At 37.7% G+C, this 72089-nt stretch overlaps 1 long non-coding RNA gene and 1 pseudogene across 1 annotated transcript; both read left to right on the top strand.

The window, feature by feature from the left end:
- Nucleotides 1-16095: 16095 nt before the first annotated feature.
- On the top strand, nt 16096-19286 carry LOC131544598 (uncharacterized). Its single transcript, XR_009272166.1, has 5 exons — nt 16096-16190; nt 16698-16826; nt 18255-18313; nt 18418-18492; nt 18624-19286. It is a non-coding gene; the product is annotated as an uncharacterized LOC131544598 (long non-coding RNA).
- A 10200-nt stretch (nt 19287-29486) lies between these two features.
- On the top strand, nt 29487-38932 carry LOC131543838 (uncharacterized; annotated as a pseudogene).
- Nucleotides 38933-72089: the final 33157 nt, after the last annotated feature.

Raw genomic sequence — 72089 nt, forward strand, 5'->3', positions numbered from 1 at the left:
TATAGCCTAACTACTGTTGCTGTGATTAGCTCATATCTCTGCAGGCTCCACCACATTTGTTCATCTTTACAAAGTCTTTGTACAAGTCACAGTCGAGATATTCTAGCCAAGCCTTAGGCCTGCTTCCCCAATAGACTTTAAAGAGTGTTAGCTGGTGACAAGACATTTATTAAAAATTTCACAGAGACTGTCAGAGCACTACACCTCAACATTCTGACAGATAAATTGTGGCAGCGAAATAACTCTGAGGACTTATTCAGTACTATCTTTACATTTTAAACACGTTTGCCTTCTTTTCCTGTTTCAGACACACTTTCTCTCTCATAGTCTTTCATAATGTGTAGTAGAGGAGGATTCTGGTACTTAAACTATGTTCAGTCAAATTTCCTTTATATACAGAAATGTGAAATTAATCTAATTCGTCAAAACAATCGCAATTAGCAGAAGAGCAAAACTTTTGTGTCTTGTTACAGTAATTTGACCAGTGCAGGAATCACGGAGCATTGTATTATGGATCTGCCATAGCTGTTCTTCATCATTCTAGTCTGCTGCCGATTTATGTACCACCTCCCAAGGGACAAACTGTTTACTCTAGCAAGACAAAATCAGTTCAACCGTTTGAGTCACTCCCGCTTCAGCAAGCGACTGTTCACTTTCTGTCTCTTTGTTTTAAAGGTCTGGCACCATGAGAATTATTACTGCTCGAGCATGACTGCAAACAAGCACTGCAGTTCTCTGCAAGGCAGCTGAATCCCTCCTACTGAAGACTACTATCACACTGTGAGATTCTAAGGGCATCAAATCTAGAAAACAAACAAAAAACAAAAGAACATTACATTATATCGCATGCAGCCATATACAAACACACCAGGAGTTGAGCTGATGGCCTGCGAGCATCACAGCCCAAAGTCGAATGCAAAGGAGGTGCTGAGAAACCTGTTGTGAAGGTTAAAGATTGATTATGAATACTTCAGCTGGAGAATGGAAGTCACTTTACTCAGTCTCTGTGATTGTGTGCTTCTTTCACCACTATTATTCTCCACTACTGATTACAGAAGCATAAAGCTTCATGTAATGAAGTTAAAAGTATATTTTGAGCAAGTACATCAGCTAAATGGAGACACAGAAAAGATCACAGAATCAATTGTTCATGCTAATGCACTAAAAGGCATATAGCTTTTTCCAAAACTATTAATGCAAATATTAATAAATTCTTTTCACAAGATATATATACAGTGCCCTCCATAAGTATTGGAACAGTGAAGACAAAATTGCTCTGTTGGCTGTGGAGTCAAGACATTTGCAAATATGATGAAAAGATGAATATGAGACAAAATCGCCAACAACTTCCAGAAAGCTGGGGGTGATGCTCTGACAATTTACTGTCCTCAGGAGACTTTGACACAGAATTACAGATGCTACACAGCAAGATACAAACCTCTGACCAGCACCAAAAATAGAAAGGCAAGATTAGAGTTTGCAAAAAGCACAAAGGTGAGCCAGAAGAGTTTTGGAACTGTGTTTATGGAACGATGAGACAAAGATGAACCTTTATCTAAGTGATGGGAAAGCAAAAATGTGGAGAAAAAAAAGGGAACTGCAATGATCCCAAGCATACAGCCTCATCTGTAAAGCATGGTGGAGGTGGTGTCATGGCATGGGCATGCATGGCTACCTCTAGAACAGGCCCTCTCAACTTTACTGATGATTTAATGTATGATGACAGTAGCAGAATGAATTTGGAAGGGTACAAAACCATCTTGCCTACCAATATTCAAGAAAATTCCACCAGATTCATTGGGAAGTGCTTCACATTGCATCAGGACAATGACCCAAAACACCCTGCCAGTTCAGTCAAGGAAGGGCAAAGAGACGGAAAGTCTTAGATTGCCCAAGTCAATCTCCATATTTAAATCCGATTGAACATGAATTTCACCAGCTGGAGAGGAGAGTAAAGGCAGAAACTCCCCAAAACAAGCAACAATTGGAATTGGCTGCATTAAAGGCTGGGAAAAGCATTTCAAAGGATGAGACCAAGAGTCTGGTGATGTCTATGGGTCACAGACTCACTGCTGTGATTGTACGCAAGGGATCTGCAACAAAATAATAGCTTTTAATCTTTTACATCTGCCTTAAGTTCATCTGTCCCAATACTAATGCTCGCATCAAATGGTGGGATGAACTCTAAAAGTGCTGTTCTTTTTATTTGGCAAAACATGAATGTGTTGAAACAGCTAATAATAAAATGTGACATTCTGTAGTTTTGTCTCATATTCATCTTTTCATCATATTTGTAAATGTCTTGACTCCACAGCCAACAGAGCAGAGTTATATTGTTATTAAATTAAATATGTAAGTTATAACCATTCATTGAATTCTGAAAAATGTAACTGATATGAGCAGAAACAGGGAAAATAAATAAATAAATTATATATATATGTATATAATTATCTCCGAAAGCCTTTTCTGTTATCCCCATCAAAGCCAAAATAGAATCACCACCTTATTTTTTTTTTTATTTTATTTTTTTTTTACTTGCAATAGGAGCTTTTGTTAAGAGGCTAACAACTATTTTCAAAAGTGCAGCCATAAATCCCGGACTAGAGAGGAAGAGAGAAATTAGAGAGAAAGTTGAGTGTTGTGGAAACAAATAATGTTTCATAAACGATACATCTGTGATATTGAGTGCATTTGTTTAATAAGAATTCTTCTGTACAACAAGCATGACAGATGGCGAGAGGGTTCTCAATGTGTCTGTTGCTTCTCTTTGCCAATAACATCAAAGAGATATGTGCAAACATCACTTTTTGTGTGAAGAGGAATTCACTACAAATTGGAGGTTGGCACAGAAAAGAAGTGCAATTTGGAAGAGGGTCTAATTAACAACTTGTTATAGAAACCAGATACATTAATAAAGTGAATGCTCAAAATGAAAACGAAATAAGCATTGAATGGCAGGCATCAGGCTGAACTGAACTAAGATATGTAAAATATCATACATATTTTTTAATTTACATTTGGGGATCTGACATCACTTTAGAGCTGCAGATCATTGCAGACAATATTAAACTGACACACCCAGTTACCACTAATGAGATCTCAACTAAGAGGTGACTCATGAAAACAATCATTCAATTTTGCAATTAACACTTCCCTGATTAAGATAAGTGTGTGTGTGTGTGTGTGGGCATAACTTGATTACTGTAATTTGATTAAAAATAGCATAGCTTTTTGGAGACTTAATAGAAGGAGGCACACTAGGAGAGTATTACGGGTGACTTTAAAGTTCTCAATGCAATTAAAATATACACAATGACATGATATTCTAATTAGCCAATATGTTTATTGAACCAAGTCACCAAAATTGAGTTACATTACACAAGCCACGGCCATTAGCATTTTTATGCAACAATCTCTTGAAGTTTACGTTGTGTCTGAAAGTGTGTCACCACCATTATATGAACACACTTGGTAATTCAATGTACTGATAACTCTGAAGTCAAAAGCAACATAGAGGATGTTAATGAGGAACATATAATTGTTGTATAATTGCATAACTTCATAGTGGTTTATATTCATTACAATACAATCTTTGATTAAATGTTACAGTGTATAGCATATACTACTGTGTATTTTTGAATCCTGTTCAGTTTGAAAACTACTTTCCCATCCTGCATCACGGTTTTCAGTTATCATTATGAAAATAAATAAAGTTGTTCTGACTGCATTAGGAAATCAAAATGCCTTCCCATTGCCCCAAAGCACCACAAGTAAACTGTCTTTTCTCCATAATTTGATATCTAAGAAAATATATAGGTCTAACTCTGTAAGCAAGTACAGTAAGCGATGCTAGACTGAGTAATTCGGTAACTGTGTGTGTGTTTGGGTGCGGGACGGTGACTTTATATGGCACAGAAGTGCTTAATTTCCCTAAGGAAATTAATTTGCTCAGCTGCAAGTAGATGGAGGGAGAAGATGAATGCTGCCTACTGTCTCTGATGTAAATACTGAAGGTACACATATATATCACACTTCTCAGATAGAGACAGTGTAGTCTTTTGTCAATATGGAGACATAATGCATCAGACAGACAGAGTGCTCCATGAATGAATCCAAAAACCCAGAAATGAGTTTCTATTTTGCTGGTTTCACTGTCCCAAAGTCAATAAATTGCAAACAGTGATATTTATAATTGTTATATATATAATCTCTGTGATCTCTTTTGGATCGTTGTCTTTGTGTTTTTTAAAATTCATCTCATAGTGTAAATGTTACACAATGAGATGAATTTTAAAAAACACAAAGACAACGATCCAAAAGAGATCACAGAGATTATTTTCTTTAATAATCCAAAAGCCAAAAATAAATAAATAAAATAATAATAATTACTGCAGCACTCTATAGCTATGTTCATGTCAGATTTTGAGATTGACAACCACATTTACTGTATGAACCCTGTCTGTATGAGCATGCAATGGGAGTGATGCCCTATTTCTTTAACACAGCGACCGTTGCCAAATTTATATAAAAAAGATGGCGATGTCCATAAAACTAAAAAGTCTTATCACTTTTTGATACAACAAGAGTCAAGTCAAGCCACGAGTTCACCCATCAAATCTTTATTAACCAACATCAGCTTTTATATATGGGTGGAGAGTGGAACATTTGAGTCAACACATGCATACAATACAAAACTCATGCAAAACTCCAAAGGAGAAGGATAGCTACTGGATCTAAACACTTCAGTTGACTTCGCTGCTTTAAATCTCTCACTGTATGACAGGACAGAAAACTACCAGAATTACCAAAAAATACCAGCATTTTCGTTTTTGGGTGAACTATCCCTTTAAATGCCATCTATTAGATCTACACATACTCTCAGGACTCATTACATTCTATTGTTCGTGAGCCTTATCCTTTAGTCTGTTGCTGAAAGGGCCATTATAAGGGGTCACACCCAACATACCGTCTCCCTAAGGAAGGTCTGACCATTTGCATCTTCTTTCACCATTGAGAAACCTGGCGAACCCTAAGTCGATAACGTCCACAATGGATCTCAATAGAAATGTTTTGTTCTGGCAAACACTCATCCTCAAGGGATCAAAGCTCTGACTTCTGCTCCAGAAGCTCAAAGGCTTGCTGGGATGCTCTGGCATTTCCCACTGTAACAATATAAAAGGCCAAGATGCAAACACTTCCATTTTTATTGCTTTCAAATGCATAGAGCAAAGCTTTTGTGCTACAAGGAGGGCTTACACATGTCTCCTCAAAAGCTCTCTCAAGATGCCAAGCTTCACATGATTTCAATAAGAACCCTTCCAGCTCAGTCCAGTGCATTCCCACTCCTCTGTTTGATGTCTAATAATCAGGCAGTCATTGAAGCTTTTATTCGTCTCTTAGCAAAATGCTTCAGGTAGTGGCTAAATCTAATGAATCATTCAAAGGTTTAATAGGGATGAGAGGTTGAAGATGTTTTTCAGCATGTGCACGCAAGCTGGAGAAGAGTCCAAAACTGAGCTTTTCACTCTCAATTTCGTTCTCTCAAGGCAATACTGTTCCCAGGACTGGCGACCGGTGCCCCTTTCATGACCTTTATCCCTCACCCTCCCTTTTTGTCTTCACATTCAAGATTAGTTTGGCATCTCTCATCCGAAAGATCCATATCCCCACTGATCCAACCCACTGTGAGTTGAGGTAGACAATAGGGGGGAGCAGAATAAGGTAAACATGGTCTTATTTTCTCTTCACTGCACTCATGACAACCACAGCACGTAGCTGCCCGACTCTGAGAGTCCAATGAGACCACCAACCAGCAAGGCTACAACGTTTGCATCATGTTCCTAAAATCAAAAAAGAGACACTTTTGTCTCTAGAAAATATCATTTTTGGCATATTGCCTTTAAAATATGTTAATATTTAGAATAAAATTTAGTGTGAAATTATAATGTTGTTTTAAATGAATGAACATGTACTGGATGCATTCAGTATGATAAAATAAAATAACTATATACTTTGTTGCAGGTTTGAAGATACACTGTAGAAAATAACCATGCATTTCAATTAGACTAACATGTAATAAGGCCATGCCATAAAGATATGACAGTTTTTCCAAGAGATAAGAGCTTGTACATATTTGACCGAATAGCAGCTTATCTACACAGTCAAGCATGCGACGCAATTAATTAATTCAGCTATCAAGGTGAAAGTATCTCATTAATGATGTATTCATTTTTCCATTAGGTGGTACTGTGCATCTGCTCATTGTAGCTCTTTTATTCTTTTCTTTTCTTTCCCTTTCTTCCCAGCATGTCTCTTCTGATGTCATCTTTGCATGTAAAACTGGTGGTGAAAAGATCAAAGTTTCAGCAATTAACGAAGACTGAGTCACTCTTGGTCCCTGTGGGAATAGACATCTCACAGATGAAAGAAAATGGTATGGATCTAAACTCAGGCTAAGAGGCGTAATTGTGCATTTATATGTGTTCATAACTGACCCCTGTTGCTAGCCTGTCGCTAGTCATCAATCAACCTGACTCTTCTGCGCAGCTGAGAAACACATCTCCACTTGCTACTGTATAATATCTAAATCTTCCATTTCCCATTGGGAATTAAGCAGGTGCGCCTGCCTTTACCGGTGAAGAAGAACGTGGCATCCTCAGAGTTATTGCCAAAAGTGATGAATGTGCGCCGGCCCGTAAGCCACTCTAAATAGAAAGACAAAACGACATAGGTGGACATTACCTGTCCTCTCTTGATATCTGTCTACTCTTTTCTTTAAACCGTCCATTTAGTGCCAGAAATATGAAAACCTTAAAAAGCAAAAATGTTAAATTAAGCAATTACAAATAGTGCACTATCCGTTATTTTGGACTTAATGATTAATGTTAATGATGATAATGATGAAAAAATAAAAAATAAAATAAAAAAATCTGATGTCACTGTAGACTTTCTCAAGATATTTCTCCATCAGCCATAATTGATATATTCACATAAAAAAGTGTGGTTAGTGTACATGAGGTTACTGTAATTGAACAAGAACATCATGTTCGCCTCATGTCAGAAATGACCAGTTTCTGGCTTGTAAAACCATTAACATCTTCTTTGAAATTGTGATTACAATCATTTTTGATGGCACTTACTGTAATAATAGCATATGCAAATGTGAATTTATGCTGTAAATAATTTGCTGTATTCAACAACAAATCCAAACACATTCATGTTTGGCATTAAGAACATTTTCATTTCAGTTTAAAATCTGATGTGAACAGCTTTGAAGACAATCACTCAGTTGTCATCCTGATTATGATCATTCCAACATGACGCGAATGCACTATAAAATTACTCATATGGTCAAAACATGTAAACTCCCATGAGTTGAGGTGCACCTTTTAACTAAATGGTTGTGAAGCTATAAAGATACTTTCTGAGCTGGAACACAGGGGTGAGACCCCACTAAAAATCTGAACTCATGCTTGTGAAGTATCATATCAATATGTCATGTCTACAAAGCTTTCATGATCATAAATCAAAAGTCGACCTTGAGACCCTTATGTATTGGAAGTCTGTACAAAAGCCCAATGAAAGTGAATTTTATTACGTATGTGCAACACAGAGCACTAGCTTTAGATCCAAATCCATCTATGTCTAGATGGAGGCATGTGAACTTGAAGAAGTGTACAGCATGATGCATTAAAGAATCAAACTCTAGATATTTTAAGATGTTTGAGAATGTGCATTCAATTCCTGATGAAATCTTTAGTGATGCCACTGAAACAGCTTTTTCAGTGCTGAGCCTTTATGCCATTACTTAGATAAATTGCTTCCTTTGACAATAGAATCAGGCCCACCTTTATTATGTAGGGGAAAAAAAAGATTTTTCCAGCCTCACACGGATATCACATGCCAGTGTTTGTGATTATTTTTGATTGGCTGCATTTCTATGGGCTTTAATATGGAAGCCAAAGAAATAAGTCTCATGTTGTGAGATCATTACATGCCTTACTGGTTTTGAATAGAGAAAATCTCTGAGAGGCGGCATCACACCATGAGAGCGCTTAGCAATGTATGATTACAGTGAATCAGTTGTTCAAACCAGAAGTCTATTAAAGTATTTTATGTTTTACAGATATTAGAACTGGTTAATGTTACTAAACAAACCATAGAATATACAGTCTTTGGAAACTAAATGCTAACTGATTGTGTAACCTCTCATAGACCTAATATATCCTGTGATTTGCCTTCTTTATTGCAGGCATTATTATTATTGTTAGCAACACACATAATGATCATTTCTCATTTGTATGGCTGTTAACTGATTATTTGTTAACATTTAATGGTGTGTCACTCATTGAAAACTAAAATAAATAAATGTGTCAGCTGTGTTAACAGCATTAAATTAAGCCCTAATACTTTTGCGTGTATTTCATGTAAATTTAAAAATTATTTATGCTTTTCCTTAATGTCAGTTTTTCATTAATTGCATGCAAAAATGCACTGAGCCACACAGTGTTGTTTTTATCTGTTCAGGAATGTAAGCCAGTTGTTGAGACTGAGGGAGAAAGAAGATGCATCAAGACAAAGAGCATAAAATAAAAAAACACCATAATGAAAACGAAAATAAATAAAAAAGCGTGGGTAGGGAGGGCTGATAATGCAGGCCAGCATTTGCAATAGGCTTTTAATACAGTTGCTCATATGCTGACTCATGTTATTGCATTATATAACCTATATAATATGAGTCATCCACTGTATTACTATATTGGATAAAACAAAGTAGTTTATAATAGTGCATTCCCAGCTGGCCTTTGGAGCACCTATAACACCTGCTTTGGATGGCTTCTTCTAGTCGTGTGCACCTGCCTCCTCAGCTCTGAAGAGGCACCAGGGGGCAGGAGGATAAAGACATCGGCTGTAAGGGTAAAAGAATGGATGACCTCACCTGTGTATGGCTGTCCATCCTCACAGACACAAACACACACATATTCACTTACACCTGCGCTTTAGAGGAACTTGGGGATTCTCCTGGGGCTAAAAGCCACCAGATCTTGCCCTCAGAAACTGACAAGGCACGGCTGCTTTTGCTGTCTAATTGCTTTGCTTAAAGGCTATTTTACATTCCAGTTATTAAATTCTACAGCTTCATGTCCAAATCAATTTGCAATGTATAGTCTTGCAGTACTTTTAAAAGGCAGACTTTGAACTCTGATCCCACATCTATCCTTTAATGAAGGAAATGATTGTGCTAGGTATTTCACCTTGAGCAGGCGCTATAGGTCTGTGCAGGCCACCTGGCATCTCCCCCAGAGCAACTGTTAAATCAAATGAGAAATGTCAGTCTTAAACATTGCATTGACTTCCATTCAGTCTAAAAGGTGTTTAAATGCCACTAGATATTCAAATCACCAGGATTTTGTCAATTGTTGTCCTGACCTTTGAAAGTGCACTTACATTTCAGAATAGAAGTGGACAAGAGAGATCAACCATATCTGTACAAATTACAGAACATGTCAAATATCAGAACTCTTTCTATGTTAAGCATACCTACATACAGAGACAGATTTTACATCTGTCAGTAGAATATGTAAACTATTATGTTTTATTTGTTATCACTCATAAATCAATGAATAAATCAACATACATTTTACATACATATGGTGAAATACTGGGTGATTTCATTCAGATTTAATTTTTAGATATTTAATGCATCATGGGCTCTTTAGGTCTCTCGACTTCCACACACTGTAGCAGTGTTTGAAGGGTGCAGTTGTTTAGAGCACTGACATCTTTAACTAGTCTTCTTCAACCCCCTGTCATTTGTGGTTAAAGCTGATCTGCGGTGAACTATCTGCTACCCCTCCGTCAGAGGAGAAACTGTGATGTGCTTGCTGTATAAGGCCTGGATTACAGCTTTGAAAACTGAATGTTCCACTGAATGCGGAAGACACTCTACATGGTAATGTTCAGAATTTTTATTTTCCTTTCTTGAAATATTTTAAAATATCCTTGTAGACACTTGTGTTAAGTGCTGTTTCAGGAACTAGGCAACTGGGTCATTTTGTAAACCCAAATGGAAACTACTGAGTCAGATTATTTCAAATCTGGGTGTTGTGTTGGACAGTGCCTTAAAGCTTGATAGACAAATCAATCAAGTTGTGAAGTCAAGATTTTATCAGTTGCGAACCCTGGCAAAAATGAAGTCCTTTCTTTCTTTTACTAACTTTGAAAGAGTAATCCACGCCTTTATTACCACGAGGCTTGATTATTGTAACTCTCTTTATGTGGGGATCAGTCAATCCTCCCTAAACCGCCTTCAGATGGTTCAAAATGCGGCTGCTAGAGTTCTGACGGGAGCTCGAAAGAGTGAGCATATTACCCCTATCCTTCAGTCGTTGCATTGGTTACCAGTGTGCTACAGGATTCATTTTAAAATGCTCTTACTGGTTTTTAAGTCTTTAAATGGTTTAGCACCCTCTTACCTCTCGGATCTGTTGATAGACCACCAACCTACAAGAGCTCTTAGGTCTGCCAACTTAAGGCTCTTAGTGATTCCTAGAACCAGACTCAAGTCTAGGGGTGATCGAGCATTCGCCGTAGCTGCTCCGAGACTTTGGAATAGTCTTCCTACAGAAATCAGAACCTCCCCTACACTACCCATTTTTAAATCCAGGTTAAAAACATTTTTATTTGAACTGGCTTATTACTCGTGATTTGAATTTGCTCTGCCCTGTGTTCTGCAGTGTTATTTGTGATCTTGTTTTTGTTTTAATTTGGTTTGTGGTTACTTGTAAGACTTACTTGTACAGCACTCTTGTCAACGATAGTTGTGTTTAGTGGTGCTTTATAAATAAACTAAACTAAACTAAAATCAGAAGTACGTCATGAATCTTGGTGCTAGCAGTCCATACAGATGGATTCAAATATTTTACAAATTCAGTGTGTGATATTGTGAGACAATTTCTAACAACTGTCGCTTCAATATTGATTCATTGTATTGCTCCGTAAACATTACTATTCAATTTTAATAATGAGCATTACATTGCATTAGTACATTATTCAATAACTGCAGGAACAATAATATTAATTTAACAAAGACAACTCACACTTGTTTGTTTTTGCATGCGTATATGTAGATATTAGACTATTCTATTGAAAATGATTTGTACCTGTCTATCCTGGAATTAGTGCCTATTTATAAATGAGCGCAATACAAGCTATATACATAGAGAGAGAGAGAGAGAGAGAGAGCACAATCCAATATACATACATACATATTTATTTATTCATTTATAATTATATTTTATTTAAACTGACAACAGGGCAAAGGCCATCACAGATGGTTTGGATGTAGCATCACACCTTAAATGGTTAAAATTGCTTTGAAAGATATGTCTCCTAGACAGCATACATCAGAGGGTTAAATATCCCGAGAGTAAGACAACAGTGAACAGAAGTCATCACTGATAATGAGTGACGTTACATAGTCATCATTTTCTACAAAAGAGCAGGATGTTGTAGTACAGGGCACTCTGCAAGCTGCATCATTGAATAGCTTAGCCAGCATCAAATCCATCAAGTCAAGGGATTTACAAGAGATGATGAAGTGTCATTACCTCGCTCTCCTCATTACCAGGTCCTCATCAGTGGCAGCTTGTGCGTAATATTAATTAATGAGAGAGGAAGAGTTGAATAGGGAACACACTGATTTCTCAATTTATATTCCAGGGATTTTTCGTCATATGTTGTGACTCTGGTTCATAAAGGGCCCTCATTTCTTTAAAAACAAATATAATTATTGTCATTTACCAGAGGTACATTATAGACACATGCCAGTAACCACTAGACACAATGATTGTCATGGCAACTATGTCATTAGGCATTTTAGCTAAACACTGACAACCAAATGAGACCCAGGAAAACCCGAGAAAGCTGGTTTATAGTGAGCTGTCATTGCTTGTCATTGCTTGTCCCCTTGCTTGTCCCCTGGTCTATTTGATCCCTGGGTATCAATCTGATGCCTGGTTATTGTGATAACTGACAAAATTGGGCAAAAATGTTGCCCCTGCCAATTTATATGATGAATGCTCACAACAGAGCAATTCTGGGAGAAAACTGTAATGTTAACCTCCATGTGGATTGTAAGTCCTCTGGGTGTTCAAACTCCAAGAATCGCTCATCTGCTTTGGTGAACCAACAGGGATAGGCCTTTGATACTTTGAGGTGCATAATAGTGTACTGTGATACAGTAGGTAGGGATGTGCAGAGAAGAGTGCCAATTTCTGCTTGTAGAAAGATAGAGAAAGAAGAGAAATTTCAGGTTATTATGAGTGATTAGGAGGTTATGATGAATTACAAAAGAAAACCAAAAACTATTCTGTATTTCGCAAAAAAAACCTTTCGTGTGTTTTCAAACAAAAGTTTGTTTATGTTCAGTACATTACACAGATGGTTTAACAAAAGGATTCCCATTTAAGCTTTGTTTTTTTGTTTTTTCCCCAAGTGAAATCAGCAGCATAAAATCTGGTGCACTTTGTAGTTTCTAGACATGGAGAAGTTGTTTAATAGCTATTTGTGAGTAAATAATAATAATAATAATAATAGTAACAGTAATAATAATTGGTAAAAACGTCATTGATAAAAACCACAAAGAACACTTATCTGTTTGTTTGTTGTCACTCCTACTTTCTGTAAATAAAAAGCTTAAAAAAAAACTGCTGTTTATCGTTATAGCAAAAGTATTAGGAATATCTTAGGGGGCCTTCAAACATTGTTTTTGACAATGGGGAGGACTTGGAGTCAAAAAGGCTGAGTACTACTAGTTTAGAGCAATTTTAGAAGTGGGTTTATGTGGAATAGTTGAAACCAAAATAGACAAGGGTAAAAAGCTTGTTCCAATTATGCCCATGACTGGCTATAAGCCTACAGAAAACACCAAAGAAGTAGCTGTTATGTGAATATTTTGTAAACACAATTTCTCAGAAATGTATCAGACAACTCAGAAAAACAAACAGAATATGTATGTAGATATAAGTTTATTACATTATTACGTGACTCCAACAAAACTTTCAAATAGCTGGCATTTCCATGGATTATTATTTTCTCAAACATGCTCTTGTATAAACCATGTACTTTGCAAACTTTATTTCCTGGCTGACTGGTGCACACCGGAATGAATAGCACCAGCCGTTCAGATTGGATTTGGTGATTTCAGACAGCTCTTGTCATTTTTATGCGCAATATGCATCAGGCGGTCAGAGACTGTGGGTGGTCCGTGGGTGTGCTGTCTGCAACTGAGACTACTGAAACCATATAAAACTATATCAAACTGTCCATGCACTTTATGAAGCCTTTATAACTCAGGATAAATGTCCATAAGTTCAATATTGTCATGACTTAATAATTGCATACACAAAAAGACATTACACATGATCTCTAAACAGTTGATTGTTTTGTTTTGTGCAGAGAAGATTTTCACTTTGTCTGAGCAAAGCTTTTCACTTCATTGCTTCCCAACTCTAAAGTCCCACAGAGGATTGGCCAAAAATCAATACACAACTCTCACAGACAACTGAAACAACTGAAGCTTAATTTGTTTTTGCATGGTGGCAGGAGAAGGTCAGTGAAGAATGAGTGTCCTTAAATGTTCACAACTGAACTACATTGTCGAAGGTTTTTTTTTCTTTTTCTTCTTATTCTTCTTTTTTCCTGTTATTTCTATATGGATGTGCCAGAGAAATCCAAGTGAACAAACAGAAAGGCTGCTAAAGCTTTGTCTCATCTGGACAAAATGGCTTCAGAAGGACCCAGGAAGGGGCCTATTAGTGTAGAGAGGATGGCAGTGAGGCTTTTCAAGGAGTCTTGGGAAAATAAGCCCAAATATCTCTGTCTGCACATAGAGAGAGGAGAAAAAAAAGGTTGTGGTACAAAAAGTGCCCAACAATACAGACAGTGACAGTTCAGGTACTGTTTTAAATGTATTAATAAAATACTAAATGTGCATTTTAAAATAATTCTGGAATAAATATTAATTACCATCACCCCTGGAAGGCAAAAGAATGCTATTACAAGCCACCCAATTAGAAATGATTCTGAATGCAATCCAATTGGCCAGAAGAGGTGAGGGCACTTGACAAGGCTAAACTAAAATCAGTCACTAAATGCCATTGCACAGTAAGTTGCAACATACAAAGGGGTTGGACTGGCATTACTTAGCCAATTAATTTCTGAGGGTGAATGCTAATGGAGATCATTTTGCATTCTTGGATGTAAAGACCGGGCAATGCATGTCAATAGCTTCCTCCTGAAGCCTGAAGATACAGTGAGGTTAACAGCAAACAAAAATGTCAACAACAATAAATCCATTGCAAACTTCTTCCAGTACTCATTTAAATATATAAACAAATGCATTCATTCTTTTGAGAAAACATATCCACAACTGATATGCTCACTGAATTGTAACATTGATATGCTAAATCCACCAAATAGTGTACTGTATAGTGTGCTTAGGCAAAAGTTTTCTCTAAAACTTTCCAACTTTAACATGTCCAATTCTCCAAGCCCTCATTTCCTCCATACTACTCCGCCAAGTCGATATTAGCCTGGCGGTAACAGGCAACCTAGCTCCACTCCCGCTCCTAGTCAGCCAGACTCAGCCTTTGACTGGTCTACAGGCAGAATCTGCCAGTGCTGATAGTATTGACAGGTTGCCCTGCATGTGGTGCAGAGCACACAGGCTATATGAAGCACTGGTGCCTAAGAGAACGAGAGGATTGGTGGATGGAGCTCTCTGCTGCTACGATAGCACCACACACTTCGGTAGGGAAAATGGGATTACTGAGGTTCTCTGCTGTTTGGGCTAAGCACTTCCTCTATTTTTTATGTGTCACTCTACTCAACACTAGTGGAGAGATTGGATGTTCTTTGAATAACTGTAAAAAGCAGTACATATTGTGTTTAGTGTCTTGATTATATCTCTTTATGAAATTCAACAAAACATGGTCTGGTTTAATGCTCAGAAATACGGGCATAAGCCAACAAACCCTGACTTTCCTATGAACATCAGCTGTATGACATTTAGAAAAGGAAACCATGAGAAAGATAGAATCCACAGTGGCAAACAATCACATTCTTTGTGGTGCAACATAATTTTCCTGCTGTCACTATGCAGAAAATATAGCAACACATGGCACTGCTGGAATTAAAATGGTGGTTTTCAATTTAATAATAATAATAATATGTTGTTTTTCATCCATGCCATTAGATTTTCTCTGGGTCACCCTTACAGAGGCAACACATGCTCAAATTGTCCTATTAAACACATTCTGTACACAAATCTTCTACATCTCTTTTTTATGCATTTTTGATCAATTAAATATATGTTGCTGTTCAAAATCTAAATCAATTCATCCATTTTCCAAACTCCTTTATCCTCTCCAGGGTCATATCCCAGCATCTCGGGCCCGAACTCTGAACGGATGGCCACAAGACTAAATCTAAATGTTACCTTTATTTTTAACTACTCAGTGTAAAACTAAAATAAGTTCACTTAATATCATAAAACTAATAGTTACTGGGAATTTGGATTGAATTGGAGTTTGTACTAATTTAAATGTATCCATGCATAAGTAACTCGATATTGATTTCTGTTTCAAGTGGTCTAAAGAAGTGCAAGAATAAGGGCACAACATTAGCTCAAAATTAAAAATTAGCTTGGCTTTTAAGTGTAATGTAGAAGGGTAATTACAGTTTAGATGATTAAGGTTCACTCAGTTTGAGTTTAATTCTAACATGTCAGTTCATAAAAGAAACATGAATTTAATAGGAGGACAAATTTAAAATATCATTTGGAGGCCAAATATACACTGTTATTGGCCAGACAATTGAATGTGAAAATATTCTACAGTATCTTTACAATTTTACACTGTAAAATCTAACAAATGTGCTAACTCAATTCATTTTGTTGACTTTACTTAAAGTGCTATTGTTTGTTTACCTTACTGATGTAGATCTATTAAATCTTACTATTTGTGGTAAAAGTCCTGGTTACTCAAATGTCCCTGGTTAAGGTCACATGATTTGTTTGAGTGCTGTGCAAGCCATGTGACCACTGACGTCATCAGGGTTTGGATTGAGAATTTTCTGATCAACGGCCATCTTGTTTTGTGGAAGACCTCGGCTGATAAACAATAAAACTGGTGAGTATTTATACATATAAGTTTGAGTTTGTTGTTAAGGAATTTGATTACATGATATTAAAGTCAAAGTTAATGGATTAATGCACGTGTTTTGTCGAATATAAAGTGTCAATATACATTTTGCTATGTCGTCTATGCGTCTGGTAAATGTATATCCGCGCAGTGTTCAGTGTTTGAATTACTGACACGTTAGAGTGATGAAGCACGGATGAATAGAGAATAAAGAATGGGAAGTGCTTGATTGAAACTTTAAAAGTGCGAGGAAAGGAAACTGTGCTCGACACTCGCGCGGCGGATCTTTGTGCGCACGCGCTGATGCCTGTCAGCATTCATGTTCAGAAATGTGTTCTGTTTCGCGGCATTTGAATGAAATGAAATAAACACACAGATATGTAAAATACCAGTCTTTCTTAGTATTCACATGAACACAGTCGGTTATGTCTAAAATGAACGTGAACAGTTAGGAGAAAAACAGATGTGGATCAGTAAGATTCTTTCTTCTTAAAGTGACAGCAGCCTAAATAAACCTGCTGTGGTGGTATCAAGCGGCAACCTCCCGCTCCCTCTCGTGAAGCCAACACGGAAGTGACTAAAGCTGCAATTCATCGACTGGCCGCTGGAGGCTGGTTGCAAAAGGTAGTCAATCCCATAGACTCCCCATGTTAAAATGCCCATCTTTACAACAGAAAAGAACATGTTTACAGCCTGGTGCAAAAAATAATTTTGATCTATATAGCTAATTTTGCCCTTCATGACAACTGTGAGGGGGGTGAATTTTTTTATAACTCATCCATTTAAATTATATTAAGCCTTAAGGTTATGCATAATTAAGGGCGTGGCCACTTGAGTGACAGGTGGATTGCCGCTCTGCTCCAAAGTGTGAAACTCGCTAGTGCGAAACTTAGAAAAATGGCTTTAAAGATTTTTATTTGTACAGAAAAATTAATTATAGGTAGGATACTGGAAATCTGGCAATTAGATGTTTTAATGAAAATTATCTCAAACTTGATTTTTACCTCTATAGCCTATTGTAAGATGTCATGCCAAGGCAAAAGGCAGTAACTTCCACATTATAAACAATATTTGGGTGCTGATCACCATTTATAGAATCATTATAGTAACATTTGTGTAAAATCTAGTGATCATTGGCTAGGCTATAACATCTAGTAATGTGAATCAGGGTTTTTTTTTTTTTCTGACCGTAACAACCAGACAAAAAGTTAAATGTGAGTGGATACTGTTTTGCAACCAATTTATTTGCAATGTTCGCTAACATTAAAGGATGCAAGACATAGCCTATTGTTTTTACATCGAACTGAATTAAAATAGCTTAACCTATAAGAAAGACTTAAAGTGCTCAAAATGATTGTGAATTAAACATCTCCAATGAAGTTCATTGCAATGCATTTTACAATTTACGAGTTACAAGAAAAGATAGGAAAAGGATTTAATTGCAAACAGTTATTGATTTTATGTGTGATATGCTGTCACGGCATTTGACTTTTCTCCATGATACTTATATACACATGTTAAAGGAGGTCATAATGTCCCAAAATTATCAATAACTAATTTTAGACCAAAAACGAAGTTATGGAGTTTTGTCTTTGCACGGCAGCACTGCAGTCACTATAGACGGGCGTGGTTTCAGCTCAGCTTCACCCACGTCCCGCCTTTTTGCCCATTTTCGAGTATCCGGGAGTGGCGCTCGGTGACGCGCTGCCAAGATGGCGGCGGTCAGCTCCGCCCACTTTATGCTTCAAAAATGCTCTTCAGAAACCTACGAGTGACGTCACGGACACTACGTCCATGTTTTTTTACAATCTATGGGTGGTATGTTATTAATGTTAATCAAACAAAATATAAAGAGAAAATAACTCTTTAATAAATAACTGTACTTTACTAAATAACTGTTGTAGCTTCAAAAGACTCTAATTCATGGAGCATTCTTTAAATAAAACATTAAAATTCAATTAAATTAAATGTCATTTTAATGTTTTATTTATTTATTTATGCTTTTGTTTTCCTTCAATCCAGTTAATAATTGCTATCCTTGTCTTTTTTTAGGAAAGAGATTTTTGTGACAACTTTGCACAACAGTTTGGAGATGTCATCACATCACAAAAGTAAGTACTTACAGTCTTTTAGATATATTTATGGTCAGTTAGGTTTTATCTGCTGTTGTTCATGAATTAACTGAGTTGTTTTTACCTGCATCATCATATTACAGACCCATGCCTGCTGGATTAATATGCATTTGAGGAGATAAGAAAGGTGATTCCAAAGCAATACGTACATATATGAGGTTAGTTTCTTTAATATAATACAAAGTGCATGAGTGAAAATTATGCTAAAGATATTGATCATTAATGTGTTTTTTGTTGTTCTACTAATCACAGTTTTTTTTTTTCTCTCTACATCTCTTAATCCTGGCAGGAAAAACAGACAACTTGGAGAAGATATGTGATGACTTTGCTTGGCAGAAAAGGATGTTTTAAAGGGATACTCTTCCCAAAAATCTAAATTATTTGATCTGATTCATTCTTATACTGTACCAGATGTATATGACTTTTTTCTTCAGATAAACACTATCTAAAGATTTTTAAAAAAAATAATCCATCTATGTGAGACCATATAATGCTAGAGGAAGGGACCCTTAAAGTAAATGCTTGAGATGTTGTGAAGATGTCTTTAGTAGATATTTATTCCTTCCCTTTGGCTTATATGAATTACTGTCATAATTGCTGTGTTTTTTTGTTTTTTTTTAAAGCATCAAATATGGACTCACAGAGATTGATTATTTTTCTAAAAATCGTTGTATTTATCAGAAGAAAGTAATATACATGGAGGTTAGCATGAGGGTGATAAATGATAAGAGAGTTTAATTTTTTTAGAAGGACTACCTCATTAAATTAAATGGACTGTCAGCAATTTAAAAACAATAAATAAGACATTCTTTACACACACTGTAAAACCCAACAAGTTAGGGTAACTCAAACCGTTTGAGTAAACCGATTGCCTTAAACATTTAAGTTTTTAAAACTAACAATTATGAGTGCTCTGAACTTATTTCAGTTGAGTTCAGTTAAGTGATTAATTAAGTGCTGATTGAGCATTAGTGATGAACAACTGCTGTTAACAAACACAATCACTGACAGAAAGAGAAACACAAGAACAACAACTGACTTTAGACACATGCTTAGATGAAATCAACTGAAATAAAATACATTAAATCTCAAGAGCTGATTAAACAACCCCACAAACAGCATCACCAGCTCCACTTATTAATAACCAGACTGACTTTATTTCTGTCAGACATCTACAGAAGATCTTATTGAGAATTAACTAAGGTTTAGATGTTGATTTATTGTTTCAATTGAAGTAACCATGTTAGAGATCAGTGTCTGCTTTAGTTGGGCTCTTGATCCTTGACTTCTGTGTTGGTTGGGTTTTTTTTTTTTTTTTCTCTGGCTGTTGTAACCATGTGTTCCTCGAACATATTTGTTACAGCTCAAAAGCCCAGAGAAAATGATCGGTAGTTGGTTGTCATATATTTATAATGTAAGTGAACTGATTTCATTGAGAGTGAACATAGACTCATTGTGTGTCTAATCTCTGATTAAATGGATGTTGTACTGATTATAGTAAAAGTGATTCTAAGAGCCACTGGTTCTGTGACAGTCAGATAACATAAAGGACTTTCTAAACAGTTTGTCCACAAAAAGTTTTAATCTATGGCAGAAGTAAGACTCACACAGACATCAAGAATCAGCTTGCGAACCTCAACAATGGTGACCATTAAAAAAAAAAAAGAAATCATCCTGCAATGCATGCTGGGTACTAGCATAGTACAAAACTCATCCATGGCTCCCAGCATGCATTGCAGCATGAATTTTGTTTTTTAAATGTCACCATTGTTGAGGTTCACAAGCTGATTCTTGATGTCTGTGTGAGTCTTACTTCTGCCATAGATTAAAACTTTTTGTGGACAAGCTGTTTAGAAAGTCCTTTATATTAACTGACTGTCACAGAACCAGTGGCTCTTAGAATCACTTTTACTATAAATCAATACAACATCCATTTAACCAGAGATTAGACACACAATGAGTCTATGTTCACTCTCAATGAGATCTGTTCACTTACAGATGATTGCCATTATAAATATATGTCAACCAACTACCGATCATTTCCTCTGGGCTTTTGAGTTATAACAAATATGTTTGAGAAACACATGATTACAACAACCAGAGGAAAAAAAAAAAACAACTAACACAGAAGTCAAGGGTAAGCAGACACTGATCTCTGACATGGTTACTTCAATTGAAAATAAATCTTAATTAATTCTCAATAAGATCTTCTGTAGATGTCTGACAGAAATAAAGTCAGTCTGGTTATTAATAAGAGGAGCTGGTGATGCTGTTTGTGGGGTTGTTTAATCAAATCTTGAGATTTAATGTATTTTATTTCAGTTGATTTCAGTTGAAGTCTGTGTCTGAAGTCAGTTGTTGTTCTTGTGTTTCTCTTTCTGTCAGTGATTGTGTTTGTTAACAGCAGTTGTTCATCACTAATGCTCAATCAGCACTTAATTAATCACTTAACTGAACTCAACTGAAATAAGTTCAGAGCACTCATAATTGTTAGTTTTAAAAACGTAAAATTTTAAGGCAATCAGTTTTCTCAAACGGTTTGAGTTAACCCAACTTGGGTTTTTAAGTCAATCGGTTTACTCAAACGGTTTGAGTTACCGTGACTTGTCGGGCATATATCTTATTTAGTAAACTCAACTGAAATAAGTTCAGAGGACTCATAACTGTTAGTTTTAACAACTTAAAATTTTAAGGCAATCAGTTTCCTCAAACGATTTGAGTTAACCTAACTTGTTGGGTTGTTAAGGCAATTGGTTTACTCAAACGGTTTGAGTTACCCAAACTTACAGTTTACAGTGCATACAGAATAACATGGAATCTCATTTTATATACTCTTCCCTCTTTTCAGGAAACTGAGGTTACTCTTCAACACGCTGCAGTTCTCCATGGCTTTCCTGTCCTGCTTGGGCACAACACAGAGAGGAAAGATCTTGCGTGTTTTCTCTTGATTCAGCTATTGTGTTTACTTGATGACACAAGTTTACATTGCAATACATGTCAAAGGAGTTAGACAGTATGAGCAAATGTTTTTGTTACTATGTAAGTTAAAGTATATTGAGTGTGCGTTCTTTTTATTTTTTTAATGTGCTCAGGGAATATTATTCTTCTCAAATGCTCTTTTGTTGGTTTTGATTGCTTCTATTGTCCTCATTTGTAAGTCACTTTGGAGTAAAACCGAGCAACGAGTTTGCACAATTTAATTAAGTAAACTTAACAAATTACTTTTTACAGTGTACATATCATAGAGGGATATGGAAATACATTTATTACAAAGGTGTCCAATTCAGTCCTGGAGGGTCACTGTCCTGTAAAGCTTACTTGCCTCAACACACCTGCCTAGAAGTTTTCAATATGCCCAGTAAGATCTTGATTAGCTGGTTCAGGTGTGTTTAACTGGGCTTGGAGCTAAACTCTGCAGGACAGTGGCCCTCCAGGACCACGATTGCACACCCCTGATTTATGATAACATTTCATAATTAATCCTATTTAAAACCATGTAAAGAAACAGTTAACAGTTACGCCCCATTCACATGGGACGTCAGCGTCAACGCCTCTCGTTTACTTGGAGTGACGTCAAGCGTTGCCGAACTGAATTGTGGGTCCGTCGGAAAAAGTTGAAAACTTTTCAAGCGCCAACGCAGGCATCAGCCAATCAGATCACCTTATGCAAATACCCTAGCACAAACGCTAGTCAATCCCGTTCATGCAACACCAGAAAAGTAATGTGATTGGCTGTTGTCACTATGACAGTCGCGTCAGCACAAAGCTTCAGACACGCCCTCTATCAAGCGCTGAAGCCGACGCCCAGTGTGAATGTACATTTTTACATCTCATATGCCACCCTCTTATTGTATGACAATAAAATGCTGTACTGTTGGAAAACATCAAGTTGGAATCTACATCTGAAAGCAACACAAAATAACAGCTTGATATATCCAATTAACTCCAGGAGCAATTGCAAATGTATCTTTTTTTTAAACAAACTTTACCTTATAGTTGCTATTGTAGTGACACAGTCTTAAGGTTTTATCTTTCATCTGCGTAAAGATTTATTTTATCTGCCCAAACTGAAACTGAAAACGCAACAGGCCTAACTGGCTCTGTCCCAAATGGCACCTTAAGCTCCTCCGAGTCCATACTTTGATGATGTAATGTAGCATAGACTGTCAGGTAGTAGTCGGCTACAGAGCCCACATCAGCGTAACTTCCCCAAAAACTTTTCAAAACTTCCCACATCCCTGTCAGGCATATTGCACAAGTACCAGTGTGATATTGCTTTTATACAACAGTTCGATGGCACGTGTATGTAAATAAATAAAAACAGCAAAGGAGTGTCTTAAACCCTCTTGTGTGTGTACATGCAGAATGAACTACATTCTCACCTAAAAAAAACAGTAGTATTTGTAAAATTATAATGGGTTTGGCCATTTGTTATGACACTTGCTTTGAGAAATTCTGCAAGTGGAATGGTACAAACGGTGAAACGATTCCTGTGGCGATACTGGTAGAATATTGCACAGTTGGAAAGACCTCTCAGCCTATCACTTATTTTAAAGACCATGATTTCCATAAAATGAGAGAACAAATTACAAAGTTGTCAGAACCAATTCCTAATTCATTCCTAATTCATGCCCTTTTATTTTATTTTATTCTGCACTTTATGTGTGGGACTTCGTATTTAAAGGATAGTTCACTGAAAATTCTGTCTTTCGACAATGCTAATTTGTTCCCTGGTTTGATTAAAATGAGGGAACGAATTAGTACAACATGGCCACAATTTACCTAAAACAAGGAAACAAATTAATTAAATGTGGCCATGATTTAACTAAAAAGAGGGGAGTAATTAATAAAGCATAGTAAATTTCATTGCGGCTACAATACTGCAAGTCATATGCGGGGCCCCATACTTAAACACCAGGAATAAAATGGATTGCGTACATTAATGACAACATGACTGCAGCTTGTCCCTGTTTTGTGGTACAAGCATCAGCAGTAGTAGATTTTGCCATGGGGTATCGAGCAGATTTTTCACATAGGACATCCATTTGGCCAGTGACAAGGTTCCTGTCAATCCTCAGGATTCCATAGAACTTTTTCTTAATGTCTTTGTCCTTCACACTATTCTCTCATGCAATATGTGGCTATCCTGGAGGACTGTGCAAGATTTTCTTGCTGTTATATTCGCCATTTTCTTTTCTTTCTTTTTTTTTCTTCTTTTTTTTTTTTGGAGTGCCTATTTATATCCTTCTTTTATCCCATTCCCTCACTTCTCTTTTCACATTTTCTTCATCTCTCTTTTTTATCTGCTCTTGTTTCATTACTCTTCATGGCCTCCTGTGTTCCCCTCTCTTCCCATCCCTCCCTCCCTTTCTTTCTCTCAGACTGTCTGTCTGGCATCATTGCTCTCCCGCAGATTGCTGTGCTTGCAGGCCAAAAGTATAGCTTGCATCTGTGTCATAAGAGGCAGAAAATTGGAGTGTTTAGGGGTAGAGTGGAAGGTGCTGTTCTGAGTTATTTAGCCTGAACTGCTTCCATGGGAAGCGAGGCAAGCCTCAGGCCATTGGGCACAGGCTTTTACATTCAAGCGAGAATGGCACACACAGGCTGCATATTGGTGTGTGGCAGCATGCTGTGCATTATGAGAAACCTTTCATTTATAACCTCCACCCACCAAGACCCACCCACACAGACAGACAGCAAGCATCCAAATCCCCTCATCCAATAGGCATGTACACACACGCACACACAAAATGTAATCCAGTCATTAAATTGGGTGCAATCTACATATGAAATGTAATTTCCCAAAATTAATTTGGCCACCCATCTGTGATTTGGCTTTGAGATGTAATTTGTAGAGCAAGATGTATGTGGCAGTCAAATGAAAATGGGTGCGATCTAATGCTTGAGTGCGATGGTAGAAAGCTAAAGAATCATACCTTTTTCAGCTAAGCTATTCATAAGTACATGCAAATCACTAGCCATGTCCTAGAAAACAAAATAGCCTCTTGTAAACAAGTTGCTCTGTTCTGCCTGGAGGCCATAAATGAGAAACAAAACAGCCTAACTCTAGGCTTTGACCACACGTACTTGGTGCTGGCCGTCTCTCAAAGCTGGTCGTGTAAGATGTAATTAGAGCCGCTGAAACTTGGATCTGCAGTCTTTTTGCAGGTATGGGATTCATTTGACATGAAAACTACAGGATAAAAGCATTAATGCCAGAAAGCGGTTAAAATGATGAGGTTTGATCATAGCTAAGGGCCAGCCATTACAGTCCATGTGGTCCCTCTCAGACTGTTTCCACCTGGAAGGTTCTGGGTTCAATACAAGTTAAGCTCTCACACTACAGATGCTGTCAGTTCAAGGGTAATAATTGTTAACTAAAGCTAAAACCATTAAAAAACAACAACAAAAAAACAATTATCAATAAAAACAATTAAAAAAATTAAAATTACAAAAGCGCAAAACAAAATTAACTAGTATGGTATATTAACTATTATACTACGGGCCCGTTGAATGCTTGAATCTGATTGGCTGACGAACGTTCTATGGTGTGCAATTATTTTTAGGGAACCGCACGGCGAACGTAGTTCCAGGCAGCTCTTGACCGCATTACATGACCATATCACTTCGCCAAATGATTTCTGTTATTTCAAAGGCTTTACAACAGCAAAATAACCAAGACCCACAACGACACTGGCCAAACAAATAAATATAGTAAATAAAAGGATAAAAACGACAGATCATGTCCATATTTTTGCCACAAAATTACGTTTTATTATGTACGGAAAGCACATACTCTATCTCTCCCGCTCTCTCTCCCTCACAGACCGCACATACATAACAGTTACAGTTTGCACACACACTAGCATACATCGCGCTAATGTTGTTAACGCTACTCTGATGATTTTATCAGTAAACAACTTAAAAACTACATGACTTCTCACAAGCGAGGTAACAACAAGGGCGCTGTTCGTGAACAAAAGGAACTAAGTTTCACTATAACTAGAGACATTGCTGCCGAACACTATTGAGAGACGCACAGAGGTAATTCTCTCTCTCTCGCTCTCTCTCTCTCTCTCATAACTTAGTTATTAACTGTATTAACTACATTAATCTGTTATCAATGGCTCAAGCCTCCGTTACTAGGTTTATAATGATGTTTTGGAATTAGCAACAGAGGCCTTGGATGAGATGCGGAAGAAATGATCCTACTCCGCTTCACGTCGTAACCGCATCACCACCTCGGGTGTGCATTATTTTCTAACAATCCAACGGCCCGTCGTCAATTATTCCTTACTTATTTCATACTAAGTATAGTTCAAATCTATTATTCTAACATATTTACTGCTAAATCGCTCAAGACTTAAGTCCAAAATTTTAGTCCGAAATTTTCACACGTTAAAAAATAAATACGACCTCGCGTTGTGTCAATCGTGTTTGCACACTGCCTCCGAAACTTTCGTCCTTCACAAAAAAATTCTGATCAGTTTCGATTTTCTGCATTTTTGCATCCGTAGCATGCATTTTGATAGGAAAGGATTACGAATACGAAAAAACACATGCGAAAATTTCAGACTCAGTGTGCAAGGACCTTTACTGATATAAAAATTATAATTAAACTTTATTTGGAGTACTACTTGTGTACATGCTACAACATGCTATTGATATGTTAACAGATGTTAACACATGTTGCATGTGATATAAAACAGTATTATAATTAATTGTTATAACAATATAATTAATTTTAAGTGGAAATAGTTTATCTATTTTTGGGACTATTTTGTCCTCTGCAGTTGAAATCATCATTGACAACATATACTGCGAAAAAACAAACATCAATGGTATCTTATAATTATTCATTAGACAGCATACTCATGAATACCATACAGTAGCTGTTTCCTGTTGAAGGCGCTGCCTCATAATTATTCATGACACCACGTGACCTTTTTTCTATGACAGGTACTTCAAACACTGAAGTGAACAGTGCAAAAATGCAGTGTTTCATGGCTTCCCGCGCTATGCTGACAGAGCAACAGCTTTCAATCAATAATCGTCACTTCTGAATTTTTTTCTGTGCAAATATTTATTACAGGAGAGTTGCTAGATTCATGGAGAAGCAGACTGGAGCTCATTTGAAACAAAACATGATCAGGGTCTAACACTGGTTAAATCAGCTAAACAAACATTCATACATGCACATGGAAATTGGTCACTTTTGCTTATTTGTGAAGCAACTGTGGAATAACAGTATCTGTTATTATAAAGTTACAACCCAAATTCCGGAAATGTTGGGACGTTTTTTAAATTTGAATAAAATGAAAACTAAAAGACTTTCAAATGACATGAGCCAATAGAATTTATTCACAATAGAACATAGATAGCATAACAAATGTTTAAACTGAGAAATTTTACAATCGTATGCACAAAATGAGCTCATTTCAAATTTGATGCCTGCTACAGGTCTCAAAATAGTTGGGACGGGGGCATGTTTACCATGGCGTAGCATCTCCTCTTCTTTTCAAAACAGTTTGAAGACGTCTGGGCATCGAGGTTATGAGTTTCTGGAGTTTTGGTGTTGGAATTTGGTCCCATTCTTGCCTGATATAGGTTTCCAGCTCATTTAATGATGCGCCAACTGTTCTCTATAGGTGAAAGATCTGGACTGCAGGCACGTCATCTGGAGGGGAGCATATGTTGCTCTAAAGCATTTATATACCTTTCAGCATTCATAGTGCCTTCCAAAACGTGCAAGCTGTCCATACCGTATGCACTTATGCACCCCCATACCATCAGAGATGCTGCCTTTTGAACTGAACGCTGATAACACGCTGGAAGGTCTCCCTCCTCTTTAGCCCGGAGGACACGGCGTTCGTGATTGCCAACAAGAATGTCAAATTTGGACTCATCTGACCATAGAACACTTTTCCACTTTGAAACAGTCCATTTTAAATGAGCCTTGGCCCACAGGACATGGCAGCGCTTCTGTACCATGTTCACATATTGCTTCCTTTTTGCATGATAGAGCTTTAGTTGGCATCTGCAGATGGCACGGCGGATTGTGTTTACCGACAGTGGTTTCTGGAAGTATTCCTGGGCCCGTTTAGTAATGCCATCTTTTTTGAGACCTGTAGCAGGCATCAAATTTGAAATGAGCTCATTTAGTGGATAAAAGTGTAAAATGTATCCATTTAAACATGTGTTATGTTCTCTATGTTCTGTTGTGAATAAAATATTGGCTCATGTGATTTGAAAGTCTTAGTTTTCATTTTATTCAAATAAAAAAAAAAAATGTCCTAACATTTCCAGAAATCGGGTTGTACTACAAACAAAGTTACTACAAAACAATATATGTGAATAGTTCATCAACTTATTTTGCTTGCAGTATATAATATACTGTATATCTATGCATTTTGTTGCGTGCAACTTTGAATTGCAGAGTGCAGTATTTGAGTATAAATCAAACATGCAAATTCAAAACAAGACTTGTTTTCCCATTTTGGAAATGTAATAGCATTTTAGATGTAATTAAGAAGCAAATACATGTTTAATTAAACATTTTGTCATGTCAAGTGTTTCAGTAGAGCTTTTAAGTCCAATTACTTCCAAAGGTGTACAACTTTACAGATTCCCATGTTTACTTTTCATATCATTTTCAAGCAAAGCCATTTTACACTAATTTATCTGATTAGCATTTGTAAACAACTCACTTATCATGTGTTTCATTCATATGCAAACACAGAGGCCATTCTTGAGCTGTTATCAACAGCAATAATTACAGTGGATCATGAAATTGTTGCAGGGTGGAGACAAATAAACTGAATTCTTTGTTTCCAGATAATGTTTCATAAAACTTTGTTTCATAAAAATGTTAAAATACAACATGATTACACTTGTGGCTTGTACTCTATTATCTGGACTCCCAACAAGAAGTTTAATTTATTTTAATGCAAATATTTATTATAAATGAATAATGGATCACACTCCAGTAAATCAAACTTTCAAAACAGGATTTCTTTATGATTTAAGCAGCACTTTAACTTGAATTAAAAAAGGCATTTCTGTAGTATCACTTTCATTATCTTTTTCATTTTCCTTAACCTGTTTGGGTAACTGTAAAGACTAGTAGTAAAACATTATATTTGTAGCTAGCTTCATCTTCGGTGCTTGTTTATGAGTTTATGAGCATACATGATGCATAATAAGTCTCTCATGGGAGAACACCTGAGCGTGACTATCCAACTAAGTGAGAGAGGCTGAGACTGAAAAAGACAAAGATAGACGGAATGCAAGAATACATTTTCAAATACACTCTCACCATAATCCCAGTGCTGTCTCTTAGCCTTATATATGCATGATAGAGTGGGGAAAACACCGAAAAATTACTTGCACAACTGTTTTGATTAATGAATACCATAATTTTGTAAACGCAAGATAAAGGGGAAATTATGAAGCACTAATACACATTAACCAACTGAGTGAGGAGACAGCAATGTGTTTATAGATCAATGTTCTGTACGTGTCTACCATAAGTTACCAGAGCATCAATTCAAAAAGCAAATTAAAAGGAAACAGCGATCAAATTCTGAGACACTAAAGGCCTTTCTTCAGTGTGCTTTCACTCACCTGGAAATCTTTAAGTAAATGTTAGATGCTAATCACAAAATGCATTACATTTTTATTGTTAGATGTGATCAATTGCTTTTTTATCCCTTCATTCACAACAATAAATTATGTTATACTTCTGTATTTCTTTAATCAAGCCACTATCTTCCTTTCTTGTAAAAGAGAGCCGTCTTTCTCTTTTCACTGATGTGTAATGTAACAAGGGAAAATGCATTTTTTACTAACCTGACTTTGAATTTGCTTATCTCCCTAAAGAGGTTCCCACTATGAAGACTCAGAGGTCAAACGCATGGGAAGTGTAATTGCAGCATGTGCACTTGTCCTGCCCTCTCTAACTGCAGAATTAACCTGTTCCCTTCTGTTCTTCTTTTATCAAACCGGTCCCAGATCAGTGATTACTGACCATAAAATGCCGAATCCATTTTTTTTTTCATTGCAGTTTCATGCATTTAAAGCACACACTTGATGTGTCCTTGACCTTATCTGTTCAGGTTTAGCATGATGAGTGTCAGAAAGAGGCCTAACGATCATGATCAATAACTGCAGATTGCGGCTCACATTGAATGCCGACAACGGTGTGTTCAATTGGGTATACATCAATCAGTGTTTATTGCTGAGTTGTAACAACAAAATGAGCAGTTGTCAATGGATGTACTATAAGCTGTTTATATCTTTATAAGGGAGAAGGCGATTAGTCACCAGAAGAGACAGACGGCAGTGCGTAAGTGTTTTAATACTCATTCTTAGCTCTGTTGTTTAAATTAATTCCTTGTTGCTAGGAAAGAATAGTTCGTTTCCTACCTATTTCTATTCTGCTTTTTCGTTGTGGTTTATATTTTTGATTGCACTTATTGATCATTATAATAACTGCCCTTTAGCTTAAACTCCTTTCCTGCACTTAAGTGCGAAGTGTTAGTTTCGATTTGAGCCATTGCCCTGCGATTGGCTGGTGGTTGTGCTAATTAAAAGCGACCACAGCGACTGTAAAAACTATTTAAACTGTTCGGGCACTGTTAGACCCCGGGAGAAGGCGATTAGTCACCAGAAGAGACAGACGGCAGTGCGTAAGTGTTTTAATACTCATTCTTAGCTCTGTTGTTTAAATTAATTCCTTGTTGCTAGGAAAGAATAGTTCGTTTCCTACCTATTTCTATTCTGCTTTTTCGTTGTGGTTTATATTTTTGATTGCACTTATTGATCATTATAATAACTGCCCTTTAGCTTAAACTCCTTTCCTGCACTTAAGTGCGAAGTGTTAGTTTCGATTTGAGCCATTGCCCTGCGATTGGCTGGTGGTTGTGCTAATTAAAAGCGACCACAGCGACTGTAAAACTATTTAAACTGTTCGGCACTGTTAGACCCCGGAGAAGGCGATTAGTCACCAGAAGAGACAGACGGCAGTGCGTAAGTGTTTTAATACTCATTCTTAGCTCTGTTGTTTAAATTAATTCCTTGTTGCTAGGAAAGAATAGTTCGTTTCCTACCTATTTCTATTCTGCTTTTTCGTTGTGGTTTATATTTTTGATTGCACTTATTGATCATTATAATAACTGCCCTTTAGCTTAAACTCCTTTCCTGCACTTAAGTGCGAAGTGTTAGTTTCGATTTGAGCCATTGCCCTGCGATTGGCTGGTGGTTGTGCTAATTAAAAGCGACCACAGCGACTGTAAAACTATTTAAACTGTTCGGCACTGTTAGACCCCGGAGAAGGCGATTAGTCACCAGAAGAGACAGACGGCAGTGCGTAAGTGTTTTAATACTCATTCTTAGCTCTGTTGTTTAAATTAATTCCTTGTTGCTAGGAAAGAATAGTTCGTTTCCTACCTATTTCTATTCTGCTTTTTCGTTGTGGTTTATATTTTTGATTGCACTTATTGATCATTATAATAACTGCCCTTTAGCTTAAACTCCTTTCCTGCACTTAAGTGCGAAGTGTTAGTTTCGATTTGAGCCATTGCCCTGCGATTGGCTGGTGGTTGTGCTAATTAAAAGCGACCACAGCGACTGTAAAACTATTTAAACTGTTCGGGCACTGTTAGACCCCGGGAGAAGGCGATTAGTCACCAGAAGAGACAGACGGCAGTGCGTAAGTGTTTTAATACTCATTCTTAGCTCTGTTGTTTAAATTAATTCCTTGTTGCTAGGAAAGAATAGTTCGTTTCCTACCTATTTCTATTCTGCTTTTTCGTTGTGGTTTATATTTTTGATTGCACTTATTGATCATTATAATAACTGCCCTTTAGCTTAAACTCCTTTCCTGCACTTAAGTGCGAAGTGTTAGTTTCGATTTGAGCCATTGCCCTGCGATTGGCTGGTGGTTGTGCTAATTAAAAGCGACCACAGCGACTGTAAAAACTATTTAAACTGTTCGGGCACTGTTAGACCCCGGGAGAAGGCGATTAGTCACCAGAAGAGACAGACGGCAGTGCGTAAGTGTTTTAATACTCATTCTTAGCTCTGTTGTTTAAATTAATTCCTTGTTGCTAGGAAAGAATAGTTCGTTTCCTACCTATTTCTATTCTGCTTTTTCGTTGTGGTTTATATTTTTGATTGCACTTATTGATCATTATAATAACTGCCCTTTAGCTTAAACTCCTTTCCTGCACTTAAGTGCGAAGTGTTAGTTTCGATTTGAGCCATTGCCCTGCGATTGGCTGGTGGTTGTGCTAATTAAAAGCGACCACAGCGACTGTAAAACTATTTAAACTGTTCGGGCACTGTTAGACCCCGGGAGAAGGCGATTAGTCACCAGAAGAGACAGGCGGCAGTGCGTAAGTGTTTTAATACTCATTCTTAGCTCTGTTGTTTAAATTAATTCCTTGTTGCTAGGAAAGAATAGTTCGTTTCCTACCTATTTCTATTCTGCTTTTTCGTTGTGGTTTATATTTTTGATTGCACTTATTGATCATTATAATAACTGCCCTTTAGCTTAAACTCCTTTCCTGCACTTAAGTGCGAAGTGTTAGTTTCGATTTGAGCCATTGCCCTGCGATTGGCTGGTGGTTGTGCTAATTAAAAGCGACCACAGCGACTGTAAAAACTATTTAAACTGTTCGGGCACTGTTAGACCCCGGGAGAAGGCGATTAGTCACCAGAAGAGACAGACGGCAGTGCGTAAGTGTTTTAATACTCATTCTTAGCTCTGTTGTTTAAATTAATTCCTTGTTGCTAGGAAAGAATAGTTCGTTTCCTACCTATTTCTATTCTGCTTTTTCGTTGTGGTTTATATTTTTGATTGCACTTATTGATCATTATAATAACTGCCCTTTAGCTTAAACTCCTTTCCTGCACTTAAGTGCGAAGTGTTAGTTTCGATTTGAGCCATTGCCCTGCGATTGGCTGGTGGTTGTGCTAATTAAAAGCGACCACAGCGACTGTAAAAACTATTTAAACTGTTCGGGCACTGTTAGACCCCGGGAGAAGGCGATTAGTCACCAGAAGAGACAGACGGCAGTGCGTAAGTGTTTTAATACTCATTCTTAGCTCTGTTGTTTAAATTAATTCCTTGTTGCTAGGAAAGAATAGTTCGTTTCCTACCTATTTCTATTCTGCTTTTTCGTTGTGGTTTATATTTTTGATTGCACTTATTGATCATTATAATAACTGCCCTTTAGCTTAAACTCCTTTCCTGCACTTAAGTGCGAAGTGTTAGTTTCGATTTGAGCCATTGCCCTGCGATTGGCTGGTGGTTGTGCTAATTAAAAGCGACCACAGCGACTGTAAAAACTATTTAAACTGTTCGGGCACTGTTAGACCCCGGGAGAAGGCGATTAGTCACCAGAAGAGACAGACGGCAGTGCGTAAGTGTTTTAATACTCATTCTTAGCTCTGTTGTTTAAATTAATTCCTTGTTGCTAGGAAAGAATAGTTCGTTTCCTACCTATTTCTATTCTGCTTTTTCGTTGTGGTTTATATTTTTGATTGCACTTATTGATCATTATAATAACTGCCCTTTAGCTTAAACTCCTTTCCTGCACTTAAGTGCGAAGTGTTAGTTTCGATTTGAGCCATTGCCCTGCGATTGGCTGGTGGTTGTGCTAATTAAAAGCGACCACAGCGACTGTAAAACTATTTAAACTGTTCGGGCACTGTTAGACCCCGGGAGAAGGCGATTAGTCACCAGAAGAGACAGGCGGCAGTGCGTAAGTGTTTTAATACTCATTCTTAGCTCTGTTGTTTAAATTAATTCCTTGTTGCTAGGAAAGAATAGTTCGTTTCCTACCTATTTCTATTCTGCTTTTTCGTTGTGGTTTATATTTTTGATTGCACTTATTGATCATTATAATAACTGCCCTTTAGCTTAAACTCCTTTCCTGCACTTAAGTGCGAAGTGTTAGTTTCGATTTGAGCCATTGCCCTGCGATTGGCTGGTGGTTGTGCTAATTAAAAGCGACCACAGCGACTGTAAAAACTATTTAAACTGTTCGGGCACTGTTAGACCCCGGGAGAAGGCGATTAGTCACCAGAAGAGACAGACGGCAGTGCGTAAGTGTTTTAATACTCATTCTTAGCTCTGTTGTTTAAATTAATTCCTTGTTGCTAGGAAAGAATAGTTCGTTTCCTACCTATTTCTATTCTGCTTTTTCGTTGTGGTTTATATTTTTGATTGCACTTATTGATCATTATAATAACTGCCCTTTAGCTTAAACTCCTTTCCTGCACTTAAGTGCGAAGTGTTAGTTTCGATTTGAGCCATTGCCCTGCGATTGGCTGGTGGTTGTGCTAATTAAAAGCGACCACAGCGACTGTAAAACTATTTAAACTGTTCGGGCACTGTTAGACCCCGGAGAAGGCGATTAGTCACCAGAAGAGACAGGACGGCAGTGCGTAAGTGTTTTAATACTCATTCTTAGCTCTGTTGTTTAAATTAATTCCTTGTTGCTAGGAAAGAATAGTTCGTTTCCTACCTATTTCTATTCTGCTTTTTCGTTGTGGTTTATATTTTTGATTGCACTTATTGATCATTATAATAACTGCCCTTTAGCTTAAACTCCTTTCCTGCACTTAAGTGCGAAGTGTTAGTTCGATTTGAGCCATTGCCCTGCGATTGGCTGGTGGTTGTGCTAATTAAAAGCGACCACAGCGACTGTAAAACTATTTAAACTGTTCGGGCACTGTTAGACCCCGGGAGAAGGCGATTAGTCACCAGAAGAGACAGGCGGCAGTGCGTAAGTGTTTTAATACTCATTCTTAGCTCTGTTGTTTAAATTAATTCCTTGTTGCTAGGAAAGAATAGTTCGTTTCCTACCTATTTCTATTCTGCTTTTTCGTTGTGGTTTATATTTTTGATTGCACTTATTGATCATTATAATAACTGCCCTTTAGCTTAAACTCCTTTCCTGCACTTAAGTGCGAAGTGTTAGTTTCGATTTGAGCCATTGCCCTGCGATTGGCTGGTGGTTGTGCTAATTAAAAGCGACCACAGCGACTGTAAAACTATTTAAACTGTTCGGGCACTGTTAGACCCCGGAGAAGGCGATTAGTCACCAGAAGAGACAGACGGCAGTGCGTAAGTGTTTTAATACTCATTCTTAGCTCTGTTGTTTAAATTAATTCCTTGTTGCTAGGAAAGAATAGTTCGTTTCCTACCTATTTCTATTCTGCTTTTTCGTTGTGGTTTATATTTTTGATTGCACTTATTGATCATTATAATAACTGCCCTTTAGCTTAAACTCCTTTCCTGCACTTAAGTGCGAAGTGTTAGTTTCGATTTGAGCCATTGCCCTGCGATTGGCTGGTGGTTGTGCTAATTAAAAGCGACCACAGCGACTGTAAAAACTATTTAAACTGTTCGGGCACTGTTAGACCCCGGGAGAAGGCGATTAGTCACCAGAAGAGACAGACGGCAGTGCGTAAGTGTTTTAATACTCATTCTTAGCTCTGTTGTTTAAATTAATTCCTTGTTGCTAGGAAAGAATAGTTCGTTTCCTACCTATTTCTATTCTGCTTTTTCGTTGTGGTTTATATTTTTGATTGCACTTATTGATCATTATAATAACTGCCCTTTAGCTTAAACTCCTTTCCTGCACTTAAGTGCGAAGTGTTAGTTTCGATTTGAGCCATTGCCCTGCGATTGGCTGGTGGTTGTGCTAATTAAAAGCGACCACAGCGACTGTAAAAACTATTTAAACTGTTCGGGCACTGTTAGACCCCGGGAGAAGGCGATTAGTCACCAGAAGAGACAGACGGCAGTGCGTAAGTGTTTTAATACTCATTCTTAGCTCTGTTGTTTAAATTAATTCCTTGTTGCTAGGAAAGAATAGTTCGTTTCCTACCTATTTCTATTCTGCTTTTTCGTTGTGGTTTATATTTTTGATTGCACTTATTGATCATTATAATAACTGCCCTTTAGCTTAAACTCCTTTCCTGCACTTAAGTGCGAAGTGTTAGTTTCGATTTGAGCCATTGCCCTGCGATTGGCTGGTGGTTGTGCTAATTAAAAGCGACCACAGCTTTTTTTCACTCTAGACTGTGTATTTGTTTGAGGTGTGTGCGCTGACGCGGAAGCGTCTGCGGAAGCGTTCAGCCGTCGTGTTCAGCCTCCTCGTGTGAAGACCGAGGAGTGTAAAGACCTGCGACTTTTTCCTGTGCGACTTGAACCGAGCAACGACACCGAGCTACACACTTAAGTATCTTTTTCCTTCCTCACTCTGCTCTCCTATCCTCTTTCCTTCTACCTCTATCATGTGTCTCCAAAACATTCCGGTTCTCTCTCAGCCACGCTCTAACATCACTCGCAGACGGCAACGTAATACTGCTAACCTACGCCCTATCTCTACATCTTCCACTACACCTCTGGCTTTCTCGGTGGGTCTCTGAATTGTCAGTCAGCCGTCAACAAAGCTGACTTCATTTCTGCCTTTTCTTTAAAATCCACTCTCAGCATCTTGGGCTTGACTGAGACCTGGATTCGTCCAGAAGACTCAGCAACCCCAGCTGCTCTCTCTACTAATTTCTCTTTCTCTCATACTTCGCGTCAAGTTGGTCGGGGTGGGGGTACTGGCCTGCTCGTTTCACACAATTGGAAATACTCAACCCACTCTACCCTTTGCAATTACAACTCATTTGAATGTCATGCCATTAATGTATCAGCTCCGATAAAACTCCAGATTGTGGTAATCTACCGTCCCCCTGGACAAATTCTAGCCACCTTCCTAGAGGAGCTGGACGGGTTGTTGTCCTCTTTGTGGAGGATGGCATTCCACTCTTAGTCTTTGGTGATTTCAACATTCACCTAGACAAGCCTTATGCTACAGACTTCCACTCGCTACTAGCTTCATTTGATCTCAATCGCCTTACCACTACTAGCACGCACAAATCAGGCAACCAACTTGATTTAATTTACACACGCAATTGTACTGCAGATAACATTCTGGTACAACCGCTACATATCTCGGACCATTTCTTCATTACATTTACACTACATTTTGCTACCCGTGTGCCACCAACCCCCCTACCGGTTACTTTTAGACGAAACCTGCGCTCCCTTTCTCCTTCCCATCTTTCCTCTGTAGTATCCTCCTCTCTTCCCTCACCTACCCATTTCTCATCTCTGGATGTAAACACAGCTACTGAAACTTTATGCTCTACCTTAACTTCTTGTCTAGACGACATTTGTCCTCTCTCCTCTAGGTCAGCACGGACTGCCCCTTCTAACCCCTGGTTATCTGATGTTCTTCGTGAACATCGGACTAAACTCAGAGCGGCAGAGAGAAAATGGCACAAATCAAACAACCCGTCGGACCTGAGTAGGTATCAGTCTCTGCTCTCATCTTTCTCTGCTGATGTCCACACTGCCAAATCCTCACATTTCCACAACAAGATCAACAGCGCTCCAGACATGCGTAATCTCTTCAGAACATTTAATTCTCTCCTCTGTCCTCCTCCACCACCTCCCACCACTTCTATTACAGCTGATGACTTTGCTACTTTTTTTACAGACAAAACTAGATCGATCAGTAATCAGTTCTCATCTCCACGCACACAGGACCCCAACCAACCACTTCCACTGCTAAACCTCCCATTTTCTCCTTCTGTCCCCTGACGGAGGCTGAAGTATCCAAACTTCTCCTCTCCAACCATCCTACAACATGTCCTCTTGACCCAATCCCCTCGCACCTTCTGCAAGCAATCTCTCCCACGCTCTTACCGACACTCACACACATCATCAACACATCCCTCCTCACAGGCATCTTCCCCACTGCGTTCAAGCAGGCTCGGGTAACCCCACTGCTCAAAAAACCTACATTAAACACTTCTCTTATAGAAAACTATAGACCTGTCTCTCTCCTTCCATTCATAGCGAAAACACTTGAACGTGTTGTCTTCAACCAGGTCTCATTGTTTCTTTCACAGAACAACAAACTGGACGCTAAACAGTCAGGTTTCAGGAGTGGCCATTCAACTGAGACTGCGCTTCTCTCGGTCACTGAAGCCCTGCGAATTGCAAAAGCCCATTCCAAATCATCAGTCCTCATTCTGCTGGATCTATCTGCCGCGTTTGACACTGTCAATCATCAGATACTCCTCTCCACTCTCTCATCACTGGGCATCGCTGGAATTCCACTTCGCTGGTTTGAATCCTATCTCACTGGTAGGTCTTTCAGGGTGGCCTGGGGAGGGGAGGTATCCAAAGCACATACACTGGTCACTGGGGTTCCTCAGGGATCGGTTCTTGGACCTCTCCTCTTCTCCACATACACTACATCACTGGGTCCCATCATACAGGCACATGGATTCTCCTACCACTGCTATGCTGATGACACACAGCTCTATCTCTTTTCAACCAGATGATCCAACGGTAGCTGCAAGGATCTCAGGTTGCCTGTCAGACATCTCGGCATGGATGAAAGAACATCACCTCCAGCTCAACCTGGCAAAGACTGAGCTTCTTGTCTTTCCTGCCGCTCCAACTCTACAGCATGACATCACGATCCAGTTAGGTTCATCAACAATTACCCCATCAACTTCGGTCAGAAATCTTGGTGTAATCTTTGATGACCAGCTGACCTTCAAAGACCACATTGCAAAGACTGCTCGATCTTGCAGGTTTGCACTACACAACATCAGAAAGATCAGGCCCTTTCTGACGGAGCATGCTGCACAACTTCTTGTCCAGGCCCTTGTCATTTCTAGGCTGGACTACTGCAATGCTCTTCTGGCTGGACTTCCATCAAACACAGTCAAACCTCTACAAATGATTCAGAATGCGGCGGCACGACTGGTCTTCAAGGAACCCAAAAGAGCCCATGTTACACCTCTCTTTATCTCATTGCATTGGCTACCAATCGCAGCTCGCATCAAGTTCAAGACACTGATGCTTGCTCATAGAACAACCACAGGCTCAGCACCCGCCTACATGCACTCACTATTAAGAATCTACATCCCTCCAGAAGTCTGAGATCTGCTAGTGAGCGACGCCTCGTGGTACCATCACAAAGAGGCTCAAAATCACTCTCCAGAACATTCTCGTTCACCATTCCTGGCTGGTGGAATGATCTTCCCACCCATATTCGGAGTACTGGATCCCTGTCAATCTTCAAGCAACAGCTGAAAACTCATCTCTTTCGACACTACTTGACTTCAACCTACACATAAAAAAAAAAAAAAAAAAAAAAATCTTTCTCCTTACTTATTCCTTCCCTTGCTAGCTTGTACTTATTTAAACAATGCCTGAGACTTGGTGTTACAAGCACTTCCTTTGTCGAATTGCCTCTTCAAGATGAATCGCTTCATGTGTTCCCCAAATTGTAAGTCGCTTTGGATAAAAGCGTCTGCAAAATGACTAAATGTAAATGTAATGTAAATGTAAATCTTGTTTTGCAGTTTTTGAGGATGTGCCATAGTGGTTACCCAAAATGCATTGCTGAACGATGAAGAAAGCATTACACTTGTTGGCAGTTTTCATTTTTCTTTTCAATCAGAGATGATTCAGTTCTCCAGTATGTGTTCCCCTAGTCAGATGCTGTTGTTATTTTTATCAATTTAATAAAATCACTTTTATACGTTCTGGAGTGAATTAATTCTCAAGAGCTGATGCAGTTACTTGTACTCCATCTGTTCATCTTTTACTGAACCCACTCTCTTCTTCTCTCTGAAAATACTATGGTTGGGCTTCACTGAAGTAGCCCTGCAGTCCTCGAGTGAACCAGTCACTCAACAGTGTATTGCATTAGATGGATCCTTGCTTCAATTTCCAGAAAATCATGGTCACTTCAGAACGCATGACAGCTGGAATTGGCACTATGTAGCTGCAATCTTAGTTCGCTTTGATTCTTGCTTTGTCATTTTGCCCCACCTTGTTGTGAGCTGATTTCTCCCTGACGTAACAGATATGCAGTTTTGAAGGGAACATTACAAGAGACTGGTTTATTTTCAAGCTCCCGTTCAGCTTTAATGCATCAGCTGCACCGCTGCGGCACCCATACTGTCATTACATGGCTCAGCAATTACTGGCCCAACACCACTTAGAATTTGCTGCTTGCGAGCGGGGATTATTTAATTGTCTGCCAACCCACGCTGACAAATTAAACCGGCATTTACTGAGAAATCCTTACTTTCATTTTCAGCGAGGGTCAGAGTTTGTTGAAGGTTGGTAATGTATACATATATGACTGATTATATTAGCATGCTAAGAGCAACATTTTATATTACCTAAAAACCTGTTCCACTGCCCATTTATAATTGAACATCATAATTATTTTGCTCCAGAATGAATGCAATGTTTCTCATCTTAGGATACAGAATATTGTCCCTCCTCTTTATCTAATGCTGGCTCATCATAATAAAGAGTCCAATTTGCCTTGTCCACTTTCCCTGTGTAATAAAGCAGCAAAGTTACAGCCACAAAACAAAAGTAGCCTATATCAAAGGGATAATTCACCCAAAAATGAGAGTTGCCTGAGAAATATCTGTTCCTCCGTTGAACGCCCATTTGACCAAAAATTCAAAAAGTTTATGAAGACATTGTAAAAGTAATCCATAGACCCTTTCACACAGAGATTCTGGAAAATACACGGATAATGTGTTCCTTGATTTGTCCCGGGATCGTTTGATTTTGGTTCATTCACACTGCCAGTGATTTTCCAGAATATTTGTGTGCGTTCACACACATCCCATAAAGATCTCGTAAAGACACGTGACATTACGATGTGACGGGTAATGTGACGCGTACCATTTCACTAAAGCTGGCGACAATCTCAGCTTCAGCGTGAATAGTGGGTCACACGATAACGTGCTTCATCACTACGACACACCCTTTACGGCATTCATCCAACTTTTGTTCACACAGATCGTTCCGGGACTGAACCCGGCAATGTTACTAGGTCCCGCAATTCTCCAGGAGCAACGTGCAGTGTGAAAGGGGCTCATGTGAACTGAGCAGTTTAATCCTAAATTTTGAAAAGAGACAGGAGTGCTTTGTAAATTGAACAGATTTAATTTAGGCTTGTAATTTAGATGTTCATATATAGAGCAAATATGGTAAATGGAATATCAAACATGCCTGCTTATCACGCAGGAGCCAATGAGGTTTGTTCTCACGCATCAAGCAAGTACAGAGCCTCTGCTTACAATATGTGATGTTTTCAATATGTGTGCGCTGATCAGTGTTTACATGTCAATGAGTCTAAATTAAGCTGCTAATTTAATGTGGATTTCTTTTTAAAAGATCAGAGTTTTCATGGAACAGTATTTCAGTGGAAGGACAGAAATCTCTCAGGTTTCATTAAAAATATCTTAATTTGTGTTTCAAAGATGAATGAAAGTCTTATGGGTTTGGAATGACACAAGGGTGAGTAAACGGTGACAGAATTGTCATTTTTGGGTGAACTATCCCTTGAAGTGAATACAATGTTATGCCTGTCTATTGACTGACAAGTTTAATTAGTAAATCTTGACAGAGTGGGAGTATGGGTTTTTTGCATTCTGCCCTGGACTCAGAGGGTCAACTCAATTTCAGCTATGCTCCAAAGTCTCTCTGGACCTGTTTGAAGTTGCAGGATTAAAGTAATGCAAATTACAATCTGAAAGAGCATGACTAAAAAAGAGTGGCGTTCAAATCATTGTAACACTTACCGCTTTTTCCTTCTTTCTTTTTCTTTGTTTGTTTCTGCACCTGGTTAATCTCTGAAGCTGATGTACTTTGTGAAGATAATCAAACAAGTGATGTGGGGGAAAATTAAATGAAAATGTAATAAAGTAATCTTAAAATGTCTGATTTTGTTTTTTTATCAAGAGTTAATTCAAATGTCTTTATCCATGTTACTGCACAGAGATCTGCTTACATATGCAGCAAAGCTGTAAATGTACCTCCACGGACACACATACACCGAGCATGTCTCGAATCTCCCTATGAACCATGTGACAACTCTTTGCAGCAAAACTCCACTGCCAGAATTTGACAGCTCATTATGGTGAGGGATTTACTCTCCTTTCAGAGTAAATAGTACTTAAAATCTAGCACTGTCCCATCGTGCAGTCCCAATATAGCCATGCGTTTGGCAGGGTGGAATCTTATTTTCAAAAAACGTTGCAGGTCCATTGAGACTAACTGGTGTGGCTAGGACTGATAAGAGTTGCCCAGCCAGCAATGTCTCTGTGGCACCGGAAAGCAAAATGACCTTTAATAGTTTCATTTTCAGAACAATAACTTTATTATTATTTGCAATTTTTAATGATTAGCCAACAGATGAACAGTGTGCACTGACTCTAATGAGACCTCTCTGCTTCTAGCGGTTTCTCTGTATGCTTTGGTAAAGAGAGATTTCAGCAGCGTGACAGGCAATCTGCCATGCAAAAAAATGACTCACACCAACCCCAAATGAGAAAATATGAATGAAACCTATGATGAAATGTATACAGGAAAGGAAATCATTTTATTGAGGTAAGAAAACCGGGAAGTTTGACAACCTCAGTCACTTTGAAGGTGGCAGATCTTAAATTGTTCCAGACATGAGAAAAAATCAAGTACTGACATACTCAAGGTTTACAGCATACTTAGATATCACAGTAAGCTATATCAGTGCATGAAATGCCGGATACAACATTTAGGAAAATATGTTTTCCCCAGGACACCCTTCCTTGTGAAATGAATGGAAAATTTGAATATTTTCACATCCAAACATTCCACACCTTTCTTAAGCATAAATTCACACTTAACAAGCTAGAGATAACTCTTTACGGTTATGATTTGATTACTGCTGGCCCACGAGCTAATATTGGGACGTGCTGTTAGAGAAGCAAGAGAACAAGGTGGACAAATGGGTAGTAATGACAGAGACTTACACGCTGCTGGCGAAGCTTAGCGGAAAATGCCACCATCTCCATCTGTTCGTGACTGTAGGGCACTCCAAGATGGCCGTCCTTTCAAACTGCCACCCACGCCAGGGGTTTGAAGCACAATCTGCAGGGTGTGAGTGCCCCTTCACCTATGCCAACAAGCAGAATGTGAGTGTTTTGTCTTTAACACATGTGCCACTCACAAGTCAGTTTTACGTAGGTGGAGTTGGACAGGGCAAAAGGCTGAGACCTTGCAGACTCTCCTGTGTTCCTCGGGAAGGTTGAAACTCTCTGACTAGATAATCTTATTCTGAATCAAATGTGTTGTTGTTGTATCATTCAATATTTAATGAATCTCCAGTATGAATTTTGTACAACAAAATCTCCAGTATGCATTTTGTAGAGCAAAATTTCCAAGTTTCATGATTTTGCCTGCCCATCCAGTCTTAATAGTAATGGTAAACAAACTTGGCTTGCTGTTCTTAACAGAGGCTCAAATCTGAGGATTGTTTGAGCTCAGTGTTCAGCTCCCATTGTGGTACTACATAGATGTGGAATGACAGAAATAAAGGAGGAGATGGGGAGGTGGAGGGATGCCGGAAGAATCGGCGCAATGACTGCTGCTTATATAGGTTCGTAATGATGATTGACAGGACTGAGTGAATAGGCTCCTCCAGAACCTATTTGGCACTTCTTATCTTCAAGTTATGTTTATTTTATAGGGATGCCCTCAACTAAAGATTGTTCTGGTCGACTAGTAGTCGTTAATTTGAAGTATTAGTCGACTAATCACACATTTATTAATAAACCATTTAAATAATAAGGGCTCAAGCGCACACATAAAGCTTGCCACAGCACACTGGCAGAAGTAATGATTATGAATGTGTTGGGAAAAACAGTAAGAAGGATGCATTAACATTTTAATACTTTATTGATGAACTAGTGCTTTTTTTGTTTTCGTCTTAAAAGAAAACAGTAGTGGATGAATGCGCCTGTATGCTTGTTATGGATTACATAATCTGAGAATATTTGTTTTCCATTTGAATTGGTTTATTTTGAAGTAGACATTTCTCTCTCTCTCTGTCTCTCTCTCTCTCTCTCTCTCTATATATATATATATATATATATATACTTGTTATGTCTGTAAGGCAAATATACATGGAGTTTCGAGCTCAAGTTCACAAAGACCTGGACGGCAGAAAGTGCATCCTGTTTGCTTTCATTATTTTACAAAAGCACAATGATTTGTTGTTATTGTGATTGCACACAAATAAATGTGTCTTTACCAATTCAAAATAAGAATTACTCTTATCTGTACGAGCAAAATGACGGAGTATTTCAAGAGCAAGAAACCGCATCGGAGCCTCCATCTGTCCTGCAGTGAGCGCACTACTGTCCAGCTTAAACACTCCACACAGACACTTGAACAGCGCATATTTTTCTAGGTTGGCATTAGATTGAGCAGCCATGTAAAGTTGCTGCTACTAACATATTTCAGATGATAAGCCATATTTGAGGTCTATGAATGATAGGCAAGCGTTTGGAAGCCCTGCCCAATGTACTACTATATTCAGTATATTCAGTGTAACTTGAGTTACGTAATAAGATTACTTTTTTCAGGTAACTAGTAAAGTAACACATTACTTTTTAATCTACAAGAAAATATCTAAGTCACTTTTTCAAATAAATAACTCCAGTTACTTTTTTCCTAATTTATTGATTGATAGCTCTCGTGTTGCCATGTTGAGAGAAAACGGGAGTAAGATGTTAAGTAGTTCTAGAATAAGCGTGAACATGCATTAATTCATCTCACTGACAAAAAAAAAAAAAAAACAGATTCAGTATTCCTCAAAATAAATATGTGAAATGCAATATGAATATGACGCAAACCTGCAATAATTAGATGTTAAATGACACAAATATCATTTATGTATTTAATCAAATTCTATTAACCAATGTATTTGCTTTTTATTTGCTCATGATTTTTTTTTTTTATTTGAATAAAATGAAAACTAAAAGACTTTCAATTCACATGAGCCAATTTTTATTTTTTTTATTTTTTTCACAATAGAACATAGAGAACATAAATGTTTAAACAGAGAAAGTTTACACTTTTATCCACTAAATGAGCTCATTTCAAATTTGATGCCTGCTACAGGTCTCAAAAAACAAATCTAACGGGGGCAACAAAGGGCTGAAAAAGCAAGAAATTTTGAAAAGATTCAGCTGGGTGAATATCTAGCAACTAATTAAGTTAATTGACATTAAGTCTGTAACATGATTAGCTATAAAAGGAATGTCTTAGAGAGGCAGAGTCTCTCAGAAGTAAAGATGGGCAGAGGCTCTCCAATCTGTGAAAGAATGCATAAAAAGATTGTGGAATACTTTAAAAACAACGTTATTCAATGTCAAATTGCAAAGGCTTTGCAAATCTTATCATCTACGGTGCATAACATCATCAAAAGATTCAGAGAAACAGGAGAAATCTCTGTGCGTAAGGGACAAGCCTGAAGACCTTTGTTGGATGCCCGTGGTCTTTGGGCCCTCAGACAACACTGCATCACTCATCGCCATGATTCTGTCATTGACATTACTAAATGGGCCCAGGAATACTTCCAGAAACCACTGTCATAGTAGAAGAGTCCGGGTGGTGAATTGGCCTGCCTGCAGTCCAGATCTTTCACCTATAGAGAACATTTGGTGCATCATTAAGCGAAAAATGTGTCAAAGACGACCACGAATTCTTCAGCAGCTGGAAACCTTTATCAGGCAAGAATGGGACCAAATTCCAACACCAAAACTCCAGAAACTCATAACCTCGATGCCCAAATGTCTTCAAACTGTTTTGAAAAGAAGAGGAGATGCTACACCATGGTAAAAATGCCCCCGTCCCAACTATTTTGAGACCTGTAGCATGCATCAATTTTTAAATGAGCTCATTTTGTGTATAAAATTGTAAAAATTTCTGTTTAAACACTTATGTTATCTATGTTCTATTGTGAATAAAATATTGGCTCATGTGATTTGAAAGTCTTTTAGTTTTGATTTTATTCAAATTTAAAAAACGTCCCAACATTTCCGTAAATCGGGTTGTAATAAGCAAAAGTCACCCTACATAAATATTTGTGCTTCTTTTTTATTGCTGAAGTGTGTTGAACTTTCTTCTTCTGCGTTGTACTGTACAGACGGTGAATTTACTTTTCCTTCAGCCTGAGATTTCTTCATTTCACTTTTGGTGTGAAAGGGCTTTTTCGTTTGCCAAAAATAGAATGTTTTGTATTAAAAACAAACAAGTAAGCCCTGCCCAGATTTAAAAAGTAAAGCAAAAGTAACATAACGCATTATTTTCCATAAAAAATGACTAAGTAACGTAAACAGTTACTTTTTAGGAAGTAATGTAATATTATAATGCATTACTTTTAAAAGTAACTTTCCCCAACACTGACTGTATTACCACACAGGCCAGCCGTTAACGATTTGTCCATCTGGACTGTGTGACTTCGCCAATGCGGATTTTTTTTTTTCTGTGACTAATACAATTTTGGTCCACTAAAGGTTAGTCGACTATTAGGGGGCAGCTCTAGTATTTTACTCATGAATTAAAAAACCTCATAGGAAAATCTCAAGTGAAGCCATTCATCTTCTGGGTTTTGACATCATGATTACATCACTCCATTGCCCTGTGTTGATGAGGTCATGTGTTCTTTGTCCTAAGGATTATCTCCTTTGTTTTTGCCTTTATTAAATAAAGCAAGCTGTGTTCCTCTCCTTGTTTTCCTGACCCACAGTGACGCATACAAAAAAACATGGTAATACCAAGGTACTTTTTTTCATAAGCGGAATGTGGACTACTACAATTAGATAGGAGAATAAACACCACTGTTTTTTGCTTAATATTTTTCAGAACAACTGCAGGCAAGGATTTCACAATCACCCTAAAATGTACTTGAACAAATATTAGCTTTTAGATTATCTATATATGCGGCTGGCTGAAAATTAAATTACATTTCTGATACATGAAAGAGAGCAGATATATTACATCCAATATTCAGGGTTGATTTTCTTCTTTTCTGTCAAATGCTCACACTTTTGGACTGACACTGCAGCAGTCATTTGGTATCTCTGTGGGAAGACACAGCAGAAGGCCAAACAGGAGGCCACACACAAACACACACATACACACACACTACAGGGTTTTTTCTTCCTTTTTTTTTTCTTCTTTTTTTTTTTTATTAAGAAGTTACTGGAGAGGCAGGTGGCTCTAGTGTGGCATTTCTATCAGAAGCAGAAATGTTGAGACAAGAACAAATGAGTCTTCTTTCAGAATTTCAGTAATCATCCATTTAAAAGCCAAGCACTAATTTCCCTCTGTACTAACATGCATCTCATTCATGCGAGCACACATGCTAGGCTCCCGATAACATACACACCCAAACATTTACACCCTTCAGAAGCCCTTAAACTGACAGACTCAGGCAGAGAAATTTCCTCCTGATATGCAGGGGGTGTAGGAAGCCGGATGGTGGAAGAGGATTTACTAAAATGGCTCCTAAGCACTCGTTCAGCTGCGTATTACACATAATACACTATGGAAGTGGGTGCAAATGTGTCTGTCACATACCAAAACAGCCCCAGAAAGGGTCTAATGTTTAATCTACATGTGTGTTCTAATCATCTGAAAGTCTTGAAATTCAGTGAAATTAAAACTGCATGATAAATTTTATATTTATGCCAAACTATATTTGCAAGAGTGTAAAGTAAAGACTGTAAACGGTACTTCATTATCAAACTGTATAATAAGGGAAATTTGCAAAAAATAAAAGTCATAACTTAAAATATCCAAAATGGCGCTACACTGACGCAGAGGAGACGAATTGTTGAATAAAGTTGTTATTTTTGTTTTCTTTGCATACAAAAAGCATTCTCGTAGCTTCGTAATTTCGGTTGAAACACTGATGGCAGATGGACTATTTTGACAATGTCTTTCATACTTTTCTGGGCCTTGACAGTGTTATTTACTTAGCAGTCAATGGGACAGTCACAAGCCTCCTGGTTTTCATCCAAAATATCTTAAATTGTGTTCCGAAGACGAACAAAGCTTTTACGGGTTTGGAACGACATGGGGGTAAGTCAAATTAGTCAAATTTTCATTTTGGGGTGGAGTAACCCTTTAAACAGAACATAGTTTAAGTGTCATGAGGTTCATTCCTCATTAAATATAATACCTTCTTAGCATATTTCAGATGCATGTATTGTATTTATAAATGAGTCATTAAATGATTACAAAGTCTATGGAATACTTTAAAGGGACTTTGATAATTAATTCTGTTCAAAAACTCTGATTCATTTATTAACTAAACATGTAACTGCCATTATGATTGAATCACTGAATTGCTGCTATGGCTACATTTGGAACTATTGTATTAGATAAAATGCTATTTTCATTGGTGAAGAAAATTTGTGTCCAAAATGTAAGTTATTCAATATTAAAACTTCTGAAATATATTTTGTATAGTTCTACACACAAAATCATATCAAATCAAAAGCATATCAGCACGGCCATACATAAGTGTATATATTTATATATTTGGAAGTGTATTTTCTATATGCTGTGTGTGTGTGTGTGTGTGTGTGTGTGTGTGTGTGTGTGCGCATCAGTCCCTTCTAATGTTAGTATATCTATACTTGTCTTGTCAGGTAGAGGTCTGTCCTAAGCTGGAAGATTCATGTCCAAACTCTCAGTGACATGTCCAACTTGAGAGACTGACACCTTTTCACCCGGCCTACGGCTAGTGACATCCATCCCTTTATCCGCTCCCTCTCTCTCACTCTTTCTCTATCCCTCATGCTCTCCTGTCAGGTTCCCACTAAAGTCTGAATTGTATCATTCTTCTGCAATACTATTATATTTTTGCTGATCTCTCTCTCTCTCTTAACCCTCCCCATTGCTTTCTCTTTCTTTCTTTCTTTTTGCCTAAGCCACTCAACGTGCATTCTCAAGCCGTTCACCTTGAGCTCTTTCTATTTTTCTCTCTCTATCACTCACTCTCACAAAATCCCTTTTACGTCTATCCTTCTCTTTGAGGTTCATAAGAACACTTGAGTATCTAGTGTCTGGGCTGCGAAGGTGCTCTCAACTACAAAGTGAGTGAAGGGGGGAGCGAGGAGGGACAAGGATTTATTTTCTCTCAGACTTTTTTCTCAGACACTTCGCCATCAAGCCTTACGGCCTTTCACGTGTGTTTGCACACACACACACACATATACAAATGTGCATCAGATTCTTCATGCATCAGCTAAGTGCTGCACTCCATAACATCCAAATATCATTAACCGTATTTGATCTGACATTGTGGTCTTGACTTTAAGCCATCTCTAGTAAAAGGCTTTGAAGTGATAAGATGGAACCAGAGCTCAAGGTGCAGTCGGACAATAATAAGTACAGACAAAGTTATATGATTATGTTAGAAAAGCTTTTCCTAAATGCTTCAGGTGTTTGGTAACGTCATATTTCAGTATGCCTGTCGATTTGCCGAGTTTAAAAAAGGATAGACTTTGAAGCTTGTAGTGCTTCTCATTCATCAGATAAAAATGACTCTAATGTGCAAAGTAATTTTTTCCACCTTATAGCCCAGGTGATATGTGAAAATAATGTTCACTTTTTCATAAAGGCATGAAACTTAGTACAATTGTAAAGTTTGCGGTCCTAAACATCTTCAGAAATGGAGCCATTGCAAAAACACCTCGTGGTTGCCATGGCAACCATTTTACTTTCCACCATGACCAAATTATGTATTTTGTGTCATATCTCCTGAACCAAACATGATAACACAAAAAAAGGTTATGTCTACCCCTATGTTTTGATGGTCAAGGATTACAGTGATACCATATACAATAACATAAACTGTTCAGGTGAAGAGTTATGGTTATTATTTTTTTATTTCTTTGATAATTAACTAATATTTTATTCAGTAATACATGAAAAGATTGTTTTCAAGAATACTATCATATATTTCAGAGAAAATGATCTCAATAAGTGTATTTTTCACTTAGTCAGGTAGGCAATAGTGTGTTTCAAATACATTTTTGTTCTCTCTCAAGAAAGCTCTAACATCACACGCAGACGGCAACACAATCAGGTGAACAGTTAATGGTTAATTCAGTGACTTAACATTCACTCTCTGGGGCCAGAGCTATTATGTTGTTCACAAGGGGGAAGCCAGAGTCCTGCATGCAGGTGGGTAAACGCAGGTGAATCGCTAACATTTGATGAAACGGGTGGAATAATATTTATGTGTAGTAGGGGTGTGCAGCGGAGCCATTATTTGTATCTGTATCTGTGACAATCTCAAAATTATTTGCATCTGTATCTGTATTCGGATAGATCCGGAAGTGGGCGTGTCTTAAACCGGAAGTTCGTCAAATTACATGAAAATACCATTTTAAATGCAAATCTGTTCAATTCTTAGTTTTCATTTAACAAATATGCCTTGTATAACTAAAGAAAGTATTATGTTTTATTAAAATTATAACTGTAAATATCTTCTATTTAAAACTTTATCAAAAAAGAAAAATAACTTTATTCTTATTTTCCAGTGAAACTTTGTGTACAAATTTGACAAGAGACAAGCATCCATAATCTTAAATAAGAGCACCAGTAGGAAAAAAAAAGAAATAGAAATGGAAAGTGTTCAGTAGCCTATCATAGCAGAATGACAATAAACTCGCTTGAACTTTAAGTAACTTAGATCATGTATTGCAGGAGACCCATGTCTTTTTTTTTTTTTATCAACAGAGCACAACAAATAATTTGGACCCTCCAAAAGCGTTTTTACACTCATTCACATTACACATCCAGGCCCATAGCCAGCTATGAGGTCCAGACCTTCGTAAATGTTTCATGTTCAAAAATAAAATTTGAAAACCTTATGAAAAATTATTTAAAATCATGTCACTGAATAAATTCATGTGGCTGACTCGCAGCAGCTGCGAAACGCAGGAGTGAAGGAGCTTGGCACAAGTGCAGCCTCCACCTTGCTCCACTCTAGTTATTTTAAGTGTCGCTGGACTTGTTTTAATACTTAATGTAACAGCGTTAATAAAGTAATTAGGGCATTAATAAAGTGAGAGGATGAAGATGGAGGTTGGAGATTCTGTTTCCTATTTGCAAAATACAAGATTTAAACTTATTTTGGTGCATTTTTCAGGAGATAAGTTGTGTTTGTTTTTTTGTAGCAATATCTGGCAACATTGCTTCACCTGCACTGACAGGCAACAATCAAAAAAGGAGCACGCGGATAGTTTATTGCTGAGGAGACCACATTTGTTAGACAAATGCAATGATCACCATGATATTATCTGTACGAAACTGTCAAACGCTATCAAAGCAATTATTATTGCACGAATCTTAACAACCGCAGACCTCACTAATGTAGTGCTGTTCCAACAAACATGTGATTGTGTCTGCCGAATATTTTTTCTGTTATTCGGATAAATCTGTTATTCGTTTTGAAGCCATTATCCGTGCCTTTCCGAATAAGGTATTCAGCTTCGGGCACATCCCTAATGTGTAGGATGTGATGTGGGCTGGATGGTGAAGAGCATGCAGTGTTCGAACTATACCGTGGAATTTGGGGGAGCCCACTTGTTTTTTTTTTTTTTATAAAAAACACGCTTGCGCGGACTTACAATTACTTGCTTCTTGCCTTGTCACCCCGGCAGGAGGTGAATCGGTCGTGCTATTAACGTCATCACTACACAATTTCTTATTAAAACCAAAATTAATTAAACCGCCTTGTGTTCTTTTTGCCATGGTGGCTATATGATGCTAACTGCATAATGGATTTCAAGGACTTTGCGCGCAGATTGACGGCCTCCAACGTTTATATTTTTCTACGAATCATTGAGTTAATGTACTAAACATGAGTGGAATTTGCACCGCAGCGCCCCCCACACCTCGATGCTCATGACAAGAATAGAATGTATAGTTATCTTTATTGAAGTGAATTAGGTTTAAATCGCCGTCATGCATGAATGAATGATATTTTTGCAATTTTAACGGAAAAAAAAAAGAAAAAAAAAAGATTGAAGTTCGCACACTGAAAAGTAGCTGTTCAGGATTAATTTATTATTAGCAACATTTCGACCCACAGGTCTTCAATCTTTTTTTTTTTTCGTTTAAATTACTTTGTTGTTCTGCACCTGATCCCGATCTGGGTGTTTGGGATGTGCACACCTGTTTGATATTTTTGCAATTTTACACATAATAATCCATGATGATCACATTACACAAAACTGAAATTGCACGTCAAAATAACACATTGTCAGTTTTTTTGAGACCCCCCAAAATTTCACAAAGCACATTTTCAGGGGAGCCCATGTCTTATTAAGGGGAGCCGAGCTCCCCCTAGCTCCCCCATAGTTCGCACCCTGCAAGCACGGTTTGGTTGTGGGTCCAGTAACCACGACTAGTTCGACTCGGTCCAGTACACGCTGAGCAGTGTAGCCAATCACGCTGCCACTGATTGACAGCTGTAGTGATTATATTAAAGTGAGCACTCTTTGCTTGCTTTCTGTATTTAATCTATTGCCAATTTGAATACAAGTTTTAATAAATGAGTTTTGTCTACCTCACATAGGAGATTTAATGCAGGTGTGGTTCGGGTCCCAGTTTTTATGTCAAATGGGTTGGGTATGGGATTAAATTAGTGTTGCTGTCAGATAACGTGTCAGGTGTTCTGTTAATAACTGCGATTGTGGGAAGATCATTTCACCAGCCAGGAAAGGTGAACACTTACTTACAGATCTCAGGCTTCTGGAGGGGATGTAGATTCATAAGAGTGAGGAGGAAATAGGAGGATGCTGAGCCTGTGGCTGTTCTGTACGCACACATCAATGTCTTGAACTTGATGCGAGCCGCAACCGGTAGCCAGTGCAGGGACATAAAAAGAGGAGTGAAGTGGGCCCTTTTGGACTCATGGAAGACCAGACGTGCCACTGCATTCTGAAACATTTGGTGAGGTTTGATGGTGCATGATGGAAGTCCAGCTAGAAGAGCATTGCAATAGTCCAGCCTAGAAATGACAAGGGCCTGGGCAAGAAATTGTGCAGCATGCTCTGTTTGGAAGAGCTTGATCCTCCTGATGTTGTGCAATGCAAACCTGCATGATCGAGCTGTCTTTATGGTCCTTTAAGCTCAGCTGGTCACCAAAGAATGATTTTTGATGAACCAAGCATGATGATAAAATCATGCTGTAGAGTCAGATTGGCAGGGAAAACGAGAAGCAGTCTTTGCCAGGTTGAGCTGCAGGAGATGTTCCTTCATCCATGCCGAAATATTTGCCAGGCAGCCTGAGATCCATGAAGCTACTATTAGATTGTCTGGTTAAAATGAATGATAGAGCTGTGTGTCATCAGCATAGCAATGTTAGGAGAAACCATGTGCTTGCATAATGGGTCCCAGTGATGTAGTGTATATAGTGAAGAGGAGGGGTCCAAAAACTGATCCCCGAGGAAACTCTGTGGGCATGTTCTTTGGTTACCTCTCCTCCCCAGGAAACCCTGAAAGACCTACCTGTGAGATAAGATTCAAACCAGTGGAGTGCAGATCCTGTGAAGTTGGACAGGAGAATCTGATTATTCACAGTGTTAAAAGTGGCAGATAGATCCAGCAGAATAAGAACTGATGATCTGGAATAAGCTTTCGCAATCTGCAGGGCTATAGTGACCGACAGTAAAGCAGTTGAATGGCCGCTTCTGAAACCTGATTGGTTAATGTTCAGTTGGTCAGTCTGTGAAATAAATAATGTAACTGTGTCTATAAAGGTGTGAACCAAATGGTCCATTCCATTAGAATAACAAAGGAACAGTATTCCTCAGGAATGTCTTGCAGATTGCAGGATCTCCAGTGGGAAGGTCCTAACAGTATCTGTTGTTTGTAGCCCTTTTTCTTCAGGTATAAAATTATATTTTTATTTTTAAGTTAGAAGGGTTAGTATACACTGGCCTGTCTAGACAGATATTGTCTTGACAAGAAGTTAAAGTGGATCATAAAGTGTCACTACAGAGGAAATATGGAAGGGTGAAAGGGAGAGTAGGTTTTGCCTAAATGTAACTGTACGTTATATGCTTTTATGAAAAAGTGAACATATCACCTCAAATTTTGCACATATCATCTGGACTATTAGGATATAAATAGTATTTTTGTCAAGTGATGTATGAGATGAAGACTCCAGTCATAGTAGCCTAGATAAAGCTGTTTTAATTTGGTTCCCCTTCATGGTAGTCACCGTGTTAAGTTGAAATGACAGGCAGCGTACTACTCATTTTTATCTTAATAACTATTATCGGACACTTTCATTTATAGAATAAATTAGTCATGGGAGGCAAATGCACCCATGAATAGGGCATTTGCAATGAGTTAGATAAAGGTTTTCTTTATAAATACAAAAGTGAAATGCTTATAATGCATTTTCGGATTTAATAAAAATGTAAAAACTATCATTATTATTTTTAGTATTATTAGCATAACAATTTGCACACACAAAAAAAAAAACATATACAGTATATATACATTATTTTACATTATATTTAAATACTTATCTTCTGCCATAAAGCCTAAAACTTTCTGGGATTTCCAATGTGGTTAAGCAGCACAAATGTTTTATAATAAGAAGAATTCTTGAGCACCAAATCAACATTAAAATGATTTCTGAAGAATCGACACTGAACAATGAAGTAATGACTGCTGAAAAAAAAATCAGGTTTGCCTTCACAGGAATAAATTACATTTTACTTTAAAATAGAAAACATTTTACAATATTACTGTTTTCAATGATTTCTTTTTTCTTTTTCTTTTGTATCAAGTAAATGGAAGCATAAGAGACTTCTTTAAAATGTTACCAATCCAAAACATTAGAAAAACCTACACATTTTTATTTTATTTTATTTTATTTGTATTAATATTTAAATCAAGATAAGAAAAAAAATCATAAGGAATGTGAAATTATCATAAGAAGCATCTCCATGAGCTTTAAGTGTTAGCTGGTGCTGCAGGGATGATCGCGGCCCTAAAACCGCCTCTTTTCATCAGCAGATAGGCTATGCAGAGAGCTTTAATGGACTCGCAGAGCGCTGCTAAGTAAAACGCCTTTATGAGCACAAGTACAAATGTTATGTTGATGGCAAACTCCCTCTCTTGCTTCCTCTGTAAAGGAAAAAGCAAATTAGAAAGTGCTGTACTTGCATTTTATACATTGCATTGCCATTGCTTTGAGTGCTTTGTAAATTGTGTTCTAGCAATGATCTAGGTTAGGACATTTTTTTGCATTGACCTGAAAAAGTAGTCTGTCAGCTGCTGAAAAATGGCAGACACTTCAGACAGAGTGATGTTGTATTTCTCCACACTGCATTATTTACTGTAATGCACCAATACATCCACATTACTTTCAGTCCCCCATCCCCACACAAACACACACTTAAGACTTCTTTCAAATGCATTTTTGATTTTACAGCCCATTCTTTGTGCTCATTTGAAAGTGGGGCGGTACCACAAATATCTTTCAAAGGCAATTAACATTGTTGAGTCATGTTGCTCATAGTATGGTAATTTTACAACTGAACTGCAAGGCAATTGTCAAGTGAGCTTGTAGTGCCGTGAAACCGCTCACAGGAATTAGAGCACCAGAAGCACGTATTAAAATTGTGACTTCCTCCGGTGAACACAGTTTTAATAACTAAAAGATGTCAATTTTTAATAACTCTAAATGAAGACTTTGGCTCTTGAAGGGCACTGTGTTTTGTCATGATGGACTACCACACATTACAACACAGTGTGATGTTTAGTTCTGAGATTTAGCTTTCACTCACAGAGCTTTTAGAATTGTATTATTGTTCTCTCAGTAGAAAAGGCCTGAAAACTTCTATTTTAGACAGGCTTATCAAATGTTCTTCACTCTTGATGCCCTCAAAAACACCACACACAGTGACCTGACAAATTAAATACTTTCAAATGAGCAAGATAATCATAAAGGCAAATACAGTGCTGCAGTAGTTTAGTCTTCACAAATGAAAACAACCTAAAGCCTATAAATGCAAGTTAAAAGCTAAATGTAGGCTATATACAAACTATTTCAACAATATCACCAATTAGCTTCCATCAACTAGTTCAGTCTTTATTTAAAAGAAAAGAAAAATCAATCCCTGTAAAAGTGAATGGAGTAGTGAATAGACTAGTGAATGTTTGGTAAACAGAATGTGAAAATATCTTGACCTTGTGTTACCAGACCTTATTTCAGGCATTTACAAAAATATGTCATTGATGCAGCACTCTATTAACAAAATGTTAAAAGATTCATTGTTTAGGAAAGTGAAGTTTCAAAAGTAACTCCAAAAAGTATAAATTAATACAAAAAATACAAGAATCTCTTTAATATCAGGTGTTTCTCCTATGAAATGGAGAACATAAAGGCTTTTATTTCAACACACTCTCATAGAAATTTATAACTATTTTACATTTTGGCTCATTCATATGAATTTGTATGATCTCATTTGTACATCTTCGCAGAATCTGCTTATGCCCCACTGACGGTTAGGTTTAGAGGTGGACCTTCATGCTTACCTCATGCTTAAAGAAATCACACTTTTTTGTACAAATCACATCATACTAATTTGAAATGACCACACCATAAAATGGTTATGCTTTCTCGTGAGATTGTGTTGGATTTTTCACCTGAATAAAAGATCTAAGTAATCTGTGTGTCCTCTAGAGTTTCAGAAGAGATCTCAACAATGTCTCAAACTGTTTAGATTTACCAATATATACCACAGTCTAGAAGCAGATGGTTTCAATATGAACTTTTAAAAAAAAAAAACATTTTTTGCAAGATTATCTGAACTATAATGCTATATATTCATATCCATTTCAGAGCTTTACAATCTTTTTTTTGTCTCTATGGTTTTTTTGTCTCTTTTTTTTTTTTTGTCTCTTTTGTCCTTGTTGATTAGATTAAATCAAGGTTTATCTAATAATTATGTTGCACCAAACTTTAAACCTTGTTTAAAAATAAGCAGGTTTACATTTAAGCCATCATTTTGATCCTGGATTTATTTTATATTTAAGATAGATTCATTTTAATTCTGTTGCTTCATTACTTTAAACTCAGATTTAAATCGCAATTAGGGATTAACTTTAAATTTACAGGTGAGGAGGTTTAAGTAAAATAAAGTGCACCTACAGTTACAATATGTGGCTGATTGAACAAAGACAGAAACAGTGGGTGTGTCCTCAGTTCTGGCAGAGGTGGTTATTATGAATAAAAATGAAAATTAAAGTGAACTGAGCCTGCAGATTGTGAGGATCGTGGCAGCCCGTAGTAAACTTGCGTCTGCTATCGAGTCCGGAATGTGAATCCGTCACTTATCTAGGTGCATCTCGGCGTATGACAAAGAAAAGAAGACAGGATCGCGGCCGCGCCTCTGGTTTCTCTGCCGCTCCACACACGTGCGGCACTGTCACGAGCGGAGGTAGTCACTCCACGAATCATGTCAGTTATTTTCTCTTATCTCGGTTGTTTTGTCATAAACTATACTCCATTAATTGATACTATATTTATATTTCCAAGATTATGAAATCCGTATGCACGGCAAGTTTTTATTGCTTGCTTGATCAGCCATTTGATCAACGGTCTCTCTACATAGCGGTTTATAAAGACGGCGGACCATTTACAAGTTTATTTCGACAAAAGCAACTTATGTCAGAGCAAGAGGATATTAACATTGTTGCTGTTTAATTACATGACGAATCCATCATGGCGGAGAAAATTAATCGTAGATAGAGGTTTTAATGGCAGGTTAGAATTCTAATCTCGATTTGTTAATCTAAATTTAAAATGAAGTGGTGCAACACAACTCGATTTAAAATAAAACCCAGATCAATAAATCATTGATTAGCTCTAAACTTTGCTTAATTTAATCCTTGTTGGTGCAACCCACCCTATATATCTAATAAGGAATTTTAAGAGAAACAGTCTAATGAGTTAGGAAAGAGCAACCTCTGAGCAATACTATTTTCCTATTTTGTACAAGATTCTTAAAAATGCACAGAAAGCAGATTACTGTTGTGTGAAATTTGACATTAAGAATATTTCATGTTTGTCTGTTCTGCAAACCCAAGGGCAGTGAATATACAATGTTTAATTTTGCTCTTTTGGAAGTGCAAGACAGACTGGAAATCAGTTCATAACACTATTTGAAGCTTATCTGAATATGCATTAATCCAATTGCAGAATATGAATCAGCTGAACGATGATATGTGGGTAGTTCGAGGACGTCAGTGAGGCTAATGAGTAGAACCAATTCAAATTATGATACGGAGGATTTCACATTGCCTAGATTTTGACGGGAGTAAAATCATAAGAAAAGTGTTATATTTGTTTTTATTTATTTATTTGTCTGTTTATTTATTTACTTGCTACTTGGTGATTTATTATCATTTTAAATAGTGACAATAGCAATATGCTTTATGCACTGAAATGAATTTAGTTTATATAATATATAATGGGAGAATCATGTTAAAGTTGTGTTTATCTTTTTATTAATTCTTACCATTTGAATTTGAATTTATTGAAAGGATGGCCCCTTGAGATGTAACATCTCATTTTCAAGGGGTTCCTATAAACACAAAAACCAAAAACAAAATATTACAACATAAACAAAACAACATACAAAACATGTACACACACAAATCAACATAAGAAAACTTAAAAACAAGTTATTTTGAATTCAGAAAATAAAGATAACCTAAAGCAATAATGGGAAGTAGCCCACGTGTACCATATGTTTTATTAACAATATAATCAATATGGAGCTTAAAAGTAAGTTCAGGGTCAATCCAAAGACCAAGATATTTAAATTAATCAACAGTCTCAAGTAAACCATCATCTAAAGTAACATTCAAATCAAAAGGAAAATAACTGTTTCTTGTGTCAATACACTTTCTCAAGATCAATCAATGTCAATGAATTGTGACTCATTCTGTAGCTATTCTTTATTATTATTTTCTCTTTTACTTGATCTAAACAACTATTAAGGTGCCTAACCTTTTTTATTTTTTTATCTATAACTTTTAGCATGACTCAAAACCATCAAGGAGAGAATTGACCAGAGGGGGCAGAAGTGGTACTTGTTTGTCAGTCCCAGCAATCCTCATAAGGGCTTTGACAGCCCCACTCTTGCCACCACTGCTGTCATGTGATGAGTCGCCTCTGTCTGTGTCAGCCATGCTTGAAAGAAAGCTCAGATTCACTCACAGATACCTCACTATGCAAAGAGTCAAAGCTCTCCCTTTGATCCTCTGTAGAGAAGAGGAATATATATTTCTGGTGAGCCAGCATTTCCCAGTTAATTTATTTTTTAACGTAAATAAAGTTGCTGGAAGGCATCTAATGTCTACCAGTTGTCTGTGTATTACATTTAGACTTGGGTCTAAATTAAAATTAAGGTAAAATGGTTACTCACAAAACAACCTGATAAACTGAGAAATCAAATGTTAAATTAGTTACAAATGGTTTACTTCACTTATTATTTATTTATTTATTTATTTTTGTTTTTATTGGGTCATTTCTACAGTTTGTTTGGATTTTATGTCCCTATGAAAGGGGGATTACTGCAGATTTTACATGAAATGTAAAAAAAAAAAAAAAAACGTGTTTTTGATGGACAGACATTTTCACACTCTGATGAGGCTAAAAATAATAGTTTTTTTTTTTTAAATCCTATATTTTTCTATTTACTTATTCACAAATTATGAATTCAAGCTATATTCGTGATTAAGTATAACCAAAATAATTATTTGTGTAAAGTGTGATTATGTTGGTCCTTGGTTTATTTGGTGTTATTTGGTGGCATCATCTTCTTTTAACTTTGGGATTTTTCTGACTTTTTAGCCTTTTTTTTCCGCTTAGTTGCAGTTCTTAAAATTTAATTCTGCCTCCAACCTAATCTTCCATGTAGGTAATGAATAAATAAATCTCCTGGGCTGCGATAACTTGATGATTATGCTGGAAAGTGTTCTCTTAATAGATCTTTGTTATTACTTGCATTTTGAGAAAACTACTTAAGTAGTTCAAGAAGTTTATTAAGAGCCGAATGTCTGCTAGCGAAGAATACACACAGAGAACACGGTTGTTTCCCACGAGATGTGTGTGAATGGCATATATTTTACCCAGCCGAATACTCCCTCGTGATTTGACAATGTCAAGGGTGCCATGGGAGAAGGGAAACATTTCCATATCCCATCTCTCTGCAAATAGCAGGTGCCATAAACACAGAAGATTAAAGATTGCACTCATAGCTAAAGTGTGTATGCTGACTGCTTATTGTCTGCTGTTTAGATATTGCCAGAGGGTAGAGACATGTCTTCTGTGGAAAACCTGGAGTTCACAGAGGCTTTTAAAAATCCACTGTGTGCATATGTATTTGTTTATGTAGAAAGAAGGAAAAAAGCATTTGTCTGTCTCCGTTTCCTGGGTCTTTGAAAGCAGGCTCTCTGAAGATTCACATTCGGTTTCTTGAAAGCCAAATGTGTCAGTTTTCAAAATATACTTTTATGTCTTCTGTTGTCGTAAAACAGAGAATAAGATGAAATGTACCGTACAGTCCCAAGTAACACCTTGTTTTTGTTGAGCTGGAAATTAAGTGTCATGTTTATTTGAAGGCTCTATCACAAAAAAAAGAGGAAAAACAATTATGTCATTTCTCACTTATGAGACTGGAGATGAAAACCTTGGATGAGTTCTTGGAAACATCATTGAACTGCCACTCGAAATTACTCTAACAAGTAACTCGACAAAACTGAAATACCACAATTTCACTGATGATTAGAAACCTGAAACCAATCTTCATTAAGTTCAGTTTCAACATGCTTTTAGTCTAAGGTGAATTGCTGGAAGAGAAGCTCCTAGTTATTATTTTAACACTGCAGAGAAAACTGTCAGTTCGACTGGTTAAATGTGATTCGTTTTGATTTAAACTGTCATAGGAGCCATGAGAGTTTAGTCAATGCCTGGGCCCTCGGAAACAATTTCCAACTTTTCCAAGCTGCGTCTGTGATACTGATGAAGCTTTTAGCTTGGAGTCCCCCAGTGGACTGCAGGACACAGAGGTGAGATATATTGACTGTTAAATTCTACATTTTGGGAAGCAGTTTGTTCTGATTGGGTTACACACGCTCTTTCTCACACACATATGTGAGTCGCACTCTTCAAACCCAGCACAGATGGAAGAGCAGCTGTAATCAGTGACTTGGAAAAGGTGCCTTGTTGACGGGGTTTGATGTTTGATTCCCTTGGTTTCGCCCGGCAGAGAAAGAATCCATCACACAACTTTTTTTTTTTTCTTTCCTTCATCTTACGGTGAAAATAAAAAAAACTGCACTTGCTCACAGGCAGCAACACATTTGAGGTATTTTGCAAGAAGCGGGAAACACTGGAAACTGCGAGAGCTTTTAGGGACAGTGATATGCTTGGTCAGTCAAATAGACTGTATCAAATAGCACTAGGCTAATTTAATTCATTTGGAAAGACATGCTTGTTAGCAAAACAAATTCGGCCCTTGCTAGGGCAGGGGATCCATCATCCACAGCCAAAGCAGCAGATGTTGGGAAGCAACACCTTGACTTGAATATCCGAGAAGCTGGCAGATAAATCACAGAGTTTGTTCCGAGTTTTGTTTTGGAGCCAGACAAAAATCACACGTTTTGTAAACATTACTTATTGCATGACAATCCACATGCGGAATTTTCCCTCCAGTCAACTGAAAATGCACACAGATTGAGTGTTTGCACCAGTTCTAGAGTTTTAATTTTGAAAATGTATTTTTTAGGCCTTTAATCGAAAGGATGTTGTTCTACTTATATCTGCTTGTGTATCTATACAATGTTTATGTCTGATAGAGGTTTTATTAAGTAATGTTTTTATATGTTTAGGGTATTATGTTTCATGTCTATATAGTTTGGTTGTTGCAAAGCCCTTGCCATACATCTTTGGAGGCATGGGCGTAGATCACGCAGGGCACATGTCCCCCCCCACTTTTAATATCATGTAAATTCGTCCCCCGCACTTTGTCGGACAAGTGTGTTTGCATAGAGGTTTTCAAGAGCCAGTGTGAATAAATATAGATTTAAATTCAAAGAGACAGGATAGTCTGTGCATGATCTGATGTTTTATTTGGACCCAGAATAAGATGAGATGAACATCATGGAGCACTAAACAGTGTGTGTTTCATACTCGAAGCCGGAGGGCGCTCTTCCGCAGAAAGTCCTACCGGGAAATCCCTGATATGGACAAAAGCTCCAGCTATAGCTGTATGAAAACAGTTGTTTTCACAGAAAAACAGAAACATTTGGAAAGTCATCTCCAGGTAATAAATAAAGTATATGAACAATGCAGTGCTAATTGACATAAAAAAGTATTTAGTCAGCCACCAATTGTGCAAGTTCTCCCACTTGATGAGAGAGGCCTGTAATTTTCATCATAGGTATACCTCAACTATGAGAGACAAAATGAGAAAAAAAAAATCCAGAAAATCACATTGTAGGATTTTTAAAGAATTAATTGGTAAATTCCTCGGTAAAATAAGTATTTGGTCACCTACAAACAAGCAAGATATCTGGGTCTCACAGACCTGTAACTTCTTCTTTAAGAGGCTCCTCTGTCCTCCACTCGTTACCTGTATTAATGGCATCTGTTTGAACTTTGTCTCTGTGTCTTGTTTCCCCCTCCTCTCGTGTCCTTATTTGGAGTTCCTGTTCCTGTCCTCGTTATGTCCTCATCAGTTAATTAGTCCCCAGCCGTGTGTTCTTAATTATCTAGTTTTCCCCAGCCTTCTTAAGCCCTGTGTTTCCTTGCCTCAGTGTCAGTTGTTGTGTCTTGTTGTGTCAGTAGATTGTAATGTCTGTATGTCAGTAGATTGTTGTAATTGTCAATAAACTCATTTGTTCCGAAGTTCCACATCTCCTCGTTTCCCTGGCTCCAACGACACGTGACAGAAGACCGGACCAAAACAAAAGATGGAAGTCATCGCATGCACCAGCCTGCCGCCGCAAACTCCAAGCCGCCGCCGTTTGCGGCTGTTCCCAGCCCACTGGACAGAGTTCAGGCTGGTTCGGCTGCCAAACCCACCGCTGTTCGCGGCGAAGACACATCAGCCATGGGCGGCTCTCCCAAGCCTGCCGATTGCGGGAAAATCCCGGCCGCCATCCGTAGCCCGCTGTCAGAGAGTATGACAAGCCCGCCGTTCGCGGGGAAATTCCGGCCGCCGTCCGCGGCCCACGCAAGCCCGCCGTCAGAGAGTATGGCAAGCCCTCTGCCAGAGAATCTCAAGTGCCTGCTCCTCGCAAGTGCCGCCAGTGCCTGCTCCGTGCAAGAGCCCTCCTGCGTCTCCACTGGTCCCGTCCAGCCCTCCTGCGCCCCCAAGAGTTTGCGTTTCCAGAGCGCCCCCCAGTGCCTGCGCCACGAAAGCGTCTCACTATCTCCGCGCTTCCAGAGCGCCCCCAAGAGTCTGCGCTTCCAGAGCGCCCCCCCAGTGCCTGTGCCACGAAGGCGCCTCCCTATCTCCTCGCTTCCAGAGCGCCCGCAAGAGTCTGCGCTTCCAGAGCGCCCCCCCAGTGCCTGTGCCACGAAGGCGCCTCCCTATCTCCTCGCTTCCAGAGCGCCCGCAAGAGTCCGCGCTTCCAGAGCGCCCCCCAGTGCCTGTGCCACAAAGGCGTCTCTCTATCTCTGCGCTGCCAGAGTGCCCCCAAGATTCCGCGCCTCCAGAGCGCCCCCAAGAGCCCGCTCCCCCTGAACGCCAGCCCAAAACTACCTCTAATTTCCCCAAGAAAATTTGGGGGTAGTAGGGCTCCTGCCATAGAGGCCGAGGCGGGGGCGGGGGCTGGGGCCGAGGTCTCGGAGGCAGACCCGCCATGGCCCCCCGAGTTCCCGGATCCACCCTGGAGGCCGTCTGTCCCCGTACTGTGCCCCCTGAGGCCTCCAGAGCGCCCACCCCCCCTCCCCGTTGGATGTTGTATGGCGCGAGACGCGCCTTCCGGGAGGGGGGAGTAGTGTCAGTGTCAGTCTCTGTGTCTTGTTTCTCCCTCCTCTCGTGTCCTTATTTGGAGTTCCTGTTCCTGTCCTCGTTATGTCCTCATCAGTTAATTAGTCCCCAGCCGTGTGTTCTTAATTATCTAGTTTTCCCCAGCCTTCTTAAGCCCTGTGTTTCCTTGCCTCAGTGTCCGGTCTTGTTGTGTCAGTAGATTGTAATGTCTGTATGTCAGTAGATTGTTGTAATTGTCAATAAAGTCATTTGTTCCAAAGTTCCACGTCTCCTCGTTTCCCTGGCTCCAACGACACATGACAGTAGGCTAATTGTGACTTTTTATCTCACAATTCTGACTTTTTTTCCTCGCAATTGTGAGATATAGACTCGCAATTTTGACTTTTTTTCTCAGAATTGTGAGATATAAAGACTTTTTATCTCGCAATTCTGACTTTTTTTCTCGCAATTGCGAGTTATTCTTCATTTCTTTTTCATTCATTTCTTTATATTTCTGAGTTTGAGGCAGGTCTATCGCATTATTTTAATAACAGCTGTCAAGTCAAAAACTTATTATTGTAACACCATTATTGCTAGCTCATAGGCAGATTTATTTCCAGAAATCCCTTTATGTGCTGGTACAGCAGAATCCGACTGTCCTTCAGGAGCATAATACTTCATTCATTAGAAGTGACTTACGAGTAGATGTTGTTACTGATGATGCCAAACCAGAACATCACTACTCTGTATACTCTGTACGTCATGCTTTATTTCATCTAGCCATAATAATCCTATAATACTATAGTAGCCTAACTCATTTTATAGGCCTACTGCAAAGTTTAGCATCAACACAAATACACACGGTTCAGCTATAAATCTGAATATCTTGATAAAACAGTGTTTTTGAGCAGGGTTGGAACTAAACTCTGCAGGGCTGTGGTCCTCAAGGAACTGAATTTTGCACCTCTGAATTAGATGGCATTTATCCGGAATATAGGTCTTCCTGTGTTTGTACATTTTCATAAACGTTTTTCTGAATATGCTTCTTAGATTTTACACTACCTAGTTTACAGCCAGAACTGCAACCAGAACGAGACCAACTTATAAATACATACAACATTATTACATTATTATTGTCTATAGCAATGATAATTTAATCACAGAAGTCTATGTATGTATGTATATATATATATATATATATATATATATATATATATATTGCTACGTAGTATTTTACTAATAAAGCACATGACGAGGGAGAATAAACAAAAACAGAGCCTTTTAATAAAAATCCAAACAAGAAACAGAGATAATCCAGGAGCGAGGAGTAGCAAACACGTAGATCAAATAATAGCAGACAAAAACCAAAAACCATATATATACAGGTGCTGGTCATATAATTAGAATATCATCAAAAAGTGGATTTATTTCACTAATTCCATTCAAAAGTGAAACTTGTATATTATATTCATTCATTACACACAGACTGATATATTTCAAATGTTTATTTCTTTTAATTTTGATGATTAGAGTTTACAGCTCATGAAAGTCAAAAATCAGTAATCTGAAATAGACATCTTTTGTAACATTATAAATGTCTTTATCATCCCTTTTGATCAACTGAAAGCATCCTTGCTAAATAAAATAATTAATTTATATTAAATTATATTTGGATAAAAGCGTCTGGTAAATGATTAAATGTAAATGTAAATGTAAATGTTTTCTGGGCCTTGACAGTGTTATTTACTTGGCAGTCAATGGGACAGTCACAAGCCTCCTGGTTTTCATCCAAAATATCTTAAATTGTGTTCCGAAGACGAACGAAACTTTTACGGGTTTGGAACGACATGGGGGTAAGTGATTAATGACAAAATTTTCATTTTGGGGTGGAGTAACCTTTTAATTTCCTGTAATTTTTTTTCTGCATGTGCCAGGCAAGAGCACAGTTAATATTCATACACTAGGAAGTCTGTGAATATGATATTGTCGCTTCTAGTATCATGAGATGGAAAAATTTCCTCTTTGACAAGTGTCTCTCATCTCAGAGACTGAGATATAAAAGTGTGAGAGTGTTCGTTATTAGAGATATTGTGGCATTGTAACTGCTGCCGTGATTTTTCTCACCTTCAGCACTGTATTTAGAGCAACTACACACTGTAGGACATCTGTACTTGTTGAAGTGTTTGCTTGCTCACTGGGAGCCACATCTGTTCCCGAATTACAAGGTCACTCTTCTCCATTATTTGCATATAGTGAAAATGTTTCTGAGGGAGAAAATCTGATTTGAGCATTTCTTGACAAACATGTCATGTTTTGTTTTTGAAAATGCCTGATTTTGCACATCCTCCCTTTATGTATGATAAGAAACCAATAACTTTGATTTATTTTATGCATTCCTACAGATGATTGATGCTATCTGGGAATAGCGTGTTTTGTTTTGTATATGTGCACATATGCGTCTACTTGTGTTCTTCATATATATGTGATAAGGCCATGAATGTCTGCATTCCCTTCTTCTTACATATCAGTGTTTCTTCTTCTGCTTTTCCTTCAAGCCATCAAATGCGGGCTGTAATATTTTACTGTGACTAACTAAAAAGAATGAGTAAAGAAATATGGCAACCATCTAACAATCAGTGTTGCAAAGGTTACTTTAAAAATGTAATAGGTTACAGATTACAAGTTTCTCTATTTAAAATGTAATAAATAGTGTAACTATTTCAATTACTTTATTAAAGTAATGCAACTGATTACATTTGATTACATTTTGATTACTTTTCTAAATTTCTAATGAATGTTCTCAAAAGTTAATCATTTTCAAACATTTACAGTAGTACAAACCTTACAGTAGTACTCAACACTGATTACAGACTTTCAAAATCCTTAATCACTTGAATTAAGAATATAATAATTTAATTTAAAGTATGGCCACCACAAAATCAGACTTTAGCACCTCTTTTTACTTTGAGATCATTCTAAAGTTAACTACAGATTTAAAGTCTTAACTTTAAGATCTATGATCCCATTTTTTTTTAAATGAAATCTTTGCATAGCTATGACAGGAAACTTTGGCATCCAAAAATGCCCTAAAAAATATTTAAAAAAACAGTTAATCTTTACAAAAATATTGCTTATGCATGAACCCAAATAGGACATTGGTGTCTCATATTTTAGAGCAGTCAGTTCAATTTGCGAAAGAAATCAATTAATCAATCTATTCTGTGTGTGTGTGTGTGTGTACCTGTTTTTCTATTCAGGTGGGGACTTAAACGTGTATACACACAGACTCATGGGGACTCGTGTCATGGTGGGGACCTAAATTGAGGTCCCCACAGGTAAACAAGCTTATAAATCACACAGAACGAAGATTTTTGAAAATCTAAAAATGCAGAAAGTTTCCTGTAAGGGGTAGGTTTAGGTGTATAGGGTTAGTGTAGGGCAATAGAATATATGGTCTGTACAGTAGAAAAAGCATTACGCCTATAGAGAGTCCCCACAAGGATAGAAAACCAGACTCTGTGTGTGTGTGTGTGCGTGCGTGTTTTTGTGACAAATGAGGACATAAATTTGTATAATGACAAGGGTATGACATAGGTATTACAAGGAGAAGGTGACTTTTCAGGACATTACCCCATGTCCCCACTTTTCAAAATGCGTATAAATCACACAGAATGGAGTGTATTGAAAATTTGAAATAGCACAAAGTTTCCTGTAAAGGGTAGGGTTAGGTGTAGGGTTGGTGTAGGGCAATAACACATACAGTTTGTACAGAATAAAAACCATTACGCCTATGGGAAGTCCCCACTTTTCACAAAAACAAACATATGTGTGTGTGTGTTATTGTATTTTATTTTTCATTTTTTGAGAGTTGATGAAAAATTCTAAAGAAACCTATAAGTATAAAATCACTATGAAATGTAGATTTATATGTTAAAATATAATTATAAATAAAATATAAAAGATTTAATCAATTTGGAGGTTTTATTTATGTATTTATTTGAAAAATAAATGTGATTACTACAGCAAATTAATTAACGAAATGTATGCTTACTATTAATGTTACAACTCTTATGTTACACTATTTGTAGTAAATGGATTGCATAGTTAATGGATTAGTAGATTATTATTATTATTTTAATTGTTGCAGATAAATATGGGAACAGTATATAACAAAAGAAAGAAAAAAGACAAAAAAGTACAATTCCCTTTTAGCTGCTTTTAGTGCCACATTACATTTGATAACATGCACAATGAAACTACAGGCCAAAAGCAGGAGATTAACAGCTCTAGAGGCAAAATTACTCACTCGGCCATACGTCTGATTCTTATATCATCAAAGCAGACTGTTTTGACCTGTGACTCCAACATGATGACAGTCAGTATGAGACTGGTACTGATGGTCTTCGTGGACATGACCTCTCTGCCCTTAAGCTGTGAGATGTTAGCAATCATCACACTCTAGTAAATGCAAACTGCCTTGCTGCTCTTTGTGTGCCCAGTGTGGCTGTTTGTATCCTGTTGACGAGCTACTGTGTATCCTTTTTACATGAGAAAATTAAAATATACAAAAGAAACAGACACAAAGCATTTAACTGCAATTATAAATGTCATTTTGAACTGTGTCAGCTATAAAAATTGAAGTTAGGTCTAATTGTACATAATAAAATGCTCCTAAAATGGCTTTAAAGTGGGTTTACTTGACTCGCTGATCAATGGAACTCCTAATGAAACACTTAAACTATGTTAATGAAGATACCCTTGTGTTTAGCAGTTTCATATATTACAGGTACAGTACATGGCTAGCACCTCAGGAACCCTAGTGAAAAATGAATATACTTAAATGTATTTGAAATACATTTATTTCATGCTAAATTATGTACGTAATAAAATGTCCTGAAATTGTACTTTTAGTATACTAAACTGGTATACTTAAAGTCTGCTAAATTGGAACAACTAGTTTTGTACTTAAAGGGGTCATATGATGCTGCTATAAAGAATATTACTTTGTGTATTTGGTGTAATGCAATGTGTTTACGTGATTCGAGGTTCAAAAAACACATTATTTTCCACATACTGTACATTATTGTTGCTCCTCTATGCTCCACCTTTCTGAAACGTGCTGATTTTTACAAAGCTCATTGTTCTGAGAAGTGAGGCATGCTCTGATTGACCAGCTATCCAGTGCCTTGTGATTGGCCGAATACCTCAAGCGTGTGACGGAAATGTTACGCCCCTTACCGTATTGTGATGCCGTGTCCCGGCACGACGAGACTAGAACAATAAAACCCACTATAAACGAGGCATTTTTTGCATTCAGTGAGGACATAATTACTGATTATAATGACTCATATGGTGTTTTTATGCATTGCGCCGCACCGCATAAACATAACACCATGTTTGCATTTGTGATCGTAGAAATGCCAAACAAGCACTACTCTACACTGCTCAAAACTCACATTTGAATAGTCAGTAGCAAATTCTTTAAATATCGAAACATACATACAGATTGTGAGTCAGAAGCCCCAGACTGTGCTTGCGACCTTGGAATTGCCCCACTTTATAGTGTTCACAGCCATTCATAGTGTTCACATTGTAGGCTACTCTCCCAGGTTCAGGAAACAGTCCTCCGTAAAACGCTGCACACACTTGAATATTTGCATTGCACTTGTCTGGAACAGTGTATGCTGATGATACCCAGATTTACCTTGCCTTATCTCCAAATGACTATAGCCCCATTGACTCCCTCTGCCAATGCATTGATGAAATAAACTGTTGGATGTGCCAGAACTTTCTTCAGTTAAACAAGGAGAAAACTGAAGTCAACAAATGAAGTTCCCAAGGTGAATGCATACCTTGACTCTAGGGGTCAAACAACTAAAAATCAAGTCAAAAATCTTGGGGTGATTCTGGAGACAGACCTTAGTTTTAGTAGTCATGTCAAAGCAGTAACTAAATCAGCATAGTATCATCTCAAAAACATTGCAAGAATTAGATGTTTTGTGTCCAGTCAAGACTTGTAGAAACTTGTTCATGCTTTTATCACCAGCAGGGTGGATTATTGTAATGGTCTCCTCACTGGCCTTCCCAAGAAGACCATTAGACAGCTGCAGCTCATCCAGAACGCTGCTGCCAGGATTCTGACTAGAACCAGAAAATCTGAGCATATCACACCAGTCCTCAGGTCCTTACACTGGCTTCCAGTTACATTTAGGATTGATTTTAAAGTACTTTTACTCATTTACAAATCACTCAATGGCCTAAAACCTAAATACATTGCAGATATGCTCACTGAATATAAACCTAACAGACCACTCAGATCATTAGGATCGAGTCAGTTTGAAATACCAAGGGTTCACACAAAACATTAGCCACATTTAAATCCAGACTCAAAACTCATCTGTTTAGCTGTGCATTTGTCAAATGAACCGTCCGAACTGATTGCACTATGTATAATAATTTTCTATTCTTAACTCTTTTAAATTATTTTTAAATCAATTTTTATATCTTGTTTTTATTATTATTATTATTTAATTCCTTGTTTTTATTGTTGTGACTTTTTTTTTTTATAATTTTTTCACTTCCTTTTATGTAAAGCACTTTGATGTAGCAAATCAGCTCAAAAGGGAAATGTATATAAATAATTACAATTAATTATGATTAATTACAATTATTTATATCAGCTGACAGTAATAACTGTAGCAGAATTAAATTGCCATCAACTGATCTGTTCGTCCAGTGAATATTCAGTGTAAGTTCATATCAACTCTAAGAAAGGATATTTTCGTGGCCACAGAAAATACTTTCCTAAGTATTAATGCATTAGAGCATGTAGTAAGGATCAAAAATTGTAAAGGGACATTAATTTGCAAGGCAGAACCAGAAACTCATGTTATTTGTGCACACAACTTTTATTAACTAAACGGTAACACACATAACTAATCTAAACAAACAAACATACATACATACACTCACGCGTATATACAAAAGGGGAGCTAAAGTGGATGAATGAAGCCATTAGAGAAAACAGAATGCAGTTATGGAAAGAGTTAGTTAACCACCTGTGTAAAACCATCAGCGCCATTTATAACGGGGTCTATAACTTAGACTAAACCTCTGTTTAGTTTAGTTAGATGTACCATACTTGCACTTCCTTGGTCATTGGCGAGTGTCCGGAATGCAGTCTCGGATGAAAAGTATTGATGGTTTCAAGGTTTTGGACTCGCGATCACGTTCTTCCGGGTTGAAGAGTGATGAATTCCAAAAGATGTTATTCTGACTCGATGGTGATTGGGAGTTCCTTCCCAGGTAGAAAGTGAAAAAGATCTAAGAAAGAGATCATCTGAGGTCAGAGGACCTTTGGTTGAATGGAAAGTCCAGTAGCGTTCTAGCTCACATCCTCATCTTCTCAGAATCTAAAAGAACCATAGACTGGAGGGGCGTCACTGATGTGAGAGCTTTATCTGCTATAGAGTTCACACCTCTGGGGTGTCAAAGAACCAATGGAGTCCTGAACTTTTGGAGGGAAGGTTTTACGACTCTTTGTCTCTGAGCATGGTAATTTGCAAGGGGTTGGATTGGAAGTTAATATACAAAATATTAAAGATTCTTAGGACACTAATATGTTGCATAGGTATCAACATGTAATATTCACTCTCAATTAGATCATACAAAGACGAATTGATATAGACCAAACATGGTATGAGTGAGGTAATATTAACTAGTGATCTATCATAAGCATGCATAAAACAGGATACAAAACACAAGAACATATACAAGAACAGTAATAATATACACAATGACCTGAAGATATGTGTATTCATTCAAAGAAAGGTTTTTCTATTAATTAATTAGAGAAGAGTCCATTTTTATGGCATAATGTCTCTTTCCTAAGGGGATATGAAGTGAGTGTTGCTTTGCCCGCATTCCTTTGAGCAATAAAACTAGTGTTATCAGATCGGTTGCCATGGAACCAGGGGCTTGAAGTCATTGACAGACATACTGGCACCCAGTATGTGTATGGGGTGAGGGTCTGTGGCTATTTGTTAATCTCATAACTAATTGATTTGTTAAATCCAATGCAAAATTGTGTGTCTGATTGGTCCAAATGCTACGTTGAATTACCACTGTGTATGAAATGTGCTATATAAATAAACTTGCCTTGCCTTGTTGTAAATATAACTTAACCACTGATTTCTAGTTGTGTACACATTTGGAAGGCCAAACAAAGTACTTTCGCGTTCACAACGAAACACAGCGTCTCCAGGACATGGCAGCAGCTACAACAATAAAAGTTAAGCCTTCTTTCATCGCGTGTACGTTTGGGCGGTGTTATGCAGCTCTTTCCACACCATGACGTTGACATGTGGGGGTGCGTTTGAATGAGCTGTTTTAGGAGGGCGTGGCAGAGTCTTAACTTTTATAAAGAATATCTCTTTGGGTTTGAGACTTTAATCTTTGCAACTTTACAGATCTTATATATGCACAAACAGCTTGTAACACTCCAAAGAGAAAGGAAAACTTGAAACTGCATCATATGACCCCGTTAATGCACTTTAATTTTGCAGAAGTAGTTCTGAAGTTCAATTAAACATATACCTAGTACATTTTATTGTGCTAAAGAGAAACTGTTGCTGTCACGGGATGTGGTTGTAGCAATAAGTCGCACGACGAAGGAGGAGACGAAAAGGAGACTTTAATAAACATCAACTCACCCTTTCCATTAAATAACATTAATCCAGGACAAAGTAGAGAAGGAAACTGAAGACATATAAAGGCAGGCAAACAA

Source organism: Onychostoma macrolepis, chromosome 07, assembly GCF_012432095.1.
Source record: "Onychostoma macrolepis isolate SWU-2019 chromosome 07, ASM1243209v1, whole genome shotgun sequence".
NCBI lineage: Eukaryota > Metazoa > Chordata > Actinopteri > Cypriniformes > Cyprinidae > Onychostoma > Onychostoma macrolepis.